Source organism: Oryctolagus cuniculus, chromosome 4 (assembly GCF_964237555.1).
Source record: "Oryctolagus cuniculus chromosome 4, mOryCun1.1, whole genome shotgun sequence".
Classification (NCBI taxonomy): Eukaryota; Metazoa; Chordata; class Mammalia; order Lagomorpha; family Leporidae; genus Oryctolagus; species Oryctolagus cuniculus.
Genome location: NC_091435.1, coordinates 50,111,502 through 50,183,590, shown reverse-complemented (window position 1 = coordinate 50,183,590; position 72,089 = coordinate 50,111,502). Strand labels below are relative to the sequence as shown.

General features: G+C 38.3%; 2 protein-coding genes across 2 annotated transcripts; both read left to right on the top strand.

Annotated features, from left to right (window-relative positions):
* Nucleotides 1-40,331: 40,331 nt before the first annotated feature.
* Nucleotides 40,332-41,222, top strand: LOC138849514 (uncharacterized). Its single transcript, XM_070073238.1, has one exon. The coding sequence runs from the start codon at nt 40,332-40,334 to the stop codon at nt 41,220-41,222; it is 891 nt and encodes a 296-aa protein (XP_069929339.1).
* A 5-nt stretch (nt 41,223-41,227) lies between these two features.
* LOC108176401 (uncharacterized) lies at nt 41,228-44,159 on the top strand (the record flags this gene model as incomplete). The annotated part of the gene is given in 2 exon segments (XM_070073237.1): nt 41,228-42,521; nt 42,608-44,159. Coding segments are annotated over 2 exon segments (2,796 nt in total), but the record flags the coding sequence as incomplete, so codon positions are not given.
* Nucleotides 44,160-72,089: the final 27,930 nt, after the last annotated feature.

Below are 72,089 nucleotides of genomic sequence, written 5' to 3'. Positions count from 1 at the left end.
TATGAGAAGTAAAATATGAAATATAGAAAAGCTGTGGACATTTAAAAATCATTTTAATTGAAAGGCAGAGATGCAGAGAAAGACAGAGCTATTTCATCAACTAACTTACTCTCCAAATACTAGCAACAGCAGAGTCTGGGCCATGATGGAGCCAGGAGCTCCATCTGGGTCTCCTTTTTGGGTAGCAGAGAACCAAGTACTTGAGACATCTTCTGCATCCTCCCAAGGTGCATATTAGCTGGAAGATGGAATAAGTTCTGGAGCTGAGATAAAAATGCAGGTGCTATGATATGGGAGGTGAATGTCCTAAAGTGACACCTTAATTTCTGCACCAAACATTTGTGCTAGACTCATGCTTCTTTGTTCAGGAGTTGCTAAATGAATAAACTATGAATAAGTTGAGTTTTCATATGACATCTTGTTAATGACATCTCATTTATGATCCCCCCATACTCTATCATTCTACTATACTTGTGTCTATATTTGGGTATGTTTCTCTAAAAAAAAAGTGCTATTATAAAATTAATTCAGTATCAATGAAAAGAAAGCTAGTTTTTAAAAATATTTATATTTCATATTCTAAGTAAAAACCCATATTTTACTTAAAATGATAATAAATGGTAAACATACATGACTTTGAAAATAAGCTTAGACTATGCAATTAAGTCAATAGTTCAGGTAATATCTATTACAAAAATAAGTAAAATTTCCCCATTAGTTTTCCTATATTCTCTTCTGTAGAGTTTGCTAATTTCCTCACTTAAGATTTCCTGGTGATGACAGATGCACAGCATAAACAGACATGAGCACAACAAATAAGTGTGTTGTACTAGACACCTCTGCTTTACTTCACCTTTTCCTGACCTCATCTGGTTTCTTCCTCAGTTTTAGAAAGCCTGCATGTGCAGATTTTGTCCTATTCGGAGCTTATATGGTGCTTAACTTCAAATATGCTCCATACATCTGTTACTTTCACTTTAGGAGACTTATGATTCCTGGCACGTGCGTGGTACTAGAGCCCAGGTAACACAGGACATGAGTTTAAAATACAACTAAGAAGGGGCCAGCTCTGTGGCATAGCAGGTTAACCCACCTTCTGCATTTCCAGTATCTCATATGGGCTTCAATTGGACTCCTGGCTGCTCCACTTCCTATCCAGCTCCCTGCTGATGCACCTGGGAAAGCAGTGGAGCACCTCCTAAGTGCTTGGGCCCTTACACCCATGTGGGAGACCTGAGGAGGCTCCTGGTTCCTGGCTTCAGATCGACACAGCCCTGGCAGTTGAGGCTGTTTGGGGATTGGACCATTGGATGGAGCATCTCTAGCTCTCTGTGTGTGTCTCTCTCTCATTATAGCTTTCACTTTGAAATAAATATATATATATATATATATATTTAACTTTTATTTAATGAATATAAATTTCCAAAGTACGGCTTATGGATTACAATGGCTTCCCCAACATAACGTCCCTCCCACCCGCAACCCTCCCCTTTCCCACTCCCTCTCCCCTTCCATTCACATGAGGATTAATTTTCGATTCTCTTTATATACAGAAGATCAGTTTAGCATACATTAAGTAAAGATTTCAACAGTTTGCTCCCACACAGAAACATAAAGTGAAAAATAATAGACGATTTTTTAAATGATGATGAAATCAGATCAGACCTATTGTCATGTTTAATCCCAGTGAGAGTCAAGTTGGGAATTGCTAATTTCTTCTTCTTCTTTTTTTTTTTTTTTAACAGAAGATCAGTTTAGTATACATTAAGTAAAGATTTCAACAGTTTGCATCCCAATAGACACACAAAGTGAAATATACTGTTTGAGTACTCGTTATAGCATTAAGCCTCAATATACAGCACATTAAGGACAGAGATCCTACATGACGAGTAAGTGCACAGTGACTCCTGTTGTTGATCAGCATAGCCCTGACTGTTAATGAACAACTTAATACATTATCCCTCTTAGTAGTTTTTTTGTCTGTTCTACTTAATATGACTGGTTTAATTCTGTAACTAATACACAGTTATTCTTTTTTTTTAATCTTTTATTTAATGAATATAAATTTCCAAAGTACGATTTATGGATTACAATGGCTTCCCCCACATACCGTCCCTCCCACCCACAACCCTCCCCTTTTCCACTCCCTCTCCCCTTCCATTCACATCAAGATTCATTTTCGATTATCTTAATATACAGAAGATCAGCTTAGTATACCTTAAGTAAGGATTTCAATAGGTTGCTCCCACACAGAAACATAAAGTGAAAAATAATAGATGATTTTTTTTTAATGATGATGAAATCAGATCAGACCTATTGTCATGTTTAATCCCAGTGAGAGTCAAGTTGGGAGTTGATAATTTCTTTTTTTTTTTTTTACAGAAGATCAGTTTAGTGTACATTAAGTAAAGATTTCAATCGTTTGCACCCCCATAGAAACACAAAGTGAAATATACTGTTTGAGTACTCGTTATAGCATTAAGCCTCAATGTACAGCACATTAAGGACAGAGATCCTACATGAGGAGTAAGTGCACAGTGACTCCTGTTGTTGACTTTACCAATTGACACTCCTGTCTATGGCATCAGTAATCTCCCTATGCACCAGTCATGAGTTTCCAAGGCTATGGAAGCCCCTTGAGTTCTCTGACTCTTATCTTGTTTAGACACGGTCATAGTCAAAGTGGAGGTTCTCTCCTCCCTTCAGAGAAAGGCACCTCCCTCTTTGAAGACCTGTTCTTTCCACTGGGATCTCACTCACAGAGATCTTTTTGCCAGAGTGTCTTGGCTTTCCATGCCTGAAATACTCTCATGGGCTTTTCAGCCAGATCCGAGTGCCTTTAGGGCTGATTCTGAGGCCAGAGTGCTATTAGGACATCCGCCATTCTATGAGTCTGCTGAGTATCTGGCTTCCCATGTTGGATCACTCTCCCCTTTATTTATTCTATCAGTTAGTGTTAGCAGGTACTAGACTTGTTTATGTGCTCCCTTTGACTCTTAGTCCTTTCATTATGATCAATTGTGAACTGAAATTGATCACTTGGAATAGTGAGATGGCATTGGCACATGCCACCTTAATGGGATCGAACTGGAATCCCCTGGTATGTTTCCAACTCTACCAATTGGGGCAAGTCAGCCCGAGCATGCCCCAAATTATACATCTCTTCCCTCTCTTATTCCCACTCTTATGTTTAACAGGGATCACATTTCAGTTAATTTTCAACACTTAAGAATAACTGTGTGATAATTACAGAATTAAACCAGTCATATTAAGTAGAACAGACAAAAAAAACTACTAAGAGGGATAATGTATTAAGTTGTCCATTAGCAGTCAGGGCTATGCTGATCAAGTCACCATTTCTCATAGTGTCCATTTCACTTCAACAGGTTTCCTTTTTGGTGTTCAGTCAGTTGTCACCGATCAGGGAGAACATATGGTATTTGTCCCTTTGGGACTGGCTTACTTCACTCAGCATGATGTGTTCCAGATTCCTCCATTTTGTTGCAAATGACTGGATTTCGTTGTTTCTTACTGCGGTATAGTATTCTAAAGAGTACATATCCCATAATTTCTTTATCCAGTCTACCCTTGATGGGCATTTAGGTTGGTTCCAGGTGTTGGCTCTTGTGAATTGTGCTACAATAAACATTAGGGTGCAGACCACTTTTTTGTTTGTCAATTTAAACTCCTTTGGGTAAATTCCAAGGAGTGGGATGGCTGGGTCGAACGGTAGGGTTATATTCAGGTTTCTGAGGAATCTCCAGACTGACTTCCATAGTGGCTTGACCAGTTTGCATTCCCACCAACAGTGGGTTAGTGTCCCTTTTTCCCCACATCCTCACCAGCATCTGTTGTTGGTAGATTTCTGTATGTGAGCCATTCTAACCGGGGTGAGGTGAAACCTCATTGTGGTTTTGATTTGCATTTCCCTGATTGCTAGTGACCTTCAACATTTTTTCATGTGCCTGTTGGCCATTTGGATTTCCTCTTTTGAAAAATGTCTATTGAGGTCCGTGGCCCATCTCTTAAATGGGTTGTTTGTTTTGTTTTTGTGGAGTTTCTTGATCTCTTTGTAGATTCTGGTTATTACCCCTTTATCTGTTGCATAGTTTGCAAATATTTTTTCCCATTCTGTCAGTTGTCTCTTCACTCTCCTGACTGTTTCTTTTGCAGTACAGAAACTTCTCAATTTGATGCAATCCCAATAGTTGATTTTGGCTTTGACTGTCTGTGCCTCCTGGGTCTTTTCCAGAAATTCTTTGCCTGTGCCAATATCTTGAAGGGTTTCTCCAATGTTCTCTAATAACTTAATGGTGTCAGGACGTAGATTTAGGTCTTTAATCCACGTTGAGTGGATTTTTGTGTAAGGTGTAAGGAAGGGGTCTTGCTTCATGCTTCTGCACGTGGAAATCCAGTTTTCCCAGCACCATTTATTGAATAGACTGTCCTTGCTCCAGGAATTAGTTTTAGATCCTTGATCAAATATAAGTTGGCTGTAGATGTTTGGGTTGATTTCTGGTGTTTCAATTCTGTTCCATTGGTCTATCCATCTGTTTCTGTACCAGTACCATGCTGTTTTGATTACAACTGCCCTGTAGTATGTCCTGAAATCTGGTATTGTGATGCCCCCAGCTTTGTTTTTGTTGTACAAGATTGCTTTAGCTATTCGAGGTCTCTTGTGCCTCCATATAAATTTCAGCACCATTTTTTCTAGATCTGCGAAGAATGTCTTCGGTATCTTGATTGGTATTGCATTGAATCTATAAATTGCTTTTGGGAGAATGGACATTTTGATGATGTTGATTCTTCCAATCCATGAGCATGGAAGATTTTTCCATTTTTTGGTATCCTCTTCTATTTCTTTCTTTAAGGTTTTGTAATTTTCATCGTAGAGATCTTTAACGTCCTTGGTTAAGTTTATTCCAAGGTATTTGATTGTTTTTGTAGCTATTGTGAATGGGATTGATCTTAGAAGTTCTTTCTCAGTCATGGCATTGCTTGTGTATACAAAGGCTGTTGATTTTTGTGCATTGACTTTATATCCTGCCACTTTGCGAATCTCCTCTATGAGTTCCAATAGTCTCTTAGTAGAGTTCTTTGGATCCTCTAAGTACAGAATCATATCGTCTGCAAAGAGGGATAGTTTGACTTCTTCCTTCTTGATTTGTATTCCTTTGATTTCTTTTTCTTGTCTGATGGCTCTGGCTAAAACTTCCAGAACTATGTTAAATAGCAGTGGTGAGAGTGGGCATCCCTGCCTGGTGCCAGATTTCAGTGGAAATGCTTCCAACTTTTCCCCATTCAATAGGATGCTGGCTGTGGGTTTTTTATAAATTGCTTTGATTATATTGAGGAATGTTCCTTCTATACCCAATTTGCTTAGAGTTTTCATCATGAAAGGGTGTTGAATTTTATCAAATGCTTTCTCTGCATCAATTGAGATAATCATATGGTTTTTCTTTTGCAGTCTGTTAATGTGGGGAATCACATTGATTGATTTGCGAACGTTGAACCATTCCTGCATACCAGGGATGAATCCCACTTGGTCTGGGTGGATGATTTTCCTGATGTGTTGTTGTACTCTATTGGCCAGAATTTTATTGAGGATTTTTGCGTCTATGTTCATCAGGGATATTGGTCTGTAATTTTCTTTCAGTGCTGCATTTTTCTCTGGCTTAGGGATTAAGGTGATGCTGGCTTCATAGAAAGAATTTGGGAGGACTCCCTCTTTTTCGATTGTTCTGAATAGTTTAGAAGAATTGGAGTGAGTTCTTCTTTAAATGTCTGGTAGAAATCAGCAGTGAATCCATCTGGTCCTGGGCTTTTCTTTGTTGGGAGGGCCTTTATTACTGTTTCAATTTCTGTTTCAGTTATGGGTCTATTTAGGTTTTCTATGTCTTCATGGTTCAATTTACGTAGGTTGCATGTGTCCAGGAATCTATCCATTTCTGATAGGTTTTCCTGTTTGCTGGCATACAGGTCCTTGTAGTAATTTCTGATGATTCTTTTATTTCTGTGGTGTCTGTTGTTACGTTTCCTTTTTCATCTCTGATTTTATTGATTTGGGTCTTTTCTCTTCTTTTTTTAGTTAGTTGGGCCAATGGGGTGTCAATTTTGTTTATTTTTTCAAAAACAAGCTTCTCGCTTGGCTGATTTTTTGTAATTTTTTTTGGATTCAATCCTGTTAATTTCTTCTCTGGTTTTAATTATTTCTCTTCTCCTACTAGATTTGGGTTTGGTTTGCTGCAGTTTTTCTAGGTCCTTGAGGTGCGCTGAAAGCTCATTTATTTGGTACCTTTCCAATTTCTTGATATAGGCACCTATTGCTATAAATTTGCCTCTCAATACTGCTTTTGCTGTATCCCATAAGTTTTGATATGTTGTGTTGTTGTCTTCATTTACTTCCAGAAAGTTTTTGATTTCTCTTTTGATTTCTTGAATGACCCAGTGTTCATTCAGGAGCATGTTGTTCAGTCTCCATGTGTTTGCATACTTTCTGGGGTTTCCTGAGTTGCTAATTTCCAGCTTCATTCCGCTGTGGTCTGAGAAGCTACATGGTATGATTCTAATTCTTTTAAATTTGCTGAGACTTGCTTTATGGCCTAGTATGTGATCAATCCTAGAGAAGGTTCCATGCACTGCTGAGAAGAATGTGAAGTCTGTAGATGTAGGGTTGAAAGTTCTGTAGATATCTGTTAGATCCATTTGGGCAATAGTGTCAATTAAATCTGCTGTTTCCTTGTTGATCTTCTGTCCGGATGATCTGTCTATTTCTGAGAGTGGAGTATTGAAGTCCCCCAGTACTATTGTATTGGAATCTAAATCTCCCTTTAAGTCCCTTAACATATCTTTTAAATAGACCGGTGCCCTGTAATTAGGTGCATATACATTTATAATAGTTACATCTTCCTGTTGAATTGAACCCTTAATCATTATATAGTGTCCCTCTTTGTCTCTCTTAACAGTTTTTGTATTAAAGTTTATTTTGTCTGGTATTAATATGGCTACACCTGCTTTTTTTTGGTTTCTGTTGGCATGGAATATCTTTTCCAACCTTTCACTTTCAGTCTGCATGCCTCTTTGTTAGAGAGATGTGTTCTTGTAGGCAACAAATAGTTGGGTTGTGTTCTGTGAGCCAGTCAGCCAAACGGTGTCTTTTACCTGAAGAATTCAGACCATTAATGTTCAATGTGACTATTGATATGTAGTGACTTTGCCCTGCCATTTTCCCGGAAATATTTTCTAGTATATGCTTTGAGCTTCCCATGCTCTTTTACTGGTAGGTGTTCTTCCTTTCCCTTCTTTCATATTGATGGCCGTGTTTCTGTGTTTCTGAGTGTAGCACATCTTTAAGTATCTTTTGCAGGGCCGGACGAGTGGCCACAAAGTCTTTCAATTTCTGTTTGCTATGAAAGGTCTTTATTTCACCTTCATTCACAAATGATAGCTTGGCAGGATATAATATTCTGGGCTGGCAATTTTTCTCTCTTAGCACTTGTGCTATGTCTCGCCATTCCCTCCTAGCCTGTAGTGTTTCTGATGAGAAGTCTGCTGTGAGTCTGATTGGAGATCCTCTGAGAGTAATCTGACGTTTCTCTCTTGCACATTTTAGGATCTTTTCTTTATGTTTCACTGTGGCAAGTTTAATTACCACGTGTCGTGGTGAGGATCTCTTTTGGTCATGTTTATTGGGGGTTCTATGAGCTTCCTGTACTAGGATATCTCTGTCCTTCTCCAAACCTGGAAAGTTCTCTGCTAGTATCTCACTAAAAAGGCCTTCCAATCCTTTCTCTCTCTCCATGCCTTCAGGAACTCCTAGAACTCGAATGTTGGTTTTTTTAATAGTATCCTGAAGATTCCTGACAATATTTTTTAGATTTCTAATTTCCTCTTCTTTTCTTTGGTTTGACTGTATGTTTTCCTGTGCTCTATCTTCTAAGTCCGATATTCTCTCTTCTGCTTCACCCATTCTGTTTTTAAGGCTTTCTAATGTGTTTGTCATTTGATCTATTGAGCTCTTCATTTCATTTTGATTTCTCTTCACTATAACACTTTCCTGTTCTACTAGTTTCTGAGTTTCATTTTGACTCTTCCTTAAAATTTCATTTTCACGAGAGAGATTTTCAATCTTGTCCATTAAGGATTTCTGTAGTTCAAGGATTTGCTTTTGAAAACTTCTAAATGTTCTTATCATAAATTTTTTGAAATCCGTATCTTGCATTTCTTCTATCTCATCATCTTCATACTCTTGGCTTGGGGTGTTTTGCTTATTTGGAGGCATCATAGTGTCATCGTTGATCTTGCTCCCTCTATTTCTGTGTTTGTTACTCGGCATAGTTAATTCTTCTTGCGTCACTGTGCGTTTTTTTTTTTTCTTTTTTTTTTTTTTTTAATACTGTGTCCGTGTTAAGTGGACTGCCTGCTGTTGGAGGAGCCTTGGAGGCTTGAGATGGGTGCGGCCTGAGAGCTCTGCCTGGTTCTTCCTGGTTAAGGGTGTGCAAAGGTGACACACTCAGGTTATGCGTGGTAAATCTCTCTCTTTTTATTTATTTATTTATTTTATTTATTCAGGGGGTAAGTAACACCGCAGGGCATGGCTGTGCAGAATTGATGGTATTTAGCTTCCAGTCTTTGGCTCCTCTGGACTCCCACTGGGTTGCCTAGGCTACTGAATTGTAGTGACTCAGTTCCTTAGCTCTCCCCCATTGATATGTAAATCCAGAGAGGAGGCCTGCTCTTTGTCTCTTGCTAATTCTTCAAGCCTTGCAGCCTTGTAACCTTTGCAAGGTTAGGGGGAAGAGAAACCCCGAAGCTTTTTTTTTCCTTCTTTCCAGTAGTGAGTTTGCTGCACTGTCCGGCCCCCCTCTAGATTCTGACCCCCGTTTCCCCACCAATGTCTCGGGTTATTGAGCTCACCTCCCCTTCCAGCGCCGATGTGTGGACTCGGAGCCCTGAGCGTCCCAAGTCTCCCCGCTGTTGTCTGTGTGGCATGCACTCCCCTTCGAGCACTGGCGCACAGACCCTGGGGCTTCCGCGGCTCGTCCCGAGACTTGGATTCCGCACGGTGGGCGACCTTGTTCTCCCAGTAGGTCCTCCGATTCACGGCAACTCCATCCAGAAGGGTTTCCCCTGCAATATTTTCCTGGTTCTTTTTTCTGCGGCTACCGTAACTCCCCTTTTATTAAACTAAATTTTCCCGGACTATCGGTGCGCGCCCTCACTATTCTGCCATCTTGGCTCCGCCTGAAATCTGCCCACAGTTACTCTTAAGTGTTGAAATTTAACTGAAATGTGATCCCTGTTAAACATAAGAGTGGGAATAAGAGAGGGATGAGATGTATAACTTGGGACATGTTCAAGCTGACTTGCCCCAAATGGTAGAGTTAGAAACATACCAGGGGATTCCAATTCAATCCCATCAAGGTGGCATGTACCAATGCCATCTCACTAGTCCAAGTGATCAATTTCAGTTCACAATTGATCATAATGAAAGGACTAAGAGTCAAAGGGAGCACATAAACAAGTCTAGTACCTGGTAATACTAACTGATAGAATAAATAAAGGGGAGAGTGATCCAACATGGGAAGTGAGATACTCAGCAGACTCATAGAATGGCAGATGTCCTAAATAGCACTCTGGCCTCAGAATCAGCCCTAAAGGCATTCGGATCTGGCTGAAAAGCCCATGAGAGTATTTCAGGCATGGAAAGCCAAGACACTCTGGCAAAAGATCTCTGCGAGTGAGATCCCAGTGGAAAGAACAGGTCATAAAAGAGGGAGGTGCCTTTCTCTGAAGGGAGGAGAGAACCTCCACTTTGACTATGACGTTGTCTAAACAAGATAAGAATCGGAGAACTCAGAGGGCTTCCATAGCCTTGGAAACTCATGACTGGTGCATAGGGAGATTACTGATGCCATAGACAGGAGTGTCAATTGGTAAAGTCAACAACAGGAGTCACTGTGCACTTACTCCTCATGTAGGATCTCTGTCCTTAATGTGCTGTACATTGAGGCTTAATGCTATAACGAGCACTCAAAAAATATATTTCACTTTGTGTTTCTATGGGGGTGCAAACTGTTGAAATCTTTACTTAATGCATACTAAACTGATCCTCTGTAAAAAAAAAAAAAAGAAAAAGAAATTATCAAGTCCCAACTTGACTCTCACTGGGATTAAACATGACAATAGGTCTGATCTGATTTCATCATCATTAAAAAAAATCATCTATTATTTTTCACTTTATGTTTCTGTGTGGGAGCAAACTGTTGAAATCCTTACTTAATGTATACTAAGCTGATCTTCTGTATATTAAGATAATCGAAAATAAATCTTGATGTGAATGGAAGGGGAGAGGGAGTGGAAAAGGGGAGGGTTGTGGGTGGGAGGGACGGTATGTGGGGGAAGCCATTGTAATCCATAAATCGTACTTTGGAAATTTATATTCATTAAATAAAAGTTAAAACAAAAACAAATTGACACTCCTGTTTATGGCATCAGTAATCTCCCTATGCACCAGTGATGAGTTTTCAAGGCTATGGAAGCCCCTTGAGTTCTCCGACTCTTATCTTGTTTAGACAAGGTCATAGTCAAAGTGGAGGTTCTCTCCTCCCTTCAGAGAAAGGTATCCCCTTCTTTGAAGACCTATTCTTTCCACTGGGATCTCACTCACAGAGATCTTTCATTTAGGTGTTTTTTTTTTTTTTTTTTTTTTTTTTTCCTGAATGTCTTGGCTTTCCATGCCTGACATACTCTCACGGGCTTTTCAGCCAGATCGGAATGCTTTAGGGCTGATTCTGAGGCCAGAGTGCTGTTTAGGACATCCACCATTTATGAGTCTACTGAGTATCTCACTTCCCATGTTGGATCACTCTCCCCTTTATTTATTCTATCAGTTAGTGTTAGCAGGTACTAGACTTGTTTATGTGCTCCCTTTGACTCTTAGTCCATTCATTATGAAAAATTGTGAACTGAAATTGATCATTTGGACTAGTGAGATGGCATTGGTACATGCCACCTTGATGGGATTAAATTGTAGTCCCCTGGTATGTTTCTAACTCTACCATTTGGGGCAAGTCAGCTTGAGCATGTCCCAAATTGTACATCTCTTCCCTCTCTTATTCCCACTCTTATGTTTAACAGGGATCACATGTCAGTTAAATTTCAACACTTAAGAATAACTGTGTATTAATTACAGAATTAAACCAGTAATATAAGTGGAACAGACAAAAAAGACTAGTAAGAGGGATAATGTATTAAGTTGTTCATTAGCAGTCAGGGCTATGCTGATCAAGTCACCATTTCTCATAGTGTCCATTTCACTTCAACAGGTTTCCTTTTTGGTGTTCAGTCAGTTGTCACCAATCAGGGTGAACATATGGTTATTTGTCCCTTTGGGACTGGCTTATTTCACTCAGCATGATGTGTTCCAGATTCCTCCATTTTGTTGCAAATGACTGGATTTCGTTGTTTCTTACCGCGGTATAGTATTCTAAAGAGTACATATCCCATAATTTCTTTATCCAGTCTACCCTTGATGGGCATTTAGGTTGGTTCCAGGTGTTGGCTATTGTGAATTTTGCTGCAATAAACATTAGGGTGCAGACCGCTTTTTTGTTTGCCAATTTAAATTCCTTTGGGTAAATTCCAAGGAGTGGGATGTCTGGATTGAACAGTAGGGTTATATTCAGGTTTCTGAGGAATCTCCAGACTGACTTCCATAGTGGCTTGACCAGTTTGCATTCCCACCAACAGTGGGTTAGTGTCCCTTTTTCCCCACATCCTCGCCAGCATCTGTTGTTGGTAGATTTCTGTATGTGAGCCATTCTAACCGGGGTGAGGTGAAACCTCATTGTGGTTTTGATTTGCATTTCCCTGATTGCTAGTGACCTTCAACATTTTTTCATGTGCCTGTTGGCCATTTGGATTTCCTCTTTTGAAAAATGTCTATTGAGGTCCGTGGCCCATCTCTTAAATGGGTTGTTTGTTTTGTTTTTGTGGAGTTTCTTGATCTCTTTGTAGATTCTGGTTATTAACCCTTTATCAGTTGTATAGTTTGCAAATACTTTTCCCATTCTGTCAGTTGTCTCTTCACTCTCCTGACTGTTTCTTTTGCAGTACAGAAACTTCTCAATTTGATGCAATCCCAATAGTTGATTTTGGCTTTGACTGTCTGTGCCTCCTGGGTCCTTTCCAGAAATTCTTTGCCTGTGCCAATATCTTGAAGGGTTTCTCCAATGTTCTCTAGTAACTTGATGGTGTCAGGTCATAGATTTAGGTCTTTAATCCACGTTGAGTGGATTTTTGTGTAAGGTGTAAGGAAGGGGTCTTGCTTCATGCTTCTGCACGTGGAAATCCAGTTTTCCCAGCACCATTTATTGAATAGACTGTCCTTGCTCCAGGAATTAGTTTTAGATCCTTGATCAAATATAAGTTGGCTGTAGATATTTGGGTTGATTTCTGGTGTTTCAATTCTGTTCCATTGGTCTATCCATCTGTTTCTGTACCAGTACCATGCTGTTTTGATTACAACTGCCCTGTAGTATGTCCTGAAATCTGGTATTGTGATGCCTCCGGCTTTGTTTTTGTTGTACAAGATTGCTTTAGCTATTCGAGGTCTCTTGTGCCTCCATATAAATTTCAGCACCATTTTTTCCAGATCTGAGAAGAAGGTCTTTGGTATCTTGATTGGTATTGCATTGAATCTATAAATTGCTTTTAGGAGAATGGACATTTTGATGATATTGATTCTTCCAATCCATGAGCATGGAAGATTTTTCCATTTCTTGGTATCCTCTTCTATTTCTTTCTTTAAGATTTTGTAATTCTCATCGTAGAGATCTTTAACATCCTTGGTTAAGTTTATTCCAAGGTATTTGATTGTTTTTGTAGCTATTGTGAATGGGATTGATCTTAGAAGTTATTTCTCAGCCATGGCATTGTCTGTGTATACAAAGGCTGTTGATTTTTGTGCATTGATTTTATACCCTGCTACTTTGCCAAAATCTTCTATGAGTTCCAATAGTCTCTTAGTAAAGTTCTTTGGTCCCCTAAATAAAGAATCATATGATCTGCAAAGAGGGATAATTTGAGTTCTTCTTTCCCAATTTGTATCCATTTAATTTCTTTTTCTACCTAATAGCTCTGGCTAGAACTTCCAGAACTATATTTTATAGCAGTGGTGAGAGTGGGCATCCCTGTCTGGTACCAGATCTCAGTGGAAAGGCTTCCAGCTATTCCCCATTCAATAGGATGTTGGCTGTGGGTTTTTCATAGATTGCTTTGATTGTATTGAGGAATGTTCCTTCCAACCCAGTTTGCTTAGAGTTTTCATCATGAATGGGTGTTGTATTTTATCAAATGCTTTCTCGGCGTCTATTGAGATAATCATATGGTTTTTCTTTTGCAGTCTGTTAATGTGGGGAATCACATTGATTGTCTTGCCCACATTAAACCATCCCTGCATACCAGGGATAAATCCCACTTGGTCTGTGTTGTTGCATTCTATTGGCGAGAATTTTATTGAGGATTTTTGCATCTATGTTCATCAGGGATATTGGTCTGTAATTCTCCTTCTATGCTGCATCTTTTTCCGGCTTAGGAATTAAGGTGATGCTGGCTTCATAGAAAGAATTTGGGAGGACTCCCTCTTTTTCAATTGTTCTGAATAGTTTGAGAAGAATTGGAGTGAGTTCTTCTTTCAATGTCTGGTAGAATTCAGCAGTGAATCCATCTGGTCCTGGGCTTTTCTTTGTTGGGAGGGCCTTTATTACTGTTTCAATTTCTGTCTCAGTTATGTGTCTGTTTAGGTTTTCGATGTCTTCCTGGTTCAATTTAGGTAGGTTGCATGTGTCCAGGAATCTATCCATTTCTGATAGGTTTTCCTGTTTGCTGGCATACAAGTCCTTGTAGTAATTTCTGATGGTTCTTTTTATTTCTGTGGTGTCTGTTGTTACGTTTCTTTTTTCATCTCTGATTTTATTGATTTGGGTCTTTTCTCTTCTTTTTTTAGTTAGTTGGGCCAATTGGGTGTCAATTTTGTTTATTTTTTCAAAAAACCAGCTCCTCCTTTGGCTGTTTTTTTGTAATTTTTTTTGGATTCAATCCTGTTGATTTCTTCTCTGATTTTAATTATTTCTCTTCTCCTACTAGATTTGGGTCTGGTTTGCTATAGGTTTTCTAGATCCTTGAGGTGAATTGAAAGCTCATCTATTTGGTGCCTTTCTAATATCTTGATGTAGGCACCTATTGATATAAACTTTCCTCTTAACACTGCTTTTGCTGCATCCTATAAGTTTTGGTATGTTGTGCTGTTATCCTCATTTACTTCCAGAAAATTTCTGATTTCTCTTTTAATTTCTTCTATGACCCATTGTTCATTCAGGAGCATGTTGTTCAATCTCCATGTGTTTGTGTATGCTCTAGGGATTCCTGAGTTGCTAATTTCCAACTTCATTCCTTTATGGTCTGAGAAGCTGCATGGTATGATTCTAATTCTTTTGAATTTGCTGAGACTTGCTTTATGGCCTAGTATGTGGTCAATCCTAGAGAAGGTTCCATGTACTCCTGAGAAGAATGTAAAATCTTAAGCTGTAGGATTAAAAGTTCTGTAGATATCTGTTAGATCCATTTGGGCTATAGTGTCTTTTAAATCTACTGTATCCTTGTTGATCTTCTGTCCTGTTGATCTGTCTATTTCTGAGAGTGGAGTATTGAAGTCCCCCAGTACTATTGTATTGGAGTCTAAGTCTCCCTTTAAGTCACTTAATAAATCTTTTAGATAAACCAGTGCCCTGTAGTTAGGTGCATATACATTGATAATTGTTATATCTTCTTGTTGTATTGATCCCTTAATCATCATATAGTGTCCCTCTTGGTCTCTCTTAACAGTTCTTGTAGTAAAGTTTATGTTGTCCGGTATTAAGATGGCTACGCCCGTTCTTTTTTCATTTCTGTTCGCATGGTATATCTTTTTCCAGCCTTTCACTTTCAGTCTGTATGGCTCTTTGTTGGAAAGATGTGTTTCTTGTAAGCAGCAAATAGATGGGTTTTGTTCCTTAAGCCAATCAGCCAATCGGTGTCTTTTAACTGGACAGTTCAGGCCATTCACGTTCAATGTGACTAATGATAAGTGGTAACTTTGCCCTGCCATTTGCCAAAGATAAGTTCTAATATATGCTTTGAATTCCCTGTGATCTTTTGCTGTGAGGTTTCCTTCCTTTACCTTCTTTCATATTGATGACTGTGTTTCTGTGATTCTGTGTGAAACACATCTTTAAGCATCTTTTGCAGGACTGGACGAGTGGCCACAAATTCTTTCAATTTCTGTTTGCTATGAAAGGTCTTTATTTCACCTTCATTCACAAATGATAGCTTTGCAGGATATAATATTCTGGGCTGGCAGTTTTTCTCTCTTAGTACCTGGGCTATATCTCGCCATTCCCTCCTAGCTTGTAGAGTTTCTGATGAGAAGTCAGCTATGGGTCTGATTGGAGATCCTCTGAGAGTAATCTGACGTTTCTCTCTTGCACATTTTAGGATCTTTTCTTTATGTTTCACTGTGGAGAGTTTAATTACAACGTGTCGTGGTGAGGATCTCTTTTGGTCGTGTTTATTAGGGGTTCTGTGAGCTTCCTGTACTAGGATTTCTCTGTCCTTCTCCAAACCTGGAAAATTTTCTGCTAATATCTCACTAAAAAGGCCTTCCAATCCTTTCTCCCTCTCCGTGCCTTCAGGAACTCCTAGAACCCGAATGTTGGTTTTTTTAATAGTATCCTGAAGATTCCTGACAATATGTTTTAGATTTCTAATTTCCTCTTCTTTTCTTTGGTCTGACTGTATCCTTTCCTGTTCTCTGTCTTCTAAGTCCGATATTCTCTCTTCTGCTTCACCCATTCTGTTTGTAAGGCTCTCTATTGTGTTTTTCATTTGATCTATTGAATTCTTCACTTCATTATGAATTCTCGTCACTATCACACTTTTCTGTTGTACTAGTTGTTTTGTTTCATTTTGATTCCTCCTTAATATTTCATTTTCACGAGAGAGATTTTCTATCTTGTCCATTAAGGATTTCTGTAGTTCAAGAATTTGTTTTTGAGAACTTCTTAATGTTCTTAATGTTCTTATCAATTTTTTGAGATCTGCTTCTTGCATTTCTTCTATCTCATCATCTTCATAATCTTGAATTGGGGTGTCTTTTTCATTGGGGGCGTCATGGTGACTTCCTTGTTTTTATTACCTCGGTTTTTGCATTTGTTATTTGGCATATTGGAGATATTTGGTTTCTTCACTGTGGTGCTTTTTCTTGTTATACTATGTCTCTAGATTAAGTGGACTGTCTGTTTGTGATGGAGCCTTAGCGGCTTAGATGGGTGTGGCCTGAGAGCTCTGTTTAGTGTGCCAAAGGTGACACTTCCAGGTTAGGCGTGGTAGATCTCTCTCTCTCTCTTTCTTTCCTTTTTTGATTGAAAAGGGAAGTAATTCTGCACAGCTAAACAAAGTTGGAGGTAGTTAGCAGGCAAATGATATACCCACAGGAGTCAGAGATCAGAAGCTCTTTCCCAAGGACCACACAGGGAATCTGTTCTGCCCTCAGAGTGGGCTCAAATTCTCCTTCAGTCTCCCACTGGGTTACCAAAGTTATGGAATTGTAGCGTCTCTGGAGAGTACTCACGTGAATTCCATGAGTTCTCTCCCCCACCGTCTCTTTTTTCACATTCTCAGTTCAGTAGCACCACAAATTTACTAAGTCCTAATCTCCTGTTAATTTTGCAGCCCAGAGTCAGGGTTTTTCTGCTAGGCTCAGGGCTGGTGCAGACCTGAGGTCGCTCTGCTTAAGATGTATGTCCAAGATGGCACCTGCTCTTTGTCTTGCTCACCCTTGAGAGGTGAGCGGAGAGAGAGAAACCCGTGTCCGTACCAGTCACCTTTTTTTTTTCTCTCTCTCTCCCTTCCAGTTAGCCTGGTTAACTTTTCCCCCCCGGGGGTCATTCCCTCTTGTCTCCTCTCTCCGCTTGCCTGCCGGTGTCTCGGGCTATTGAGGTTCGGCTCACCTCACGTTCCAGCGCTGGTGTGTTGAGTCTGCCACTGGTTTCCCGAACTGTGGGCTCCCACGCTCTCCACACAGGTCCACTGTGAATTACGCGTTCCGGAAGAGTTTCTTCTGCTGTTTCCTCCCCTACTCTTCCTTGAACCTGCAGTATCTCCGCTTTTATTAAACTGGTTCTCCCCGGACTATCAGTGTGCTCCCTTCCTATTCCACCATCTTGCCTCCTCCCCGCATTTGCCATTCTAATATTATTCTAAAATTTGTTTTTTCCAGATATTCTCCTTATTTAAAATGTGTTTTAATATAATTGATGTAAAAATAAACATATATAGCCTATATTTTAATGATTTTGAATGTATATATTTCCTTTCTTTAAAAAAAAAGAAACTTATTGCCCTGACTAGGACTTCTGGTATGATATTGTATGAATGGGAGTATCAAGAGAAAACATCATCATGTTAGTATATGGAGTTCCTAGAATGAGAAAGAATCTCCTATATTGCAGGATGGATATCACATAAATTAAATAAATAGATATCCCTCACCTCTAATAATACATTCACATTCATTACTGAGATGGCTTCTTTTCAAAGATGTCCTATTCCCTTTTCTGCCATTTGGCTCATTTTGGTGCCCACATATGCTTGCTAGAATACTCAATTGTATTTTGAGAAGTTGTAGGAACCAAAATACCAGTAATTGAAAAAAAATGCAACAGTGAATACAGTTAAGAAATGGCCAAAGAACCTTAATCGAGAGTTCTGAAAAGAAATAATGTAAATGGTCCACAAATATATGAAAAAAATTCTCAATTTTACTACACATCAGCAAAACACAAATCAAAACTGCAATGATGTATCACCTCACCTTATCTGGATGACTATTACCCAAAGACAGAGAGCAATAAATGTTGGTGAGGATGCAGATAAATTGGAACTCTTTTACACTGTTAGTAAGCTGATAAATTAGTGCAGCCACCGTGGAATATAATCTAGATTTATTTAAAAAAAACCTAGAAATAGATTTGGCATATGACTCATCAATCCCACTATTGGGAATATACCAAAAAGACATGGACACACTGTATGAAAGAGATACCAGTATCTCCATGTTTATAGCAGCATTGTTCACAATACAGAAAATATGGAATCCACCAAGTTCCCATCATCAAATTAATGTATAAGGAAAATGTAAAACACAGACAAACCCAAAGTACACAACTATTAAAAATAATGACATTCTATCATTTGCTTCAAAATTTTTTGATTCGGAGGATATAATGTTGGAGTGAAATAAGGTGATCAAAGCAAGACAAATACCACATGTTCTCCAATATATGTGGGGGTACATTTTTTAAATAATTATTTTATCTATTTGGAAAACAGAGTTATAGAAAGAGAAGTAGAGACAAAGAGAGAGAAAAGTCTGCCATCCAGTGGTTCACTGCCAAATGGCCTCAAAGGCCATAGCTGAGCCAATCCAAAGTTAGGAGCCAGAGTTTCTTCTAGGTCCCCTACACGTGTTCAGGGCTCCAAGGACTTGGGCCATTCTCTGCTGCTTTACCAGATGCATTAGCAGAGAACTGGATCAGAAGTGGAGCAGCTGGGACTTGAACTGGCACCCATATGGGATGCCAGCACTACAAGCTATGGCTTTTATATGCTCTGCCACAGCGCTGGCTCCAGTAAATTTTTTAAAAATCAAGAAACAGAAACAAACAAACAAAAAAGAAATAAATGCCTGTGTGCATCTGTTTACTGCTAATCCAACATTATGCCATACTTTGTTTTAAATCTTGGTCAAACAAGTTGTTAGGAATTACATAATATTGTAGTTTTAATGATTTTGTTAGTATGATTTACTTTGAATTAAGCTGCATGTATGTTTTCATTCAATTTTTGTGTATAGTCCTGCCATACATTCCTGCACAACTATGGTATTTTTACTTTTTATTTATTGAATTCTTTTATTTAGGAGAGCATGAAGCCTTTGAGTATAATATATATTGAAAACATGTTACTCAAAAAGAATAAATAAAACATTAAATTGATAAAATATAAAATAGGTATCAAATCATGTTTCTATCTGATGACTCCATTTACTTAAAATATTTTAATTTATTAAATTTCAAAAATGGTTTCCATTTGTCTGGCTTCTCTTTCTCCAGCCCTTCACTTTCAGACTGTGTGTATCTTCATTTGTGAAGTGAGATTTTTTTTAGGCCTCATATAGCAAGATCTTGTTTTTTTAATCAATTCAGCCAACCTAAGCCTTTTGGTTAGAGAATTAATCCATTTACATTAAAGGTTAGTGTTGATAATATTTCTCCCTGCTCTGTAAGTGAATTCGGTGCTGTCATGTTTTCTTTTAATGCAGTATACCTTTCAGCTGGACTAATATCAATAAAACAGACTTCAAATCAAAAATAGTGAAAATAGATAAGGAAGGACATTATAGTTTTGTAAAATGTTCAATTCAGCAAGAATACTTTACAATCATAAATGTATATGCATCCAACACAAGACCACCCTGAAAAATACAAATAGTATGCGACATAAAGGGAGAGATAGATCTCATTACATTAACAGTGCGTGACTTCCATGTCTTAGCTATTGTGAATTGAGCTGCAATTAACATTGTGGTACAGATAGCTCTTTTATTTAACAATTTAATTCCCTTTGGATAAATTCCAAGGAGTGGGAGGCTGGGTTGTATGGTAGGGTTATATTCAGGTTTTTGAGCAATCTCCAAACTGACATCCATAGTGGCTTTACCGGTTTGCATTCCCACCAACAGTGGATTAATGTCCCCTTTTCCCCACATCCTCACCAGCATCTGTTGTTGGTAGATTTCTGTATGTGAGCCATTCTAACCGGGGTGAGGTGAAACCTCATTGTGGTTTTGATTAGCATTTCCCTGATGGCTAGTGATCTTGAATATTTTTTCATGTGTCTGTTGGCAATTTGGATTGCCTCATTTGAAAAAAGTCTATTAAGGTCCTTGGCCCGTCTCTTAAGTGGGTTGTTTGTTTCGTTGTTGTGGTTTTTCTTGATCACTCTGTAGATTCTGGTTATTAATCTTTTATCTGTTCCATAGTTTACAAATATTTTTCCCATTCTGTTGGTTGCTTCTTCACTTTCCTGACTGTTTCTTTTGCAGTACAGAAACTTTTCAATTGGATGCAATCCCAATTTTTTTTCACTTTTATTTAATGAATATAAATTTCCAAAGTACAGCTTATGGATTACAATGGCTTCCCCCCCATAACTTCCATCCCACCTGCAACCCTGCCCTTTCCCACTCCCTCTCCCCTTCCATTCACATCAAGATTCATTTTCAATTCTCTTTATATAGAGAAGATCAGTTTAGCATATACTAAGTAAAGATTTCTACAGTTTGCACCCACATAGAAACACAAAGTGCAAAAGACTGAGTACTAGTTATAGCATTAAATAACAATGTACAACACATTAAGGACAGAGATCCTACATGAGGAGTAAGTGCACAGTGACTCCTGTTGTTGACTTAACAAATTGACACTCTTGTTTATGGCATCAGTAATCACCCTAGGCTCTTGTCATGAGTTGCCAAGGCTATGGAAGCCTTTTGAGTTCACCAACTCTGATCATATTTAGACATGGTCATAGTCACAGTGGAAGTTCTCTCCTCCCTTCAGAGAAAGGTACCTCCTTCTTTGATGACCTGTTCATTCCACTGGGATCTCGCTGAGATCTTTCCCTAAGGTCATTTTTTTCCCCAGAGTGTCTTGGCTTTCCATGCCTGAAATACTCTCATGGGCTTTTCAGCCAGATCCGCATGCCTTAAGGGCTGATTCTGAGGCCAGAGTGCTGTTGAGGACATCTGCCTTTCTGTGGGTCTTCTGTGTATCTCGCTTCCCATGTTGGATTGTTCTCTCCCTTTTTTATTCTATCAGTTAGTTTTGGAGACACTACTCTTCTTTATGTGATACCTTTGGCTGTTAGTCCTATCATTATGATCAATTGTGAACAGAAATTGATCACTTGGACTAGTGAGATGGCATTCGTACATGCCACCTTGATGGGATTGAATTGGAATCCCCTGATATGTTTCTAACTTTACCTTTTGGGGCAAGTCAGCTTGAGCATGTCCCGAATTGCACATCTCTTCCCTCTCTTATTCCCACTCTTATGTTTAACAGCAATCACTTTTCAGTTAAGTTTCAGCACTTAAGAAGAATTGTGTATTGATTACAGTATTCAACCAAAAGTATTAAGTAGAACAAACAAAAAAAAATACTAAGAGGGATAACGTATTAAGTTGTTCATCAACAGTCAGGGCAAGGGCTGATCAAGTCACCGTTCCTCATAGTGATCATTGCACTTTAAAAGGTTTCCTTTTCAGTGCTCAGTTAGTTGTCACCGATCAGGGAGAACATATGATATTTGTCCCTTTGGGACTGGCTTATTTCACTCAGCATAATGTTTTCCAAATTCCTAACAGGGATCACTTCTCAGTTAAAATTTAAACACCTAAGAATAATTGTGTGTTAATTACAGAGTTCAACCAATAGTACTAGAAAAAAAAGTACTAAAATGGATAAAGTATTACATTGTACATCGACAGTCGGGACAAGAGCTGATCAAGTCACTGTTTCTCATAGTGTCCATTTCACTTCAACAAGTTTCCCCTTTGGGAACTAACTCAGTTAGTTGTCACCAATCAGGGAGAACATATGGTATTTGTCCCTTTGGGACTGGCTTATTTCACTCAGCATGATGTTTTCCAGATCCCTCCATCTTGTTGCAAATGTCCGGGTTTCATTGTTGTATAGTATTCTATAGAGTACATGTCCCATAATTTCTTTATCCAGTCTACTGTTGATGGGCATTTGGGTTGGTTCCAGGTCTTAGCTATTGTGAATTGAGCTGCAATAAACATTAATGTGCAGACTGCTTGTTTGTTTGCCAATTTAATTTCCTTTGGGATATTCCAAGAAGTGGGATGGCTGGGTTGTATGGTAGGGTTATATTCAGGTTTCTGAGGAATCTCCAGACTGACTTCCATAGTGGCTTGACCAGTTTGCATTCCCACCAACAGTGGGTTAGTGTCCCTTTTTCCCCACATCCTCGCCAGCATCTATTGTTGGTAGATTTCTGTATGTGAGCCATTCTAACCGGGGTGAAGAGAAACCTCATTGTGGTTTTGATTTGCATTTCCCTGATTGCTAGTGATCTTGAACATTTTTTCATGTGTCTGTTGGCCATTTGGATTTCCTCTTTTGAAAAATATCTTTTGAGGTCCTTGGCCCATCTCTTAAGTGGGTTGTTTGTTTTGATGTTGTGGAGTTTCTTGATCTCTTTGTAGATTCTGGTTATTAACCCTTTATCTGTTGCATAGTTTGCAAATATTTTTTCCCATTCTACAATCCCAATTGTTAATTTTGGCTTTGACTGACTGTGCCTCTGGAGTATTTTCTAAGAAGTCTTTGCTGGTGCCTATATCTTGCAAGGTTTCTCCAATGTTCACTGATATTTGATGGTGTTAGGTCATAGATTTAGATATTTAATCCATATTGAGTGGATTATCGTGTAAGGTGTAAGGTAGGGGTCTTGCTTCATGCTTCTGCATGTGGAAATCCAGTTTTCCCAGCACTATTTGTTTAGTGTACAGCACTCTGGCCTCAGAATCAGCCCTTAAGGCATTTGGATTTGGTTAAAAATCCCATGAAAGTTTCACAGGCATGGAAAGCCAAGACACTGTGGTGAAAAAAAAATGGCCTAAATGAAAGATCTCTGTGAGTGAGATCCCAGAGGAAAGAATGGGCCATCAAATAAGGCAGTACCTTTCTCTGAAGGGAGGAGAGAACTTCCACTTTGACAAAGCCTTGTCTAAATAAGTTCGGAGTTGGTGAACTCTAGAGGCTTCCATAGGCTTGGCAGCTCATGACAAGAGCCTCGGGTGATTACTGATGTCATAAATAAGATTATCAATTATTAAATCAACATGAGTCACTGTACACCTGCTCCCCATGTAGGATCTCTGTCCTTAATGTGTTGTACTATGCAAATTACTGGTAAAACCACTACCCAAACAATACTGTGTGGGTGCAGTCTGTTGAAATGTTTATTTAGTATATACTAAGTTGATCTGTATATAAAGATAATTGAAAATGAATCTTGATGTGAATTTGGATGGGAGAGGGATTGGGAAATGAGATGTTTGTGGGTGCAAGGGAGGTTTTGGGGGGAAAAGCTGCTATAATTCAAAAGTTGTACATTGGAAATTTATATTTATTAAATAAAAGTTGAAAAAAAAAACAAAAAAAAACTCATAGAAAAATAAAATTCTAATGTAAAACTTGTTAAGATTTACACTGTCATTTCTTAAATACCTGTTCTTTTAATTCTGTATTTTCAAGAATTGAATAGCCTATGTACACTAACAGCCTTCGGATACTTGCTAATAAGAAATACTTTAAAAGATGTGTATGTGGATTTTCTTCTGGAAAATTGAAGCAAAGATGCTAAATGCCCTGTTTTCTTTCTCAATAAACAGAGTGTGTGTCTTTCTTCAAAAACAAAACAAAGCAAAAATAGTAATAGTGAGTGACTTCAACACCCCATTCTCATCAATGGACAAATTATCTTGACAGAAAGATACTATCAAGCAAATAGACATAACAAACTGTTACAGGAAATTTCATTCAACAGCTACAGAATACACATTTTTCTCATCAGCACGTGGAACATGTTCTAAGATAGACCACAAATAAGGACACAAATAAAATCTCAGAAACTTCACAAACATTGAAATCATACCATGTATCTTCATAGACCATAAGGCATTAAACTAGAAATCAACAGCAAGAACAACAGAGCACTCATGAATACCAGGATATTAAATAGCACGCTACTGAAAGGTTAATGGGTTTTTTCAAGAAATTCTCTCCTATGCTGATGTCTTGGAGTGTTTCCCCTTCATTTTATGCCATAACCTTTGTAGGCTCTAGTATTAAATTTAGTTCTTTGATCCATCTTGAGTTGATTGTTGTATATGGTGAGAGGTATGGATTGAGTTTCGTTTATAAATACATTTCCATTTCACAAGCACTATTTATTGAAGAAATTATCTCCAGTCTCTGGGCTGAGCATTTTTGTCAAAAATCAATAGCTGTATGTATGTGGATTGATTTCTTGGCTCTCTGTTTTATTCCATTGTTCTGTGTATCAGTTTTTGTGCCAGTACCAAGATGTTTTACTTACTACAGCTTTGTATTATACTTTGAAATCAGGTATTGTGATATGTCCAGCTTGGGTTTTCTGGCTGGGGATTATTTTGGCTACTAGGTGTCTTTGGTGATTCTATATTCATTTTGGCATTGTTTTTTCAAATTCTGTAAAGAATGTCATTGGTATTTTGATAGGTATTGCACTGAATCTGTAGATTTCCTTAAGTGGTATAGACATTTTAATGATATGGATTCTTCTAATTCATGAGCAAGGGATATCTTTCCATTTTTTGCACACTTGATGATTTCTTTCATGAGTGTTGGATAATTTTTGTAGAGATCTTTAGTTTATTTGGGTAGATTTTTTCCTAAGTACTTAATTTTTGTGTGTGTGGCTGTTGTGAATGAGATTTCCTTTTTTTTTTTTTTTTTTTTTTTTTTTGACAGGCAGAGTGGACAGTGAGAGACAGAGAGAAAGGTCTTCCTTTGCCGTTGGTTCACCCTCCAATGGCCGCCGCGGCCGGCGCGCTGCGGCCGGCGCACCGCGCTGATCCGATGGCAGGAGCCAGGAGCCAGGTGCTTTTCCTGGTCTCCCATGGGGTGCAGGGCCCAAGCACCTGGGCCATCCTCCACTGCACTCCCTGGCCACAGCAGAGGGCTGGCCTGGAAGAGGGGCAACCGGGACAGAATCCGGCGCCCCGACCGGGACTAGAACCCGGTGTGCCGGCGCCGCTAGGCGGAGGATTAGCCTAGTGAGCCGCGGCGCCGGCCGAGATTTCCTTTTTGATTCTTCTTTTAGTGAGTTTGTCATTAATGTATTCAAAAAGCTATTTTAAAGGTGTATTTATTTATTTGAAAGGCAGAGTTAGAGAGAGAGAGAGAAGAGAGAGAGACAATCTTTCATCCTCTGGTTCAAAACATTTGACATAATCTAGCACAATATTTCATTCAGTAGAAAAAGAAAAGAATTCTGGCACACTGACAGTACAGTTTCTATGTTTCACAGTTGGTGTTTGTGGTAAACTGTCAACTGTAGTAACCTTGAAATCTCAAAACTATATACTCTTAGGTTATAGATTCTCAGGTAATTTATTTATTACTTAAAATGTATACATGCAGTAACATTATTTAAATGATTATATTGTTTTAAAATACAAACAGGAATAGAATATATTCCAACAGATTATTGACTATTTCTTATTCAATGACTGGGATGCTGAAAATTAAGAATAGGTAATCTTGTTTTTTAATAAAGCAATTCTCTTATCTCAGCATAAAATTAGCTTCAAAATATATGATAATTCACAAAAGTCATTGATATTCACTTAACTACAAATTATTATATCATTAATAGCATTCTAACATTGCTTTAATATATAGATAATTATTTATTTGAGAGGCAGAGACACAGGGACGCCCAAACGTAGAAAACTCTCATTGCCGATTCACTCCCCAAATGTCTACAACAGCTGGGACCAGACCCGGTCAAAGCTGGGAGCCAGAAACTTAATCCAAGCCTCTGATACAAGTGTCAAAACTTCATTACTTGAACAATCAATGCTGCCTCCCACAGTCTGTATTGGCAGGTAGCTGGAATGAAGAATCAGAATCAGGAATTGAACCCAGTTTTCCAAAATGAGATGTGGGCATATTAGTTGGCATCTTAACTACTAGGATAAATGCCCATCCCTAAAATAGCTTTCTTCAAAACTTTTCAGTATTTTACAAATACCTCCAGTGTTTATATGTTTTAATTTTTATGAATTCTTTTAAACAATAAAGGGTAGATAATTCTAAGCTTTCTAAATTTGGAACAAAATACGAGTTTTTGAAATCAATATGCTAAAGATATATTAGTGTGTTCAATATATTATAAAATAGTGTAATAATTATCAGGGACTTTAATTTGTAAGAATGGCTAATGAGCAGTTATAAAATGAAAGAAATAGTTGTATTGGTTTACTAGACCATACACACAAATCATTTAAATGTGTTTTGTTTGGAAAGTTTTAGTTAAGAAGATGATATTTTTTCAAATGACATGGTAGCCTTTAATATAGTGGAAGAAAGTCTTCTTTTTCTCAGAATGACTTGCATTTGTTCTCACATAATCAAACAGTAGAATAAAGCAAGCAGAAAGAAAGGAGAAGAAAGAAAGCAAAATAGTATTTCTAATTTAGAATGTATATATTATAAATGTGACTCATTTTCCAAAAGCATTTCATTGAGTATCAACTAAAACATGACATCCCTACCACCATTTGCAGATGTATGGTGGTGGAACAAGAACTGAAATTAAAGTTAGAGGACCTGTTCAAGAATATCCGTTAATCTACTAATATGATTTTGGGTATGTTGTGAATTCTTCAATTTCAGATTATTCATATTAAAATGAATATAATGATAACCCTTGTTCTTGTTATCACCATGTGGAATCAAGAATGCATGAATGCTTTGTAATAATAAAACCTGAAACTGTGATTTCTATTAGGAATTTTACCAACAGTAAAATTAATTCATCAATTTCTCTACTTATGACATTTGCATATTCTTCATAATCAAAAGGAAAAAAAAAACAGATGGCATATGAAAAATTTCTTACAGGGAAATAGCTGGCTTAATGATGTTTGGAACATAAAACTCATGACACATTTAGATATAAAAAGTTCCATAATTGTATGGTTGTTTTGAGTATTAAAGGAGATAATAGATATATGATTAAAATTCAGCGATTTCTCCCTTGAATATATGTAGTGCTTCTTGCTCAATCAATGTTTAATCTTTAATGAAGAATAAACCTGAATATTAATTAAACAAATATGGTTGAGTATGAAAAGCCATTTAAAAAGTGCCTTCAGTATTTTGGTTTTGTTTCATTTTTAGTAGAAACAGAAAAGAAATACTAAGAGTTAACTGGCTTATGTAACACTTTGAAATTTGTAACCACCCCTGTTCTCAGTTTTTTAGTTAGGATCCTTCAATGGTGTGATTTTCCAGGAACATTTCTTTTGAAGGCCTTCAAACTTCTTTTTTACCTGAAGTGTGAATTCAGATGCCTTTATGTTATGTTGCATCATAAAAAATTTAAGAATACCAGCTGGACCCAAAACCTGCTTAGACTTTTTACTGAGTCTGTATTCTATTCTTTACCTGATTATCACCCTAGCAAATTCAATTTATGCAAAATAAAGAACTTGCAATGAAAGAAAATACAATTTAACAGTACTTAAAATTACCTGAGAATTTAACTTAAAAGCATGTATATTTTAGTTTTGTCAAAAGAAATGAAATACACATAGAATTGCGTAATCTCCTCCTGATAACAAAGTTAATCAGTTAATTATTGAATGAAAAATATCCAGCTCTTATCAAGTTCACATTTCTACGGATGTCTAAAAATGACTCATTTTAAACACAAATTGCTTTTACATAATTAACCATAAAATTGGCTATGGACAAAATAGTACATCAATTATTAAAAAAAAAGTCATTTTATTCTCATAATATTCCTGTATAAAACTCTCAAAAAATTGCACTTTTTACTGACATTGCCTTTTAGATTTCACTTACTGTATCTGTGGAGTCATCATATATGTTCTCCAGTGGTAGAATTTACTGAGTATTCCTCTCTCAAATCACACTCTTGGCAGTGCATTAGTATCTATGGTCAATTAGTAGATTTACGAATCTACTAGATTTTAAAAAATAGTTTGCTCAAAGGCACTTAGAAAATGATTGATGTTGTTGAATGCTTTGAGTGAAATCTTCCATTGATTCAATCACGTCACAATAGCATGGTTGTCTAGTTACTACTTGGCAGAAAGCTTAGATTTCCACTTTCTCATTATCCTTTTTAAAGACATTCTTATCCCCATCCTAACGTGGCACTAGCTCCAAGAATACTCCATAGCTTATTTGATAAATCTGAACCTCAGAGTGATAAAGTACATGTTAATGGTCACATAGCTATTTGGTAACAACCTTCATTGGAATTCAATTGCCCAGTGTCCAAATAAATTATCTTTGCTTCTTCATTGCCTCATGTTAGTGGGTGATGCTTTATTATTAAAAAGAATGCATAGCTACTCAGCAACAAACAGTGTCCTAGATCTTTTTCCTTGACATGTGATTTATGTAGGGACAAAGAAGAGAGAAGCGATGCAGAAATGAAATGTATGAAATGTGATAGAATTGGTCATACATTTTCTAGCAAATCCCAATCTACAACCCAGACTAAAATTAGAAGTCAAAAGGTAGAAGCATTGATCTACTTAAATGTATATAAAATATATATTTTTCACCTTTACCGTACAGTTGTGTTCTGTTACCCAGATGCAATTTCTAGAACTTATAGCTTACACCAGGAAAACCTTATTTTTCTAACTAAAGCATCTTATGTGACAAATAGTATTCTTTATTTCCCACATTTCTTGATTACACTATACCTTTACTTTGGTGGGGGCAGAGTTAGGATTTATTTATTTATTTTAATCAGACCTACAGAGTGAGAGAGGATGAGAAAGAGATGAGAGAGAGAGAGAGAGAAGAGAAGAGAAGAGAAGAGAAAAAGAGAGAGAGATCATACATCAGCTGGTTCACTCTCCAAATGGCCACCATGGCCAGAGCTGGGCCAGGCCAAAGCCAGAGGCCAGGAGTTTCATCTGGATCTCCCACATAGGTGGTAGGGGTCCAAACTTTTGGGTCCATCTTCTGCTGCTTTTCCTAGGCCATTAGTAGGAAGCAATTGCAAGTGGAACAACTGAGACACGAACCAGTGCCAATATGGGATTCTTGCATCTTAGGCTGTAGCTTTATACATGATGCTACAATGTCTTAGACACACACACACACACAACACCAATATGTTTACTGTTCAGATAAAATGCCACATTTTCTAGTTTCAAAGTTATATGTGGTCCTGAAACTTAGTTGTAGACAAATAAAATACCAATGGAGCTATTAGATCAGATTTTCTGGAAGTCTGGAAAAAGAAAAAAATCTTGGTGAAGATTTTAAATCCTCTGTCTAGCATTTCTACTTTCTATTAATCTTCCTAATGTCAGTAGTCTCTCCTGTATTATCCATTCTCAATTCCACAGCTATATTTGACATTTACAAATGCAAATGGGATGATCATATCACTTCCTTGATTAAACACCTTCAATCGTTCTCTATCACACTTGAGTTAAAACCCAAGTCCCTAAATCTGGCAGACAAGCTATGTGTCAGTCTGAACAGTTTGCATTTAGAACTTCTACTCATCTTTCATTCTGTGGATTTACTAGACTGTTGAACTTGTTCAGATTTTCAAATGCGTTGGGATCCTTTCTATTCACTTTGCCTGAAATGATCTTCCACAAATTTCTGTACAGAAGGGTCCCTGTAGTCAAAGTCACCACTTTAGAGAGAATTTCCCCAAGTACTCAAGTACTCAATCATTCTTTATCCTTTCATATTGCTTTCATTCTCAATATAGAAGCGTACCCTCTATTTTACTATGTGTATTCACTATCTACTCTCACAATAGCACATTATTCTCTGCTGAATATTAGAAGCTGGTGTGCATAATATCATCTGGTACCCATCATTTTGTTTTTGTTGTTGTTGTTTTAGAAGTCAATAAATATATATGATTTTATGTTATTTTATTCAATTATAAATTCAATCCAGGAGCTATAATCTAAATCTATTTCAGTTTTACAATGTCAGTTTTACCGTAGCTCCTTGCCTTTACTCTTTAATTCATCTCAGAAATCATCATCATAAAAGAAGTGTAAGACATCCTATCTGTTTACTTCAGTATTTTTACTTTATACGGGATACTCCAAATGTTTGTAGAAAAACTGTGTAAAACAACTTTGGGTGAAGACATGAATATTTATTCTTGCAGTTACGTTCTGGTGAAGACGTCCATGCCCCATATCAAAATATCTGGGTTTGATTCTTCGTTTAAGCTCCAGCTTCTGATCCCAGCTCAATATTAATGTAGAGCCTGGGGGGCAGTTGTGACAACTCAAGTAATTGGATTCCTAACATCCTTGTGAGAGACTTGATTGAATTCCTGGCTGCTACTTTGTAATTGGCTTGGTGTTGGCTAATGCAAGTGTTTGTGGAGAGAACCGGCTGATGGAAGCTTTTTCTCTCTATTTGCCTATCTGTCTCTGTTTTTCTCTGTCCTTGTCTCTCAAATAAATCTGCAAGAATTAAAAATCTTTTCTTGATATACATTTTATAACAGTAAATATGCATATTATGACAACACTATGTATGTGTTTCAAAATTACTGTGACAATATAAACACATGTTTATAAAATGTTAATTCCATTTTCCACAATTTTTTGAAGTTATTTTTTAGGCTTTCAATTTGTTCATTATTTTATGAGCTTTTCCAGTATATTAAATGCATGGCCTCTCAATAGAGGCCATTAGTTATATGTGTATCATTGAATTAAAAATATAGTTTCATATTTGTGTTTAATTTCATACATTCTATTAAATTCCTTTTCCTTTTTTATTCTTCATCTTTTTCTTATTTTATTCTTCATACTCAGAGCTATGCTTGTGATATCTATCTTCAATGTTTTAAGCAAATTAAATTAATTTCTTAATAATGCTACCTTAGATTTCATGATAGGCAAATTACACATTATAATTTATTTATCTAGTTACTAAAATTTATTTTTAGGGAGCAGACATTCAGCCTAGCACTTAAGATACCTGCATCCCCTGTTAGAACACCTGGGTTCCACTCATTGGTACAACTTCTGACTCCAGTTTCTTGCTAATATGGATCCTGGGAAGCAGAAGGGATGGCTCAGATATTTGGGTTCTAACCACCTATGTGAGGTCTGCATTGTGATTTTGGCACTTGGGGCTTTGGGTATTTAGAAGATCTCTCTCTCTCTCTGTCAGTCTGTATGTCTCTGTCTGCCAGCTCAAAAAAGATATTATAAAAGCTAATTTGTGTCTAATTCTGCCCAACAATTATAAATGATCATTTTTCACATTCAACTACTATTTATAGCCTCTTGATCCTGGATCTGTGCAACCATAACTTCAAAATGCTGCTGCACAGATGACACAAAAGGACATCTGTGCCCTGATGTTAACTTTGAACAAAACTCTGACAGAGCAGATTTAAGTCATTAGACCCTTTCTACTCCTCCAAAGTAGGATTTGCTGTTGGAAAAGCTGAAGAAACAAATATCATCCAGTAAAAAGAAAGAAAATAGCTTTATCTTCAATCACAGAAAATGCCAAATTTTAAGGGAATGTATTTATACAACCTGAAAAGCTAAGACATCAACAGGTAATAGAACAAGCCATTAACCTTGGGCTATACCTTGTTTGGTGCTTAGAATGTCAGTTTGTTTCAAAATTATTAAAAGTTTATTTTTCTGCCAACCTTCAAACACTAGTCTACAGATAAACTTCATAGCATTTTTTGAAGAAAATATATCATGGCTTTAAAAAGGCATCTGGATTTTCAGGTCAGTAGAAAGATAAAGGAAATTACATGTGAAGTAAGACCCATATGAAGGTCACTAGCAATTTTCTTTGATGTTTTTCCCTAAAATTAAACTCCAAGTACTATAAATAATCATCATGAAACCTGAAGGAAATACTGCTTACCTAATGTGGTGACCCCTGAAATGACATATTGCATGTAAGTGATACTTCTGTCTAAGAAGTAGGGCCTGAAACATATGCTCGTGTTCCAGGGGAAAAGTAAGATACTGTAGTGTGAAACGGAGCCAGTGAAAAATAATTTAGAAGCATCAAAACTGTTTGCCTAAAGCAGAGAATCAACTGTTTTTTAGTTAATAGTTTACTCTGTGTACTAAAATGGCATTATTAATTTTTAAAACAGGCATTTACATTTTGTGACTAGATATTTGTATTTATATGCTTAATAAGATATACTAATCATTTCATGAAAATAAATCTTCCCATTCCTTCCCAAGCCATGTAGTTTGTTTTCAAAGAATACCTTCTGCTATCATTTTTGGCGTATCCTTCCAGAGTGTTTCTATCTGATATGTAAGGTTAGAGATGTCTAGCAGCACCTGCTTAGCAAAGTGCAACCTAGGTGCAGCCCTCCCATGATTATGATGTAGAAGATAAGCTTATGTTATACATTCAGTATCATCAAATTTGTCCTCACATGCATCTTTTAGTTTCATTAACAGTATTTTATGATTGATTCATAGCATTGTATACATAAAGTTATATCATTTTGGCAATTTCATGTTTTCATTTACAGATATTCGAACACTTACTTAACCAATGTTATTTATTTTTAATTGGTGAATAAAAATTGTAAACATTGTACGTAATAAGATATATCTTGATATATCTGTATGTATACATTAGCTCTAAATGGAGCTAATTAATATATGTATTGCCTCATATACTTATCTTTTTTATGTGGTGAAAACACCTAAAATCTACTCTGTTGGCAATTTTTAATTAGACAGCACTTTTCTTAGGTCCTCAAATAATGACCCTGTCCTTTGTTCTAGACCCTGAATAGCCCACTTGGGGCCTTATTCCTTTGGAATCACAGCCTATTCTCTAACATCAATGGCTCTACTCCTGAAATCATACTATGTCATACTATGCATCTTCTTGGACCACAATGGAATTTGTAACCGTAAAGCTGTATAGTTTGGCATACATCCCTTTGGACTTACTTCTAAGGGTACATTTTTTAAAGATTTATTTATTTGAAAGACAGAGTTGCAGAGAGAGATATAGAAACAGAGAGAGAGGTCTTCCATCCACCGGTTCACTCCCCAGATGGCCACAATGTCCGGAGCTGAGCTGATCCGAAGCCATGAGCCAGGAGCTTATTCCGGGTCTCCCACATGGGTACAGGGGCCCAAGGACTTGGGCCATCTTCTACTGCTTTCCCAGGCCATAGAAGAGAGCTGGTTAGGAAGAGGAGCAGCTGGAAATAGAACCAGAGCCCATGTGGGATGCTGGTGCTTCAGGCCAGGGCTTTAACCCACTGCACTGCAGCGCCAGCTCCGGGTACGCTTTAAAAACTTGTCATGGGATTCCAAATCCCATTAAACTTGGTGGTAAAAATGTCGTCTTAAGTGTTAAAGTGATCATATTAAAATATTAGGATTAAGAATTAAAGTGATAATATATATAGGATCAAGTGCCTGGTATTAATAATAGACAGTATTAAAAAGGGGGAGTGTCCCAACACAGGAAACAGTCCACACAGCAGATTCATAGAATGACAATCACTTTAAGTAACACTCTGACCTCAGAATTACCCCTTAGGGCTTCCTAGTCTGGCTGAAAAGCCGGGAGAGGGCATTTCAGGCATGGGAAGCCAAGACATTGTGGCAAAAAAGTTCTACATGAAGGATCTCTGTGATACCCCAGTGGAAGATAGTAGCCATCAAAGAAGGATGTACTTTTCCATGAAGGGAGGAGAGAACTTCCACTTTGCTTATGGCCTCGTGCAAATACTGACAGAGTCTGTAGTCTCAAAAGGCTTCCATAGCCCAGGCAGTTCATGTTATGAGCCTTGGGTAGTCACTGATGTCATACATAAGAGTGTTCATTGCTACATTCACAATAGAAGTCATGGTGCACTAACTCCCCACGTAGGACCTCTGTCCTCAAAGAGTTGTATTATGAGAGTTAACTGTAAAACCAGTTCTCAAACAGTTTTTTGGTTTGTGTGAGTGTGTGTTTATGTGTGTGTGTGGAAATTGTTGAAATCTTTACTTAGTATAGAATTGGTCTTCTGTATACAAAATTAATTGAAAATGAATCTTAATGGAGAATGGCACTGGGAAGGGGAGAAGGAGGAGGAGGGGTGGGAGTGTGAATGGGGGGGTAGGTATGGTGGGAAGAATAACTATATTCCTAAAGTTGTACTTATGAAATGTGTATTTCTTCAATAAAATAAAAAGTAAAATATAAAAATTATAAATGAAAAAAATACAATGATAAATTTTATTTATATTTGGTTTAAAGATTTAAGAGAGACAGCTTCCTTTTGCTGCTTCACTCATTCCCAAAATGTCCTCAACCTGGTCCAGGGCTGGACCAGGTCAAGTAGACACCAGTACTTGGGCCACCATGCCCATTATCATGAGGCTGTGTTGGAAGGAGAGTATCCAGTACTTTACCAGGCACTCTTACAGGATGTGGATATGTCAAGCAGTGGTTTAACCCACACTGTCACAATGATTGTCTCATTAAGTGAAGTTTCCATGATTTATATTAGAATTCTTGAACTCACTTCCCTCTTTAACTGAAATTTGTATCCTTGAACTGATGGTTTCCCAATCCTACTATCTACAAGAAATGGTAACCAACATTCTACTCTAATATTTATTAATAAGTAGACATTTGATAATTGTATATATATATATATATAATAAAAGCCATACATTACAAGCACACAATTAACATCTTATTGAATGGGGGAAAGTTGAAAGTTTTCTCTCCAAGATCTAGAGTAAGGAAAGTATATCCCCATTTACCACTTTTATTAAACATTGTACTAGAAGTCCCTACCTATACCAATTAGATAAGAAAGAAAGAAAGAAAGAGCATCCAAATTGGAAAGAGAAAGTTAAACTGTCACTTATTTTACAGATGATATGGTCTTAAACATAGAAAATCCAAAATAGCCAACCAAAAAAACAGAACTAATAAACTGATTCAGCAAAGTTACAAGATATAAAGTCAATACTCAAAAATAATCAGTACTGTTATACATGAGTAGTGAATCACCTTAAAAAGAAGTCAAGAAAGGAATCTCATTTCCAACAGGTATAAAAATAATGAAATACTGAAATAAATCCAATAATTGTGAACAATCTCTACAATGAAACTGTTATTCATTGATGACAGAAGTTGAAGAGGACACACACAAAAAGGAAAGGCGTTCCTTGTTCATAGTTTAGATAAATTACATTTGATAACAGAACTAAAACTTGAAAAACATTCCAGCCATTTCACATAAATAAATAAATGAGCAAACAAACAAACATCATTGAGAAATTTATTTTCCTAGATGAACAAGGCAAAGTTTAATACGTATTTCCTTTGCTATAAAATATTGATTAGCTTTGGACAATTTCCTATTGAGATATTTCTCTTTTCCTAAGCCAGTTATATTATCAAATTTATCTAATTATATAGATAGATAGATAGGTAGATTAACAATAAGACTTTTGCCTATGAATCCAAGTTATTTTTCTCATAGCCTTATTTTTACTTTGACTTTGTGGGCTTTTATGATTTCCAAAATGTTTTAGTCTTGTGAAGTCATATTTTTCAGATTTCATGATTTTTGAATTTGTGTTTTGGAAGCAAAAGGAAAAGTTTTCTTTCACCCTGACAAGGTTTACTGGGATGAACTGACAACAGATTAAACTGGAAATACGTAAATTTATTACTTTCACAGAAGCGATCACAAAGTGTGATTACCCACTGGGCCAATATCATTTTGAAGAGGAAGTGGAAAACACACAGAATTCGGATGATTTATAGTGGAATATTAAATTATTTCAGTTGGGTAGGAGAAATATGCAGTGACTTAGACAAAAATTTTGTCTATATAAAATTTTGTCTTCAGGACAGATAATAAATGTCAATGATTCTTCTTGAAATTGTGAATGAGAGGGGCCAGCACTGTGGCGTAGCAGGCAAAGCTGCCACCTGCAGTGCCGACATCCCATGTGGCTGTGGCCTGGGAAAGCACCGGAAGATGGCCCAGGTGCTTGGGCCCCTGCACCCTCATGGGAGACCCAGAGGAAGCTCCTGGCTCCTGGCTTCAAATCAGCCCAGCTCCAGCCATTGTGGCCATTTGGGGAGTGAACCAGCAGCTGGAAGATCTGTCTGTGCCTCTGCCTCTTCAAAGAAGGAGGTACCTTTCTCTGAAGGGAGGAGAGAACCTCCACTTTGACTATGACCTTGTCTAAACAAGATAAGAGTCGGAGAACTCAAGGGGCTTCCACAGCCTTGGCAACTCATGACTGGTGCATAGGGAGATTACTGATGCCATAAACAGGAGTGTCAATTTGTAAAGTCAACAACAGGAGTCACTGTGCACTTACTCCTCATGTAGGATCTCTGTCCTTAATGTGCTGTACATTGAGACTTAATGCTATAACGAGTACTCAAACAGTATATTTCACTTTGTGTTTCTATGGGGGTGCAAACTGTTGAAATCTTTACTTAATGTATACTAAACTGATCTTCTGTAAAAAAAAAAAGAAGAAATTATTAATTCCCAACTTGAGTCTCACTGGGATTAAACATGACAATAGGTCTGATCTGATTTCATCATCATTTAAAAAAAAATCATCTATTATTTTTCACTTTATGTTTCTGTGTGGGAGCAAACTGTTGAAATCTTTACTTAATGTATGCTAAACTGATCTTCTGTATATAAAGAGAAAGGGAAATGAAGCCTCATGTGAATGGAAGGGGAGAGGGAGTGGGAAAGGGGAGGGTTGCGGGTGGGAGGGACATTATGGGGGGGAAGCCATTATAATCCATAAGCCGTACTTTGGAAATTTATATTCATTAAATAAAAGTTAAAAAAAAAATCTCCTTATGGGTTAATGGCATAGTCAAATTTTATTTTCCTTCCTGATTCAGTATTGGTAGCTTGTATGTTTTTTAAGAATCCATTCATTTTTCTTAGGTTGTCGAATTTGTTATATATAAATGTTCACATCAGTCTGTTATGATCTGTATTTTTGAGGATCAATTGCAATGTCTACCACTGTGGTGGAATGAGAAGGCCATGCCAAGATGGCCGCTGGCAAGTGAGCATCAGTTACTCAGGAATGGCTTTGAAACCCACCAGGCAACAGAGCCTGCCTGGCAACAGGCTGTGATTGGTTGGGGCATAGACTGCCCCTTGACCGGATTGGCTGGTCTTGACTATATAAGCTGTTGTACTAACTGAAATAAATGAGTCTGCAGGCTGCTTGCCTCAAGCCCACTTTCACCTGAAAAAAAAAAAATATTTTTTTTTAAAGAAATTGTGGATAAGGACTAAACAGACAATGTGTGTCAGAAAATTCTATCCAGGTATGTTGGCCAACTTCAGTCTTTCTTTCTAGATATGAGTTAAGTCTGTTCTGGCTAATGAAATTTCAGTAAGAAGTTCAAAGGCAGTTGTGTGCGTGTTTTGGTAAATCTAGTCAGGCAGGTAAGTGAACTTTGCAGTAAGTATTTACCTGTGTTGAGAAGGGAGGGACAAGAAATTTGAGAGGAATTTGATTCTAAAAAGTCTACTCAGGCCTCTTATAATGTCAAAGCTCCAGCATTGCAGTGTCTTCTCAGTGCCAGCAGTGTCGTGTTTATAAAGGTTTCTCTAACTAAAATATCAAGGAAATACTAAAATACCTCCCAATATTTTATGTGATTGACTTTGAAATATTTTCTCCATTATCAATTTTCAGTATCTGTTGTGGGAATACAGTTTTTATTAGTTTTTTTTTTTTTTTTAAAAGCTCATGTGTTCCTTTCCAACCTCAAACATATATTTTGGGGCTTAAATATTAATACTTCAAGTATATAATATTTTAAATGCATTTGAGACGCTTTCCATAGTGTCTTTTTAAATTCATGTTTTAAGCATGCATATGTCACATATTCATATCATGAATTTGTGATTTAATATATGGTGACAACTTCTGCTTACTATTATTTTCTTTTCAGAAATGTCTGTTTTCCTCTGCTTTTTATTTTTTCCATGTGCAACTTATAAATAACCTGCTTATTTCCCTACTCCCTTCAATCTCATTATTTATTCAAGGAGTCTTCAAAAAGCTCATGGGAATTGAATAATATGAGAAATATATACATGGATTTTGAAATGTCATGCTATAAATAATATGTATTTGTATTGTATATATTATATTTATTTTATTTATTATTAGATGCAGAAAGGGAGAGAGAGAGAAAGAGAGAGAGAAAATCCTGTAACGCATTCCAATTCTCCCACGTCAGTGACAGGGACCCAACTACTAGAAACATTGCTGATTCCCAGGGTATATAATTTCAAGAAACTGGAGTTAGGAACAGGAGCCAGGTAACAAAGCCAATTTGGGCTGTGTGCCCCACAAGGGTGTTTTTACTGCTAGTCTAAATGTCCACTCCCATTTTGGTTTCATTCTATTTTTCCATGAACCTTTGGAAATCACCTTATATTAGGAATTTGAGGGGCCAGCGCTGTGGCACAGCAGGTTAACGCCCTGGCCTGAGGTGCCGGCATTCCATATGGTCGCTGGTTCTAGTCCCAGCTGCTCCTCTTCCAATCCAGCTCTCTGCTGTGGCCTGGGAAAGCAGTAGAGGATGGCCCAAGTCCTTGGGCCCCTGCGCCCCGTGTGAGACATAGAAGAAGCTCCTGGCTCCTGGCTTCAGATCGGCACAGCTCCGCCCATTGCAGCCATCTGGGGAGTGAACCATTGGACAGAAGACCTCTTTCTGCCTCTCCTCTCTCTGTGTAACTCTGACTTTCAAATAAATAAATAAATCTTTAGAAAATAATAAAATACATAGTATATACTTTCACACTTAGAAACTTCTAGACTGGGCAAAGCTAATGCATGGTGATAAAAATCAGACAGTGGTTGCCTCTGGGAGTGAAGATTGACTGGAAATGAGAGTGTCCTTTTTGACATTATATTAATGGTCTATTTTTTACTGTAAATTGAGCTTACACTAACTAAATGGTACAATTAGTTTATTGTGTGCCAAAAAATAAGAAAAAGATGCATGATCAAATATTGACCTCTAATGAAGGCATGCATAGTGAAATATTTCACAAGACACATACTGATGTATATGTAATAAGCAAAAAAATGAATGCAATGAGAGATGAGTAGATGAAAGAATATATCATTGAAGGGAGCGGCCGAGAGCCACCGAGAGCCACCCTAAAGGTGGCCTTGATAAGATAGAAAAACAGGAACTTTGACCCAGTACTTTTCCACTGACTATACTTCCTCACTGCTCAACGACCCCCTCCCCTTGTCCAAGCTTAACAAAGAAACCACAAGGCACGTAGGGCACGTAGCCACCCGTTCCTCCTCCTCAATGACCCCCTCCCCTTGTAGTTGCCCAATGAACTCACGCCACCCTATGGTATGTTAATTTTGTGGTTTTGCCCCTTAAAAGCTGTGTGAGATAACTGCTCGGGGCTCCTCTCTTTCTCGCTGCTTGCGGCAGCAGAGGGCCCATTTCTGCAAATGAAATAAAACTGCCTCTTGCTTTTTACATTGCCTGGTCTGGAGTCTGTGTATCTGGGGTCGTCACAAAAGGGCACCGCTTTTGGGGTCCTTCATTTGGGGCCTCGTCCGGGATTTGGGAGACCCCAGACTCCCACACTCCATCGGCCTGACGGAGGTAAGTTTGCTTACTTGTATATGTTTGTAATCGTGGTTTGTACTGTTTGTCCTTGTCTGCCAGGGTGACATGGAATCCATCCTGGGGCGCCTGTACAGGCTCAGTATTGACAGTATTGGACCAGTGGGGGAGACAGACGTGTCCTGAGACCCCTGGTCCAACCCTGGAGGACGCTCCAGTGGTGGTCTGGGAAGAGGGGAAAGAGAACATTTCCCTTCTTCCAGGGGAGAGCCTGGCCAGACGGCCGCTCCCATCTGAAATTTTAGTTTCGTTTTTGTCTTGGTCTGTTGCTACACAGCTTGTGATTTGTGTTCTGTGTGTCGCTGTTTTCTGTCATTCTTTGTTTCTTACTGTCTCCCCCATCTGTCATCATGGGGCAACAATTAACAACACCTTTGAGCCTGACTCTAGGACACTGGAAGGAGGTTCGAGAGATCGCCCACAGGTTGTCGATGGAAGTCCGCAAAAAGGAGTGGGTGGCGCTTTGCACCTCCGAATGGCCCACTTTTGGTGTCAGGTGGCCGAAGGAAGGAACCTTTAACCTTGACTTAATTTTGCAGGTTAAAGACAAAGTCTGCTGTAAGGGTGGAGGGGGACATCCAGACCAAGTGCCATATATCACGGTGTGGGAAGACTTGACCTGGAAACCCCCGCTTTGGGTTAAGCCTTTCCTCACACATGGAGACATCAAAGACCGTCAGCAGAAAGATAAGGAGGAAGTTGGTGGGGGTCCCAGGCCTCCCCCGCTTCCCTCCTCAACTCCCTGATCCCTGCTCCGGCAGGAATCCCAGTGCAAGGTCCCCCGCCAACCTCCGATCTCTATCCCCTAAAAGAACTTCAACCACTGAAAACAACGTGTCCACCCGTCCTTTCAGATGGACAGGAGGACCTCCTCCTTTTGGATCCCCCACCGCTATACAACCGTCCGGCATTGAGGGAGGTGCCTCCCTCTGCCCCGTCCCCAGACTCAATGGTCCAAGAATCAGGGGGACCACAACCCACTCCCCTACGAGACCCATCACCGCCAAATACTCGCCTGCGCCTCCGCCGAGAGCAAAGGGAAGGGGGGATTATTGGGCATCCCAGGCATTCCCATTGTGTTCGGTGGGGGGGGAGCTTCAGTATTGGCCATTCTCCATGTCAGATCTCTACAACTGGAAAACCCACAACCCCCCATTTTCGCAGGACCCTCAGGCCCTCACAGGCCTGATTGAGTCGATTCTGTTAACCCACCAACCCACTTGGGATGATTGTCAGCAGCTTTTACAGGCCGTCCTGACCACGGAAGAGCGGCAGTGGGTTTCCACAGAGGCCCGCAAAAATGTGCCGGGGGATGATGGCCATCCCACTCAGCTACCTAACGAGATTGATGAAGTGTTCCCGCTGACTCGACCAAACTGGGACTTCAATACGGCAGCGGGTAGGGAGCGACTCCGTCTCTATCGCCAGGTTCTCCTGACAGGTCTCTGGGGTGCAGGAAGATGCCCCACCAATTTGGCCAAGGTACGTGCGATTGTGCAGGGTAGTGAGGAAACTCCGGCAGGATTTTTAAGGTCCTGGCCACTGTAGTTGCAGGGTCAAAAACAGGACTAGACAAGGGCAGGCAAGACAGGGACCTGGGAGACAAACGGAGACCGAGAGTGGAACGAGACCAGTGCACCTACTGTAAAGAAAGAGGGCATTGGGCTAGGGACTGTCCGAACAAGGGACGGCCAAGACCCCAGCAGAGAACTGCTCCGGTCCTGTCATTGGAAGACAACGAATAGGTAGATCAGGGCCAGGAGCCTCCCCCTGAGCCCCGGGTAACCCTGAAAGTGGGAGGCCGACCAGTCACCTTTCTGGTCAACACTGGAGCCCAGCATTCAGTTCTTACCACAGCTGAGGGCCCTCTCAGTTCCAAGACATCATGGGTCCAGGGGGCCACCGGAAGAAAGTTGTACAAATGGACTACTGAGCATAAGGTTGACCTGGCAACAGGGCGGGTCACGCATTCGTTCTTACTAGTGCCGGACTGCCCATACCCCCTGCTGGGAAGGGATCTGCTCTCAAAGGTTGGGGCCCAGATCCATTTCAAAGACAAGGGAGCCACAGTAGTCGGCCCAGCAGGCCAACCCCTCCATGTGTTGACCCTTCGGTTGGAAGACGAACACCGCCTTCATGAGTGCCCCCTACCAGCTCAACCCCAAGTAGCATCTGAATGGCTTACTAAATTCCCCTAGTCTTGGGTGGAGATGGGAGAAGTAGGGCTTGCTGTCCCACAGCCCCCGGTGACAGTAAACCTGAAGCCCACGGCCACTCCCGTATCTATCCGCCAATACCCTATGGCTACGGAGGCAAAGGTCGGAATTCGGCCACACATACAGAGACTAATAAAACTGGGCATATTGAGACCTTGTCAGTCACCTTGGAATACCCCTTTGTTACCAGTCAAAAAGCCTGGCTCCAATGATTACAGGCCAGTGCAAGACCTACAGGAAGTAAACCGTAGGGTTGAGGACATTCACCCTACGGTACCTAACCCGTACAACCTGCTGAGCACCCTGCCCCAGACCCGAACTTGGTATATGGTGCTTGACTTAAAAGATGCCTTCTTTTGCCTAAGACTGAGTCCCCAGAGTCAACCTCTCTTTGCCTTCGAGCGGAAAGACCCGGAGACTGGGTTTTCAGGACAACTAACGTGGACCAGGCTTCCCCAAAGGTTCAAGAACTCCCCTGCACTGTTTGATGAAGCCCTACACCAGGACTTGGCAGATTTCCGGTGGCACCCCATGCCATCGAGGCCGTCATCCGCCAACCACCAGACAGATGGCTCTCGAACACCAGGATCACCCACTACCAGGCCATGTTGCTCAACCCTGAACAGATCCGGTATGGGACTGCTGCCTCGTTCAACCCGGCCACCCTGCTTCCTGAGCCGGGGTCTGAATCACAAGTCGATCATGACTGCCACCAAGTGTTAGCCGAAGTGCACGGGACCCGAGAGGACCTGACCCATCTACCCCTGTCAAACGCAGTCACCTGGTATACGGACGGAAGCAGCTTCTTGCACCAAGGTGAGAGAAAGGCAGGGGTGTCAGTGGTGGATGGGGAAACTGTCATATGGGCCTCTGCTCTGCCCCCAGGGACTTCGGCACAGAAGGCTGAACTGGTTGCCCTCACCCAAACGCTCCATGCCAATAAGAATCGGAGGGTAAACATTTATACCGACAGCGTCGCTCTAGTAACACAGTCATCTGAAACCTCAAATAACCCTGGGTGGTCATATTCGGAGCAAGATGTGACAGCCATCCAAAGACTGGGAGGCGTGTACAATGACCAGCGTAAGGTCTGGGAGATCCAGGGGAAAACAGTACTGCCAAGAAAGGAAGCCAAGGACCTCATAAAAGACCTCCATAGATGGACCCACTTGGGGCATAAAAAGTTAAAGGCCCTACTGGGCAGAGAGGAACTAACCCACTTCATAATAGGACTGGACTCATTAGTAAAACAAGCGACAGAATCCTGTGTTCCTTGTGCAAAAGTAAATCCAAAGTGTATTAAAGTACCAGAGGGAGCAAGGATGTGAGGGGCATGCCCGGGAACGAACTGGGAGGTGGACTTTACCGAGATCCATCCCGGTAGGTATGGAATTAAGTATCTCCTAGTATTTGTAGACACTTTTTCCGGCTGGACAGAGGCTTTTCCGGTAAAGAAGGAAACAGCGCAGGTGGTGGTCAAGAAAATCCTGGAAGAAATCTTTCCGCGGTTTGGCCTGCCTAAGGTACTGGGATCCGATAATGGGCCGGCCTTTGTCTCCCGGGTAAATCAGTTGGTGGCCAAGGTGCTGGGGATTGATTGGAAATTACATTGTGCTTATAGACCCCAGAGTTCAGGACAGGTAGAGCGCATGAATAGAACAATTAAGGAGACCTTAACCAAATTAATGATGGAGACTGGCACTACAGACTGGGTCGAGTTGCTACCAATGGCCTTATTCTGGGCCCACAACACTCCCTCCGCGTTTGGGTTAACTCCGTATGAAATATTGTATGGGGGTCCTCCCCCAATAGCTGACTTGTTGGGGCCCAGCATTGACTCTTATGCCAATTCCCCTAGTTTGCAGACCCAACTGAGAGCTTTGCAACTGATTCAGAGGCACATGTGGAAACCTCTAGCAGCAGTATACCAATCCAAGTGCCTTACAGTGCCACACCCTTTCCAGATCGGAGATTCAGTTTACGTCCGCAGACATCAGTCCAGGACCCTCGAGCCGCGTTGGAAGGCGCCCTACACCGTACTCCTAACAACGCCGACAGCAGTGAAGGTGGACGGAATCGCGGCTTGGGTTCACGCCTCTCACGTCAAAAAGACATCAGAAAAGGAGGGGAGTTCGAGCAAGGACACAAGTGAACCGTCGAGATGGGAACTCCAGCGCACTCAAAATCCCCTCAAGATAAGACTTTTAAAAGCTGCCTAATGTTTGTAATCATTAGCCTGTTGCCTGTACTGCTTATAATTCGCCCCAGTCTCAGTCTCACCCTATCCAGTTCGTCCCTTTCAAACCCCCACGGGCCACAAAAGCTCACTTGGGAGGTGATCTCTCCTTCGGGTAGCGTGGCCTGGTCGACCAGCGACACTCGGGTACCAGGAACGTGGTGGCCTTCTCTCCACCCAGATGTATGCCAGATAGTCCTGGGACTAGATTCCTGGGATCTACCCGATCAGGAAGATATCCCCCACAACCCCTTGCCAACAGCTTTAACAGTAGCAGGCGCACAAATTTTAGGATTAAAATTAGTTCAAAGAGAAAATGGGGGAATGAAGGGAGCAACCAAGAGCCGCCGAGAGCCGCTCTAAAGGTGGCCTTGATAAGATAGAAAAACAGGAACTTTGACCCAGTACTTTTCCACTGACTATACTTCCTCACTGCTCAACGACCCCCTCCCCTTGTCCAAGCTTAACAAAGAAACCACAAGGCACGTAGGGCACGTAGCCACCCATTCCTCCTCCTCAATGACCCCCTCCCCTTGTAGTTGCCCAATGAACTCACGCCACCCTATGGTATGTTAATTTTGTGGTTTTGCCCCTTAAAAGCTGTGTGAGATAACTGCTTGGGGCTCCTCTCTTTCTCGCTGCTTGCGGCAGCAGAGGGCCCATTTGCACAAATGAAATAAAACTGCCTCTTGCTTTTTGCATTGCCTGGTCTGAAGTTTGTGTATCTGGGGTCGTCACAAAAGGGCACCGCTTTTGGGGTCCTTCATCATAAGGCAAGTATATTAGAATTTAATAGGACAGTCTAGGTGTTCTAGTGTTCTAAGGCCACAACACTGGCCTGCATCTATAATTTTTGTGATAACATTTTGTTTTGACAGTCAGAGTTAGACAGTGAGAGAGAGAGTGATAACACTTTTTAATTTAGATTATAGTCAAAGGCTTAATGCTTCACTAAACAAAAGAGAGCAACAAAGGAAAAGTAAAAAGACCATAGCTAATTATGAAATAGGTGTGGGTTGTATGCAATGAAATGAAAAGATACGCAACTTTACTCTGATAACTTTTAAATAGCCATTATGAGAATGGCTGCGTTTTAGTATAGTCACTGAAAGTTGTACAGTGTCCCACTCCTACCAATAGTGGATCAGGGAAAACCCAACAGACTAAAAAGTAAAACTGCTGTCCTTTGTGGGAATTTTCCAAGTGACATGTCTGTTTTTCAATATTTTCAACATTTTTTCTGTTACTCCAAATTAACTCCAGTTGTTGTAGTTAATTCTTTTTAACTGTATTAACTTAAACACTCTTCTTTATTGTACAATGAAGACTGTGTTCTATTATCTTTCTATCATTCTTTTTTGTCTTAGTCCAGAATCTGAAGGAAATAACTGCTTAAAAAAATACAAGCCCTAAAAAAGTACCTGCACCTCTTTCTATCACAGGGCTATCTCCACTTACACAAAATTGAGGGCCACAAGAGAAAGACGTTTATTAAATTTACAACAGTGTTACAGTTATTAGTTTAATATTGTTTAACTGTTGCTCCATTAAAACATTGAAGGCACAGAATTATTTTGCCAAAGTCTAGTAAATTTTGCTTTATAATTTCAAGGAATCAATCAAGTAGGTTTTATTGGCAAAAAAAGATGAATCATTTGATTCATAATGCATTTTGGTCATCTTTACTTTCTAAGGACACAGTTTGAAATTACCTAGTAATATGTATTGATTTCTAAAACTGCAAATTTTTCTCAATTTGATTTTGGTTGATTGAAACAGGGCTGGCAGCAATAGTCTGCTGTCAGACATGCTGATCCTCAGTATTTGGTACTCCTTAGGAAAACAAGTAGGCTACCTGCTGAGAACAAATTACCCCTAAAAAGCCCATAAAGCACTCCAGAGAGACACCTACTAGAACCCTTTAGAGGAGTACAGTAGAAAGAGCTATTAATCTTATCTATCAGGTCTATTTGACTTAGGTGATGTGTGCATTGTATCTCTTTCATTTAGCCATCTTAGCAACCTCAAGTAATGTCCTTCTCAAAATTAATCAGTAACCTTCTTCTCAGCATATCTTGTCTCTGAATATATTTGTAACTAATTTTGCTCTACAAACAGTAATCTCCAACCTGTGGGAAATTTGCCATTGTTCAGTTAAAACCTACTGTTTTAGATCAAGGCAATGGATGTTCACTGTGTAATGGTAAAGAAACATAATACCCAAATTATGAATAAAATTTGATCACCTTGTAACAATTCACAAGACTCATTAAAAGCCATTGGACTTGAGTCTCCTGGGCCTGCATCACTCATGTTATGCTTGAATAAACTGTATGTTAACCTTTTTCACAAATCCTGTTTATTTCTTTCAGCACTACACAAAGAGAAACTTGCAACTTACAGGCTGGAGACTAAATTGTTTCCATAAGAAACATGTGTCAGGAATTGAATAGACTGATGTGCTCTTCTTATTAAAGCTAAAAATGTTTCTCCAGCTTACTCAAAAATAAATAGTAGAGGTGCTTAGTCCCTACTAAACAGTCCACTAGACAAGAAGAATGAAAACTTTACAGACACCGAATCTAAAATCTATCTTAATTTCTCATTCTGACTTCTGATGTTGGTGAAAATCACTTTATAAAACTAACCTCAGCCACCTCTGGCCCTCTACTGCCACGTATTTTCTTAGCTCTGCCTTTCTAATTCCAGTTTTATAACATGTTTCCAACTACTTATCTTTATTTATTTGTTTGACAATTTACCTGGAGATTTCAAAACTGGGTTCCTGACCTGCCTTAAATTTATCCTGAATTCACAGGAAAGCCACTGGCCTTTTCTCTTGAAACGTATGTTTTTTTATGTTTTAGATCAGGTTTCTTGCAGTGGATGTATTGTTGATGGTATTTTCAAAACAGTATTGATTAGATAATACTACCATGCAGAATATGAGTAAAACATATTAATAATAATGCATTGATTATGATATGTATTAATTTATTAATTAATAGTAATGTACACATTTTACAACTTTTGGAAAGCAAGTATCATAAGTGTTATATACTTGTAGATAACCTCAAATGGCATGTCAAATCTTCCTATTTTAACTTACAAGTATCTCCTTTGCTATAGTGTGATTCACAATTATAATAAGCAATATTGACATAGGAAAAAGATAATGGATGTAGGAACCTTTATAGCTTTTCCACTGTGTTTTCTGAGAAATTTGCTTCAGAAAATAATTGATATTCTTCACTGATATTCTAATTTGGAAGATAACAGTTTCATTAGCAAACAAAGTAGCCACAGCTTGTGATTTACAATTTCATAAGAGTCAGTGAAAACAAAAGTAAATATTAAAATATATTCACTCTAATAGAAGAAAAAAATTACATTCCTCAGAAAGGATGGCAAGCTAAAACACCAAGTACTTCTATCTACAGAAAACTAACATGAGACTTCTCTCTATAAAGCAAAGACAGCCTGACCAGATAGGATTCTTCAGATAGAATAATCAAGGAATCTTTAATTAACCACATATAATTCTCACACATGAATTTAATATCAGCCAATAATTAGGAGAATGCAAAATTTCTTTAACAAATGGTATTGGTGAATTAATACAAGAAAGAAATAAAGAAATCTTGTATAAATGTTCTTTGTCTTCCAGAATTCCACTCCTAAAGCAAACTCCTTTTATTTAAGGTTAAGTGTTTCGTAATTCATCTAGAGGGCACTTGAAATAAAGGTCTAATACGTGTCATGCACATAGTTTCTGACCACAGCAACATGCTCACAAAATAAATAGCATTCTAAAACATTCATATTAATTATCATAATCATGAATAGTTAACAATCATTGATTGCTTATTCTTATTTGTCACTCTTCTAAATGTTTCATCTGCATTAAAACTCAGTTTTCACCACAACCCTTGTAGGTAGGAAAAAAATACCATATCTATTTTACAAATTAGAAGAGAGGGAATAACAGAGATTAAAGTAAGAGACCCAGATGGAGTTTCAGGCTCCTGGTTTCTCCTTGGACCAGCCCTATATTTGGTATGATCATTTGGGGAATGAGCCAGCAGACAGAAGATCCCTCTCTCTATTTCTCCCTCTCTCTCTTTCTCTCTCTGTGTATGTGTGTGTCCCCCCTTTATTACTCTTTCAAATACAGAAAGAAAAAAAAGAAAGAAATAAGAATCCAATGAAGACTTTTTTTGTCCTTTTTTTGACTTTTATTTAATAAATATAAATTTTCAAAGTACAAACTTTGGCTCCCCCCCACATAACTTTCCTCCCACCTGCAACTCTCCCACCTCCACTCCATCTCCCATTCCATTCATATCAAGATTCATTTTAATTATCTTTATATACAGAAGATCAATTTAGTATATATTAAGTAAAGATTTCAACAGTTTGCATCCACACAGAAACACAAAGTGTAAAATACTGTTTGAGTACTAGTTACAGCATTAATTCACATTGTACAACCCATTAAGGACAGAGATCCTACATGTGGAATAAGTGCACAGTGACTCCTGTTGTTGACGTAATGATTGACACTCTAGTTTATGCCTTCAGTAATCACACAAGGCTCTTGTCAAGAGTTGCCAAGATATAGAAGGCTTTTGAGTTCGCCAACTCTGATCTTATTTAGACAAGGTCATAGTCAAAGTGGAAGTTCTATCCTCCCTTCAGAGAAAGGTACCTCCTTCTTTGATAACCCGTTTTTCCACTGGGATCTCACTCACAGAGATCTTTCATTTAGGTGTGTTTTTTTTGTTGTTGTTGTTGTTTTTGTTTGTTTGTTTGTTTGTTTTTGCCTGTCTTGGCTTTCCATGCCTGAAATAATCTCATGGGCTCTTAGGCCAGATCCGCATGCCTTAAGGGCTGATTCTGAGGCCAGAGTGCTATTTAGAACATCTGCCATTCTATGGGTCTGCTGTGTATCCCACTTCCCATGTTGGATTGTTCTTTCCCTTTCTTATTCTATCTGTTAGTATTAGCAGACACTAGTCTTGTTTGTGTGATCCCTTTAACTATTAGACCTATCAGTGTGATCAATTGTGAACTGAAATTGATCGCTTGGTCTAGTGAGATGGCATTGGTACATGCCACCTTGATGAGATTGTATTGGAATCCCCTGGCACATTTCTAACACCACCATTTAGGGCAAGTCAGATTGAGCATGTCCCAAATTGTACATCTCCCCCTCTCTTATTCCTACTCTTATATTTAACAAGGATCACTTTTAAGTTAAATTTAAACACCTAAGAATAATTGTGTTTTAATTACAGAGTTCAACCAATAGTACTAGAACAACAAAAAATACTAAAATGGATAAAGTATTAAATTGTACATTAACAGTCAGGACAAGGGCTGATCAAGACACTGCTTCTCATAGTGTCCATTTCACTTCAACAAGTTTCCCCTTTGGTGCTCAGTTAGTTGTCACCAATCAGGGAGAACATATGATATTTGTCTCTTTGGGACTGGCTTAATTCACTCAGCATGATGTTTTCCAGATTCCTCCATTATGTTGCAAATAACAGGATTTCATTATTTTTTACTGCTGTATAATATATTGAGTACATAACCCATAATTTCTTTATCCAGTCTACTGTTGATGGGCATTTGGGTTGGTTCCAGGTCTTAACTTTTGTGAATTGAGCTGCAATAAACATTAATGTGCAGACCAACTCTTTTGTTTGCAATTTCATTTCCTTTGGGTAAATTCCAAGGAGTGGGAGCCTGGGTTGTATGGTAGGGTTATATTCAGGTTTGTGAGGAATTTCCTGACTGACTTCCATAGTGGCTTTACCAGATTCCATTCCCACCAACAGTGGATTAGTGTCCCTTTTTCCCCACATCCTTGCCAGAATCTGTTTTTGGTAGATTTCTGTATGTGAGACATTCCAACTGGGGTGAGGTGAAACCTCATTGTGCTTTTGACTTGCATTTCCCCGATGGCTAGTGATCCTGAACATTTTTTCATGTGTCTGTTGGCCATTTGGATTTCCTCTTTTGAAAAATGTCTATTGAGGTCCTTGGCCCATCTGTTAAGTGGGTTGTTTGTTTTGTTGTTGTGGAGTTTCTTGATCTCTTTGTAGATGCTGGACATTAATCCTTTATCTGTTGCATAGTTTGCAAATATTTTTTCCCATTCTGTTGGTTGCTTCTTCACTTTCCTGTTTCTTTTACAGTATAGAAACTTGTCAATTTGATGCAATACCAATTGTTTTTTGTTTTTTTTTTTTTTTTTTTGACAGGCAGAGAGGACAGTGAGAGAGAGAGAGAGAGAGAGAGAGAGAGAAAGGTCTTCCTTTGCTGTTGGTTCACCCTCCAATGGCCGCCGCGGCCAGCGCACTGCGCTGATCTGATGGCAGGAGCCAGGAGCCAGGTGCTTTTCCTGGTCTCCCATGGGGTGCAGGGCCCAAGCACTTGGGCCATCCTCCACTGCACTCCCTGGCCACAGCAGAGAGCTGGCCTGGAAGAGGGGCAACCGGGACAGAATCCGGCGCCCCGACCGGGACTAGAACCCGGTGTGCCAGCGCCGCTAGGCGGAGGAACCAATTGTTAATTTATATTTGACTACCTGTGCCTCTGGGGTCTTTTCCAAGAGGTCTTTGACTGTGCCTATATATTGAAGGGTTTCTCCAACGTTCTCTAATAATTTGATTGTGTCGGTCATAGATTTAGGTCTTTAATCCATGTTGAGTGTGTTTTTGTGTAAAGTATAAGGTAGGGGTCTTGCTTCATGCTTTTGCATGCAGAAATCCAGTTTTCCCAGCACCATTTATTGAATAGACTGTCCTTGCTCCAGGAATTGGTTTCAGATCCTTGGTCAAATATAAGTTGGCTGTAGATGTTTGGATTGATTTCTGGTGTTTCAATTCTGTTCCATTGGTCTATCCATCTGTTTCTGTAGCAGTACCATGCTGTTTTGAATACAACTGCCCTGTAGTATGTCCTGAAATCTGGTATTGTGATGCCTCCGGCTTTGTTTTTGTTATACAAGATTGCTTTTGCTATTCGAGGTCTCTTGTGCCTCCATATGAATTTCAGCATATTTTTTTCTAGATCTGAGAAGAATGTCTTTGGTATTTTGATTGGTATCACATTGAATCCATAAATTGCTTTTGGGAGAATGGACATTTTGATGAAATTGATTCTTCGAATCCATGAGCATGGAAGATTTTCCATTTTTTGGTATCCTCTTCTATGTCTTTCTTTAAGATTTTGTAATTCTCATCGTAAGATCTTTAACGTTCTTGGTTAATTTTATTCCGAGGTATTTGTTTTTGTGGCTATTGTGAATGGGATTGATCTTAGAAGTTCTTCCTCAGCCATGGCATTGCCTGTGTATACAAAAGCTGTTGATTTTTGTGCATTGATTTTATATCCTGCTACTTTGCCAAACTCCTCTATGAGTTCCAATAGTCTCTTAGTAGAGTTCTTTGGATCCGCTGAATGAAGAATCATGTCATCTGCAAAGAGGGATAGTTTGACTTCTTCCTTCCCAATTTGTATTCCTTTAATTTCTTTTTCTTGCCTGATGGGTCTGGTTAAAACTTCAGGACTATATTGAATAGCTGTGGTGAGAGTGGGCATCCCTGTCTGGTTCCAGATCTCAGTGGAAATGCTTCCAACTTTTCCCCATGCAATAGGATTTGGCTGTGGGTTTTTCAGAAATTTCTTTGATTGTATTGAGAAATGTTCTGTCTATACCCAATTTGCTTAGAGTTTTCATCATGAAAATGTGTTGTATTTTATTGAATACTTTCTCCGCATCTATTGAGATAATCATATGGTTTTTCTTCTGCAGTCTGTTAATGTCGTGTATCACATTGATTCATTTGCAAATGTTGAACCTTCCCTGCATACCCAGGATAAATCCCAATTGGTCTGGGTGGATGATCTTTCTGATGTGTTGTTGCATTCTATTGGTGAGAATTTTATTGAGGATTTTTGCATCTATGTTCATCAGGGATATTGATCTGTAATTTTCTTTCAATGCTGAAACTTTTTCAGGCTTAGGGATTAAGGTGATGCTGGCTTCATAGAAAGAATTTGGGAGGATTCCCTCTTCTTCGATTGTTCCGAATAGTTTGAGAAGAATTGGAGTTAGTTCTTCTTTAAATGTCTGGTAGAATTCAGCAGTGAATCCATCTGGTCCTGGGCTTTTCTTTGTTGGGAGGGCCTTTATTACTGTTTCAATTTCTGTCTCAGTTATGGGTCTGTTTAGGTCTTCTATGTCTTCATGGTTCCATTTAGGTAGGTTGCATGTGTTCAGGAAATCTATCCATTTCTGATAGATTTCCCTGTTTGCTGGCATACAAGTCCTTGTAGTAATTTCTGATGATTCTTTTTATTTCTGTGGTGTCTGTTGTTACATTTTCTTTTTCATCTCTGATTTTATTGATTTGGGTCTTTTCTCTTCTTTTTTTAGTTAGTTGGGCCAATGGGGTGTCAATTTTGTTTATTTTTTCATGAAACCAGTTCTTCGTTTGGCTGATCTTTTGTAATTTTTTTTTTTTGATTCAATCCTGTTGATTTCTTCTCTGATTTTAATTATTTCTCTTATCCTACTAGTTTTTGGTCTTGTTCGCTGCAGTTTTTCTAGATCCTTGAGATGCATTGAAAGCTCATTTATTTGATACCTTTCCAATTTCTTGATGTAGGCACCTATTGTTATAAACTTTCCTCTTAACACTGCTTTTGCTGTATCCCACAAGTTTTGATATGTTGTGCTGTTATCCTCATTTACTTTCAGAAAGTTTTTGATTTCTCTTTTGATTTCTTTTATGACCCATTGTTCATTCAGGAGCATGTTGTTCAATCTCCATGTGTTTGCATATGCTCTACACATTCCCGAGTTGCTAATTTCCAGCTCCATTCCACTATGGTCTGGAAGCTGCATCGTATGATTCTAATTCTTAATTCTTTTGAATTTGCTGAGACTTGCTTTATGGCCTAATATGTGGTCAGTTCTAGAGAAGGTTCCATGTACTGCTGAGAAGAATGTAAATTCTTTAAGTGTAGGATTGAAAGTTCTGTAGATATCTGTTAGATCCATTTGGGCTATAGTGTTAATTAAATCTGCTGTTTCCTTGTTTTGATCTTCTGTCTGATTGATCTGTCTATTTCTGAGAGTGGAGTATTGAAGTCCCCCAATACTATTGTATTGGAGTCTAAGTCTCTCTTTAAGTCCCTTAACATATCTTTTAAATAAACTGGTGCCCTGTAATTAGGTGCATATACATTTATAAAATACTATTTCTTATTACTATAACAATGCCTAAAATAAGATGTTTCATTTCAAGAGTGTGAATATGACTTTTCACATATTCAAATGTTGGAATTATCTAGGCTAAATTAGTTTTAGCTCTGTTATCTACTTAAGAATTTTAAACAATTGACATGATTTTATTTATAGTTATAACTAATTAAAAATTGAAATAATCATAGTAAGCATTTAATATGAAAAAGGACAAAATATATTTCATTAATTTTGGTACTGGCTTATATTATTTTTTTTCTATTTTTTCTTTTGACAGGCAGAGTGGACAGTGAGAGAGAGAGAGAGACAGAGAGAAAGGTCTTCCTTTGCTGTTGGTTCAACCTCCAAGTCCGCTGTGGCCGGCGCGCTACAGCTGGCGCACCGCACTGACCTGAAGCCAGGAGCCAGGTGCTTCTCCTGGTCTCCCATTTTGGTGCAGAGCCTAAGGACTTGGGCCATCCTCCACTGCACTCCCTGGCAACAGCAGAGAGCTGGACTGGAAGAGGAGCAACCGGGACAGAATTCGGCGCCCTGACCAGCACTAGAACCTGGTGTGCTGGCACCGCTACAACATCCAGGGTTGGGCCAGGCTGAGACCAGGAGCCAGGAACCAGGAGCCAGGAACCAGGAGCCAGGATCCAGGAACTTATTCTAGAGTGGCAGGGGCTCACACACTTGGGTCTTGCCAGGCTATTAGCAGGGAGCTCCATCAGAAGTGGAGCAACCTGGACACCAACTGCAATGCCCATATGAAATGCAAATGACAAAACAGACCCAAATTTTATCTTTTTATCAAATAGATCCTTGGTTGGTTCATGCCTTATTAGCTACAGGTTTAACGACCCCTGCACTTTCCTCTCTAAATACTGAGGCTCTATATAAGTACTACAGCTTCACATAATTCTCATGCGTGTCCAATTCTTATCCTTTGCTGGTGTCTACTGCCTTATACCTAAAAAAGTCTAGAGACAAAGAGGAAAATGGGTTGAGAGAAAGGAGTCAGGAAGGAGAAACTGATGGTAAGTTCTGGAATATGTTAATGTTTCTCTAGTTCACAATTCTTGTTTTTATCTACCACTCAGTAAGAAAGAAAAAAGAATCAGGATTAAACCCTTATAAGCTTTTGACATACAGATTTTCATTTTTTCATCTATTTCTGTTCCTACATTTCCCTAATGCAACCTTCACAGTTGTTTTCACTGTCTTTTCAACTTTGCACATAAACACTTCTGTCAGTATTTTTTTAGTATTTCATGGCCAAAAAGATACAACTGAAGCTCCTTTGTTTATATTTAATTGATTTCTTTCCTTCTTATTAGTGCAAAGATAGATACTATTCTATGTTTGATGTCTTAATTCATATTGTATTTTTAATCATAAAGAGCTTAAAGGTATATTTGAATAGTAAATTAGTTTCAACCTAAAATGTATTACCACAGAGTCTTTTAATAATAATAATAAGTGGGACATGTATAGTAGGATGATATAACAATGATAAATGAATATGTGCATAAAACAAAATTCAAGGGTAATGACATAAAAATTGTATAACTAAAAAGATACCAACAAATTTAAATGCTGACAATTATTACTTTTCTTTAACTCTCCTGTTTCTTTAACTCTCTCTCTCTCTCTCTCTCTTTATTTATTTGACAGGTAGAGTTACAGACAGTGAGAGAGAGAGACAGAGAGAAAGGTCTTTCCTCCGTTGGTTCACTCTCCAAATGGCCGCAACAGCCGGAGCTACGCCGATCCGAAGCCAGGAGCCAGGAGATTCCTCCTGGTCTCCCATGTAAGTGCAGGGGCCCAAGCACTTGGGCCATCCTCCACTGCCTTCCTGTGCCACAGCAGAGAGATGGACTGGAAGAGGAGCAACCGGGACTAGAACCGGCGCCCGTGTGGGATGCCAGTGCCGCAGGCAGAGGATTAACCTAGTGTGCCATGACGCCAGTCCCTAACTCTCTCTCTCAATTAAGTAAATAAAGTCATAAAAAAGACACCCTGATCAGTTTTTAAAAATCTACAGCTTTTCAGACACTCTTCTATTTAAAAAATTATTTCATATATTTGAAAGGCAGAGTGTCAGAGAAAGGAAGAGGCAGAGAGAAAGAGATCCTCCATCCCTGGTTCATTTCCTAAATAACCAAAATCGCTGTGTGTAGGCCAGGCTTAAATCAGGAACCTGGAACTCCATCCAGGGCTCCCATGTTGCGGGCTGGGAGCTAAACACTTGGTTCATCTTCTGCTGCCTTCCAGGTGCAGTAGTAGGGAGCTGGAATGGAAGTGGAACAGCTGGTACTCAGACTAGTGTCCTTATGGCATCCCAGAATGCAAGCAGCAGCCCAACCCCCTGCACATGACATCAGTCCCTTAGACACTGTACTTCAGGCTGAAAATATCAGGACATCAAGATTATCAAATATCAAATCTATTTTAACTTAAATATACAGTGAAGTGTTCATTTACAGGTATGTAGTAAAAGCTCTATTGTGGAGATTTTTATGATGAGCTAATGATGTTTTCATAGTGAAATCGGATGGAGAAAAAAAGAGAAGATTGATGAGAAATCAATGACCAGATGGTGAGAAAAATTGCCTATCTAAGCAGACAGAGCTAAAAGGTATTTCATTTTAATACTTGAGAAGGCTTGGCAAATAAGATCATGTTAGAAAAGAGCTAGCCTGATTAGTGTCCTGTCTATCCAAACGAGTGGTAACATGGCCTTTTCATGGTGGAAGCTTAAACAACTTCACAGTATTAAGTTTCCTTTCAATTTTCTAAGAAGGTACTTTTATCGGATTGAGGTATCCAATTGAGTTAAGTATTCTATTTTCATTTTTACAAAATAGACTACTCATTTTATCATTTCAAATATTAAATTTGATGGCTATACAGACAATAGTGTTACAAATAATAATTTGGTAGGTAAAACTATGGTATGCAATGTAGTACATGGCATCTAATACAGTATTATTTTATTTTATTTTATTTTATTTAACTTTCATTTAATGAATATAATTTCCAAAGTACGGCTTATGGATTACAATGGCTTCCCCCCATAACATCTCTCCCACCCGCATCCCTCCCCTTTCCCACTCCCTCTCCCCTTCCATTCACATGAGGATTCATTTTCGATTCTCTTTATATACAGAAGATCAGTTTAGCATACATTAAGTAAAGATTTCAACAGTTAGCTCCCACACAAACATAAAGTGAAAAATAATAGATGATTTTTTAAATGATGATGAAATCAGATCAGACCTATTGTCATGTTTAATCCCAGCGAGAGTCAAGTTGGGAATTAATAATTTCTTCTTTTTTTTTTTTTTACAGAGGATCAGTTTAGTATACATTAAGTAAAGATTTCAACAGTTTGAACCCCCATAGAAACACAAAGCGAAATATACTGTTTGAGTACTCATTAAAACATTTGATTTGTATATGTTCATAAGCACTTTATTGTCACAAGTGAATTCCTTGCAAGAAACAAAACTAATTTTAAATTACATTTATAGGGGCCACGTTGTGGCATGGTGGGTGAAGCCACTGTCTGCAATGCTGGCATCCCATACGGGTGACAATTTGAGTACCAGCTGCTTTACTTCTGATATAGCTCTATCCTGTGGCCCGGGGAGGATGACTCAAGTCCTTGAGCCCCTGCACCCGTGTGGGAGACTCAGAGGTGGCTCCTGGCTCCTGCCTTTGGATCGGCCTATCTCTGCCCATTGTGACCATCTGGGAGTGAACCAGCAGATGGAAGACCTCTTTCTCTCCCTTTCTCTGTCTATAACTCTGCCTTTCAATGAAATAAATAAATCTCTTCCCCCAAAAATAAATTGGGCCTTCAAAATCTGAAACTTACCTATTTATGTCTGAGATTCCCTCTATGCCATTTTCTTTTTATACTTGTCATCTTACAGGAAATAAATAAAGAAACATCAAAAAATTCAATAATATGTGTATTTCCTCCCATCTTACAATTGCATCTTGTAATTTGGCTCCTTTAAAATCTTTATAAAGGAATATGGAGACAGTATTTTAAAAGAGTATTTAGACCATCTTTCAAAAAATAACTAATTTACAGGTTATATTAATGTAGGAATACTATGCAGCTTAGGAAAGATATATTAATTAAATGAAATGCAAATATCTTTGATGCATGACTAAATATAACCTATGAGGCTATAATATGACTGAATTTGAGTGCACTTACTTTGTTTTATTGCTGTTATAATTAAAACCTGAAATAGTTATGTCAAAGGAAATATCTACTAATTTCTACCTATAAAATTTTGTATTAAGTTTCCTATAAAGTAAAATATTTCCTACAAAGAAAAATAATCTTACATGATGTTTACAAGGAGTTTACTGATCAAATACAGTGTGTAAAATGTATTTGTAGTACATAAAACTGTAAAATATTTTAAATGAACAATTTAAACATAAATTCAGAACCTGAAAAGTTTCATTTAAATTGATGTCACACAATACTAGTCAACATAAAGAACTGTTTGTAATTCAGGATTTAAACAATCTATAGTAGAACAGAAAGTAGAATTTACTAAAAAGGCCCTGACTGGACAGCCTCAGATATACAAAGATCTACTTTAAAGTGTGCTTCTCCCTTCAAGGCATTTTTTAAGTATGCACCATAATTTTACTACTTATCATACTATTTTCATGTTTTGCATTCATATGCTTGCCTCTCCACTTGACTCTATCCTCTTTGAGAATTGTCAAAGTCAATTGATGAGCAATTCTCTGCTCCTCCAGGAGCCAGTTGTGTCTGGCATGAAAATTATCTATAGAACTAAACTGAGTACATCACAGCGAGAGAAGCTGCTTTAGTGGTACTGGCTTCAGTTTTCAAGAAAAAAATGAATCAGAAGGAAGAGTGTTGTTTATTGAGTTATTTCTCAAGAAGAAAAGATCTGAAGTTGAAACTCCAAGGACTGTAAAATCGAATAACGGAATCACTGTGAGAAAATGAAGCAATACTAACATACTGGTCAAGATCCATTGAGTTTTATTATTTTCTCATATCTGTTATTTTTATTCCCTATATTTATTATTGAAGTGATTACAAATACCCTAAAACAAAATAAGACTCATGCCCACTTGTAAAGAAAGCAAAAATGTATGGGATAACATTAAAGTGTTTTACATGAGTGCTTTCCAAACTCTGCAAACAGAATATCATTAGTGGTTTCTAGGAAAGTAGCCCTAAGCATCTCATCCTGCCTGTGTGATACTTTTAACTGCAGACATCATTAGCAGGACTTCATTTGAAGAAAGATGTTCCTTTTTCAAATTTTGAAATTTAGTATTCTTAACAAAGCAAGTAGCTTTCAAAAGGAAGGGAGGGAGGGAGGGAGGGAGGGAAATAATGAAAGAAAGAGAAAGAAAGAGAGAGAAAGAAAGAAAGAGAGAGAGAGAGAAAGGAAGGAAAGGAGGGAGGGAGGGAGGAAGGAAGAAAGGGAGAAACAAGTTAGGTTGCCAGTTTGGTATGCCCGCATCCCATATCTAAGCACTTGAGTTTGAGTCTTGCCTCCACTTCTGATCTAGCTTCCTGATCATGTGTACCCCAGGAAGCAGCATATGATGGCTTGAGGACTTAGGTCATTCCACCGATATGGAAGACCCAGATGGTGTTCCTAGATCCTAGATTCTGTCTGGCCAAGACCCAGATGTTGCAGGCATTTGGAGAGCAGACCAGCAGGTGAAAGATTGATCTCTCTCTCTCTCTCTCTCTGTGTATGGAACAAATATAAACTTTAAAAATAATTTATACTTAGTATGTTTTATTTGCATTTCTCTGAAGTTATTCATTATCCAGAACACTAATTATATATATATATATATATATATACACACACACACATACACACACACACATATATGCACATTCACACACAAACACACAAGAGGGAAATTTTAAAATTTCACGGAAAATGGAATTAAAAGGAAAATTTATTTTGATAAAAGAGTTTAGAAATCCATGATAATATTTTACATAACACACATGTTCATGTGCTTTTGAAGTCTACTTATATGCCTTAATTTGATTTTATGCACTAAGGTAAATTTAACATTTTTTTTTTAATTTCAGAGTTAGATAGTGAGAGAGAGAGAGACAGAGAGAAAGGTCTTCCTTCCGTTGGTTCACCCCCCCCAAAATGGCTGCTGTGGCTGGTGATGCACTGAGCCGAAGCCAGGAGTCATGTATTCCTCTCGGTCTCCCATGCGGGTGCAGGGGCCCAAGCACCTGGGCCATCCTCCACTGCCTTCCCGGGCCAAAGCAGAGATTTGTACTGGAAGAGCAGCAACCGGGACTAGAACCCGACACCCGTTTGTGATGCTGGCGTTGCAGGCGGAGGATTAATGAAGTGAGCCACAGCACCAGCTCCTTAAATTTAACTTTTAATTCAAATTTTCCATGAAGTTTCTACAGAGACAGAAAGGAAGAACAATCATTTATGAAGTAGTCATGTCATCTTCAATATGATGTTTTACTGGTAAAACACATAATCATTGTAACATACCATATATTTTCACAGAAACATATTCTCCATATCTGAAGCAGTGTCTATTAATGCCAAAGGTTTTATGGTATTCTCTTTGTAGAGTTTATGAAAAGAATAGCAAATACTTTTTTTGTTACTGTTAATAAAAACTCATTTTCTTATATCAAATTTTATTTGCAATCCCAATGATATTGTGTAATTATATTTTGTAGGAATATTTTCTTCAGATATTACTTGCAATGAATTAAAACTATCTTTTAAATAATTTCAGGGGCCGGCGCCATGGCGCAGTAGGTTAATCCTTTGCCTGTGGCACCAGCATCCCATATGGGCGCCGGTTCTAGTCCCGGCTGCTCCTCTTTCAGTCCAGCTCTCTGCTGTGGCCTGGGAAAGCTGTGAAGGATAGCCCAGGTTCTTTGACCCCTGCACTCACATGGGAGACCGATAAGAAACACCGAGCTCCTGGCTTCGGATTTGCACACTTCCAGCCATTGTGGTTATTTGAGGAGTGAACCATTGGATGGAAGACTTTTCTCTCTGTCTCTCCCTCTCACTGCCTATAACTGTACTTCTCAAACAAATAAATAAAAATCTTTAAAATAAAAAAAAATTCAAGTCAAATAATTAACAAAAGCAACTTTTCATTTCTGAACTGCTCTATTGCATTTAATCAAAGATGTATATGATTATATTATACAAGGGTTCTTCAAAAAGTCAGTTGGAAAGTAGAATTAAAAGGTAAAATTCTAAGGGTCTAGCATTGTGATGTACAGGTTAAGCCATAGTTGATGCAGGCATCCCATTTGGGTGCTGGCTTGAGTCTGATCCAGCTGCCTGCTATTGAGCCTGGGAAAACAACAGATGACCTAAGTGTTTGGGCTCATGTCTCTCATGTGGGAAACCTGGATGAAGCTCTTGGATCCTGCCTTTGACCTGGTCCAGCCCTGGTTATTACAAATGAACCAGTGATTGGAAGCATTCTCTCTCTTGCTCTCTTTCTCTCTTTCTCTCACTGTGTAACTCTGCCTTTCAAATACATACATATTTTTAAAAGGTAAAATCTTAAAATACAAACTTTATTTCTCATTATATGCTCCAGAATATTGACAACATTTTATAAATGGTGATATGGGGCATTGATGCATACCTGAAGAATTGAGGGTCCTGTGAACATAAACATGCCAGTGCCATTTTTCAACATATTAGCTAAAGAAAACTGGATCGTCTAAAAAGATTTCTTAAGATTAGGGAACCAAAGGAAGTAAGAAAGAGCCAAATCAGGATGGTAAATTTGATGTCATAGGATTTCCCATTAAAATTCTTATAAGATTCCCTTGTTTTATGAAGAGCAAGTAGTGGAGAAGAATCCTGTGGTGATGATTATGAGCCTTTTTTTCTGCTAAAGCTCTAGGTAATTTTCTCTTAATATGCAGATGTCACTGTTCTTTGGTCCACCAGAAAGTCAAAAGCATGATGTTAGGGGCTGGTGCTGTGGCATAGCAGGTAAAGCTGCAGCCTGCAGTGCCAGCATTCCATATGGCCGCTGGATTGAGTCCTAGATGCTCCACTTCAGATCCAGCTCTCTGCTATGGCCTAGGAAAGCAGTGGAAGATGGCCCAAGTGCTTGGGCCCCTGTACCCTCTTGGGACACCTGGAAGAAGTTCCTGGCTCCTGGCTTCACGTTGACTCATCTCCTGCCCTTGCAGCCATTTGGGGAGTGAACCAGTGGATGGAAGACTCTCTCTCTCTCTCTCTCTCTCTCGTTCTCTCTCTCTCTCTTTCTCTCTCTCTCTCTCTCTGCCTCTTTGTAACTCTTTCAAATAAATAAATAAAACCTAAAATATAAAGAAGCAGGATGTCTTGAGCATATCAAAAATCTGTCACTATGTCCCTTGGTCTTGGCTCGTCCTTGTCAGGTTGACTGTACAGCTCCCACTCCTTTCAGGGCTGTACTGGTAACATCATGCTTCATCTCCTTGTAGGATCTCTGTCCTTAGTGTGCTGTACATTGAGATTTAATGCTATAACTAGTACTCAAACAGTATTTTTCACTTTATGTTTCTGTGTGGGAGCAAACTGTTGAAATCTTTACTTAATGTATGCTAAACTGATCTTCTGTATATAAAGAGAATCGAAAATGAATCTTGATGTGCATGAAGGGGAGAGGGAGTGGGAAAGGGGAGGGTTGCGGGTGGGAGGGATGTTATGGGGGGAAGCCATTGTAATCCATAAGCTGTACTTTGGAAATTTATATTCATTAAATAAAAGTTTAAAAAAAAAACAATTCTTGCAAAATAATCCTCAGGATTTGGGTACCACTTGCTTAACATTTCCATAAATGATCTGTTCTTGTCTACAATTGATCTAAGTCTAATATTCTGGGTTTGAAAACATGCTGCACTTTATTATTTAAGTCATAATCGTGTAAGCCGAATTGAGACATTTACAGTGTTGGCTACTTTTCCACTGTTAGTCACTGGCCTTCATTTAGGCCACAGTCAAGATTAATTTTTTACTCACAAAATGATGTGGATTATCTGCCACTGAGGACTTCATATTCAATATCATCTTGTCCCTACTTCAAACAGGTAATCCATTTATAAATTTTTGATTCCTTCAAGATATTGTCCCCATAAGCAAAAATCACAAAGTATGAATTAAGTTCACCATTCTTACATCTATGCTTTACCATCAATTTAATATATGTTCTTGCTACAATTTCATCAGAATTAATGATACTCTTTTCTGGATAATATCCTATTTTTTTTAAACTTTTATTTAATGAATATAAATTTCCAAAGCACAGCTTATGGATTACAATGGCTTCCCCCCCATAACGTCCCTCCCACCCGCAACCCTCCCCTTTCCCACTCCCTCTCCCCTTCCATTCACATCATGATTCATTTTCGATTCTCTTTATATACAGAAGATCAGTTTAGCATACATTAAGTAAAGACTTCAACAGTTTGCTCCCACACTGAAACATAAAGTGAAAAATACTGTTTGAGTACTAGTTATAGCATTAAATCTCAATGTACAACACACTAAGGACAAAGGTCCTATATGAGGAGTAAGTGCACAGTGACTCCTGTTGTTGACTTAACAAATTGACACTCTTGTTTATGGCCTCAGTAATCACCCTAGGCTCTTGTCATGAGCTGCCAAGGCTATGGAAGCCTTTTGAGTTCACTGACTCTGATCATATTTAGACAAGGCCATGGTCAAAGTGGAAGTTCTCTCCTCCCTTCAGAGAAAGGTACCTCCTTCTTTGATGACCCATTCTTTCCACTGGGATCTCACTCATGGAGATCTTTCATTTAGGTTTTTTTTTTTTCCCCCAGAGTGTCTTGGCTTTCCATGCCTGAAATACTCTCATGGGCTTTTCAGCCAGATCCGCATGACTTAAGGGCTGATTCTCAGGCCAGAGTGCTGTTTAGGACATTTGCCATTCTATGGGTCTGCTGTGTATCTCACTTCCCATGTTGGATCATTCTCTCCCTTTTTGATTCTATCAGCTAGTATTTGCAGACACTAGTCTTGTTTATGTGATCCCTTTGGTTCTTAGTCCTATCATTATGATCAATTGTGAACATAAATTGATCACTGGGTCTAGTGAGATGGCATTAGTACATGCCACCTTGATGGGATTTAATTGGAATCCCCTAGTATGTTTCTAACTCTACCGTTTGAGGTAAGTCAGCTTGAGCATGTCCTGAATTGCACATCTCTTCCCTCTCTTATTCCCACTCTTACATTTAACAGGGATCACTTTTCAGTTAAGTTTCAGCACTTAAGAAGAATTGTGTATTGATTACAGGATTCAACCAAAAGTATTAAGTAGAACAAAAAAAAAATACTAAGAGGGATAACATATTAAGCTGCTCATCAACAGTCGGGGTGAGGGCTGATCAAGTCACCGTTTCTCATAGTGTTCATTTCACTTTAACAGGTTTCCTTTTTGGTGCTCAGTTAGTTGTCACCTATCAAGAAGAACAAGTGGTATTTGTCCCTTTGGGATTGGCTTATTTCACTGTCTGTAATTAACACACAATTATTCTTAGGTGTTTAAATTTTAACTGAAAAGTGATCCCTGTTAAGAATTTGGAAAGCATTAGGTTGAGTGAAATAAGTGAAATAATATCCTATTTTTATCAGTGCATTAAACCTGATTTTTTTCAGACATATATTTTTTTTTTTTTTTGTTTGACAGGCAGAGTGGACAGTGAGAGAGAGAGAGACAGAGAGAAAGGTCTTCCTTTGCCGTTGGTTCGCCCCCACAATGGCTGCACCACGCTGATCCGAAGCCAGGAGCCAGGTGCTGCTCTAGATCTCCCATGTGGGCGCAGGGCCCAAGGACTTGCGCCATCCCCCACTGCCTTCCTGGTCCACAGCAGAGAGCTGGACTGGAAGAGGAGCAACTGGGATAGAATCTGATGCTCCGACCAGGACTAGAACCTGGGATGCCAGTGTCGCAGGCAGAGGATTAGCCTATTGAGCCGTTGCACCGGCCGTTCAGACATATTATAATAAGGTAGTAAGAATTGTCTGTGGTGAAAAAAAAATAAAGAAAGAAAGAAAGAAAGAAAGAAAGGAAGGAAGGAAGGAAGGAAGAAAGAAAGAAAGAAAGAAAGAAAGAAAGAAAGAAAGAAAGAAAGAAAGAAATTTATGCATGGTTTTTTAATAATAAACAATTTCCATAATTTTTTGTAGGCTTCCTTTATACATCTAGTAGACTTTTCTTAATGATTGGATTTCTTCTCATGGTAACCTATATTTAATCAAGGGAACAATAAGAATAAAATGGAACAGTGTTATCAGTATACTTGCAAGAAACTGGAAAGTTTTTGAAAAAAATTTGCATATTCCCATGATTCTGCCACGGTGATAGACAAATATTTTAATTTTAAATAGTATCTAATCCATTCATGCATATAATTTAGAAGCTAATTGATTAATTAAAAATTCACATAGGAAACAATGCTATTCTACCTAACATGCTGCATATATTAAAGAAAATCTTATCTTGGGAAAAAATGCTATAATCCAAAAGTTGTACTTTCTGTTTTTTTTTTCTTTTAAATTTACCTTTATTTTATTTAAGGTAAGCAAATTTCATGTATTTTGTATACACATATTTAGGAACATAGTGATACTTCCAACCCTACCCTTCCTCCTGCCCATGCTCCCAGCTTTCTTTTCTTTTTCTTTTTTTTAATGCTTTCTTTTATTTATTTTTATTTTTTTAACTTTTATTTAATGAATATAAATTTCCAAAGTACAGCTTATGGATTACAAAAGTTGTGCTTTCAAAATTTATATTTATTAAATAAAAGTTTTCTAATAAATAAATAAAGTAAATCTTGTCTTTACCTTCAGTTTCTTCTTTTATGATAATTGGGATATAAATATCTTAAGGAATCATTGAGAGTGCTGAGACAGAGATATGCTACTATTTCAATTTAAAAATGTTATGAAAATTAATGGTTATAAAAAACTTCAGTTATATTTTCTCAAGTTCTCATGAATAATGTCTTACTTACTATGGTTTATTGGCTTGTCATACAGTGGTATAGCACAAACAAATTCTCTCCCAGAAGAAATATATAAGAAATTTGTAGTGATGATTTAAAGGGGTATTGTGAAAGTATGATATCTATTAGTCAACTTTGTATTGCTCATAATATGAAAGTCTCTCACCGATGACAGCTTGGTTAGACTAATCTTTTTAGTACCTTCAGGATACAAGATGTATAGAAAATGAGAAAGCTAAATTCATGAATATCAAATTAGTGTACCGGATAAAGAGAAAATATACTCTATTTAGAAAATGTGTTATCTGTAACTATACAATGAATGGATGATTCAGGTCAAAAGCAAAATCAGAAATGATAATGGGTGAGTTATTATAAATTGTTTATTGGGTTTCTCACCAGAGAGTCTATAATTTATCAGGACTGTCTACCACTCCATATCATCTGTCAATATATTCAAATGAATGAATGTCATCTTTAAGTACTTATGGCATATCAACAAAATTTGAGGGTTACAAAATATTTCCATATGTCCTTCCTTGAAAATCAACTTGAAGATTTTTCAGATTGTATAGTCAGTCCTTTATCATAATTTATTCTTTTTTTATTTATTTGCTTGAAAGTCAGAGTTACAGAGAGACAGAAATGGAGAGAGAGAGAGAGAAAGAGAGAGAGAGAGAGAGAGAAGACAGAAGTGTCTACCATCTGCTGGTTCACTCCTCAGATGGCCACAGTGGTTGGAGCTGCGCTGATCTGAAGCCAGGAACCAGGCAATTCTTCTGGGTCTCCCATGCGGGTGTAGGAGCCCAAGGACTTGGACCATCTTCTACTGCTTTCCCAGGCCATAGCAGCGAGCTGGATCAGAAGTGGAATGGCGAGAACTTGAACTGGTATCTATATGGGTTGCCAGCACTGTGGTTGGTGGCTTTTCCAGCTATGCCATAGAAATGGCCCCAGTTTGTTCTGAAAAGTCAGAATAACAAGAAGAGAAATTATTGACAATGTAGCAACTATATAGGAAACAACATTTGATATGTTTCTCAAATTTCTGTTTACTTAACTTGGCTTTCTAAAAAGCAAATGAATATGAAAAACTTCCAAATGGAAATAAAGCAAAACACACAAAAATGTTCTTTTATTACACATCTTATAAGAGAATGGCAGCAAACTCTTCTCACCTAATGAATATTGTTGACTACTAATTTCTGTAATGGCAGGAAATCTCTATGCTTTGTCTTCATTGTCTAATATGATAGTCACCAGCCACATGGATGGAGCTCAAGAGCACTTCTAATGTGGCCAGTGCAATCAAGAGACTGAGTCTTTAATTTTATTTAGATTGAATCTATTCTGTTTTGTATTTAATAGGCACTGATGGCTAAAGGCTACCATATTGGACAATTCAGTTTACCTCTATGTAACCAATGTCCATAATATAATTTTCATTAAATCAAAAGTAACTTCAAATTGCTATGTTTCTAGAAATCAAGAAAATAATTGGAATTCTCCTGGAACCACTACCTTTGCTTTTTCTTAGTTTGTAGCTTTGTCACCCATTGCACTGGCTGTATTTCTGTTGAGAAAATGTTAGTCCTTATCTACCTTGGACAGCACCTGACACACAACAGAAGCACAGTTAGGATATGTCAAATGTCTGAAAGAATAAATGAAACAATGAACATCCTGGCTTTTTAAATTTTTTATATTTCTAAATTATTTATTGTTAAAATAGATTGAATTTTTTAAATTTAAATATATATTATATTTAAGTATCACACGCATAAAATATTAAACATGTAATGTCCATTTTCTGAGAATTTGTCACTATTATTTCGCTTTTGTACACATACATCTATTTGTAATATATGCTTATTAATAAATGTGACATACATACACATACACACATGCACATAAGCATATGTATGCACACATATGTGTATATATGTGACATAAGTATGTATATGTGATATAGACTTGTGATATGCATTTTATATATTTATATATGCTGGCATATGTATATGTGTTTATTTGTCTGTATAAGCCAAGAAAAATAGAACTATCAATATTTAGTATTAGACTTTAAACATTGTATAAATACATTCCAAAGATGGGAACATGATACTCACAAAATCCAGGGAACAGATCTTTCTAGCTTCCAGACACAGTCATACACAGGCATAAAGAGAGTTTATAGCTTCAATTCTGCAATTTCAGCTATGTATCAATAGTTAAATAGGTACATAAAAAAATCACATGTCTAGTTATCAAATAGCTGTTCTCATTCCTAGTGGAAATGAAATCCTTAAGTAATTTGGGCTCAAAATAGAAAAATATAAAAGTAAAGAAAAGAAGACCACCAATCCAGAATTTCTGTGGTCTCTTATTCAACAAAAAATATATGTCTGTAACAAATGAAGCTCAGCAGATGTTCAGACTCTAAAACTAAATCTTCAATCATTTTTGATAGCAAATAGAAAATAATATATCACTTGTAAGTGAAACAAATAAAAAATTAAACAGAAAAAGATTAGAATTGAAAGTTTAATTTGAAAAATAAAGAACCACCAACATTATTTCCACTCTACGATAACCCTCTTTGAGGGATAAAGATCATTCAGGACAACCAGGAAAAAAAAGAATAGAATTTTAATAGATTAAGAATATACAAAACTGGCTTACCGGGGTGAATTTCTTTGTAACAACAGGAGTTACTTGCATCTTTATAAGCAAAATAATATTGTACTGCTTCTAGTTATCGACAAAATATAGGATTGAAGAGAATTCAAAAAGGATGAAAGTTGCAGAGTTTTGTGGCATCATTAGACTATGAAGCACACGTTGCTGAAACATGAGGTTTTCCCTGAAGGGCAATTATTGTCTTCAGCAGGTAACCTTCCTTTCATAGTCCCAGGTTTTTGTGTGCAAGGCTAGATTAGTGCTAGAAGATAATGTTCCAATGTCTGCAGAACAGATGTAGCACTGTCCGCTTCCCAGTGCTCATAATCAAAAAGGATCCTTTATTTTTAGCTGTTATCTGGTCCTACTTCTACTCATTCACATACTGGAAATTTCATGTGATTACTTTTCTCAGATAGCTCATTGCCGTGGATTACTTACGGCCCTTGCCACTGTGCAACTGTCCGTAAATAGTTTGTTTTTTTTTTTTTTTAAGAAATCAGTAACTGACATTTTAGATGAAATTTATAATATTAGTCACTTTGAACTTAAAATTTAGTCCTCTGGTCCTCCCCTTGAAGAACAAATCTTACTCAACATTCTAGGTACCTGGTTTGCATCCCTGTTTGTTAGCCCAGTATTCTTGTGTAAAGAGACCAAAAGTTAAATACATGTAGTCAGGGATTAAATCAAAACTCTACTTAAGTCCTTATTTTACAATGAAGAAATTGAATGCTAAGACTGTTCCATGGCGTTTTAAGATAAGAACTGCAGTCTCACTTATATATTTATATAATAGTCCATGGACTATGATAATCATCAAAAAGGCATATACTCAAGATTTGAAAATAAGACATGGCTGGTGCAGCGGCTCACTAGGCTAATCCTCCACCTGCGGCGCCGGCAGCCCGGGTTCTAGTACTGGTTGGGGCACTGGATTCTGTCCCGGTTGCGCCTGTTCCAGTCCAGCTCTCTGCTGTGGCCTGGGAGTGCAGTGGAGGATGGCCCAGGTCCTTGTGCCCCGCACCCGTACAGGAGACCAGGAGGAAGCACCTGGCTCCTGGCTTCTGATCTGCGCAGAGCACCGGCCACAATGCGCAGACCATAGCAGCCACTTGGGGGATAAACCAACGGAAAAAGGAAGACCTTTTTCTCTTTCTCTCTGTCTAACTCTTTCTGTCAAAAAAAAAAAAAAGGAAATAAGACAGTCATATGAGAATGATATAGAAAATAACATCATATAAATTTAAAATTAAATGCAATGTGCCATTGATGCATAGTTTTAATATCATTATAAATTTTATTGATCTTTGAGAAATGGAATAACTTAAAAATCATTACTACCATGTGACAGAGCTGGATTATGTGACCAATGGTATAATTCAGAAATCGCCTCACTAGTTTACATTTTTCCTATCTTGATTTCAATATTTGAAGTCATAAATATCTAATATAAACATATTTTTAATTGTGAAAGCCAAACATTGTCTAATGTACATTTTCCAAAACATAAAACTTCCTACTGAAAATGTTATGTTTAAGGAACTGTATTTTATTGAATAAATATTTTTCCTTGCAGCAGAATAATCATGGCAATGCAACTATTGTGACTCTGAATTGCAAAGTAATATCACATTGAATTTTGAGAATTAGAAACCAATCAGTGCACCTATTTAAAGAATTATATATACTCATTTTGATTTTATTTAAAAGTAAGTATTATAGAAATTTATTTTATTCCCTATGCCCTTGCAAGTTTTAGAATTTTACCATAAAATATTCAAGTGTAGTTTACTGAGTGATATTTGTCATGTATATTCTATTTCTACTCAATAAAATTTTGGTAAATTTGCAATAAAACACTTAAAAACTTGATAGTTAATATAATATGATTCAAGAATTATGTAAGAGATATGATAAAATAGGAGGGTCATTTGTAATAGAAACCCAAATTAAACATGTTTTCTTATATCCATTTTCTGTGCTTTCTAATCAAGGCAATAGAAAATTTTCAAGAGACTAATTTTTTTTTTTTTTTGACAGGCAGAGTGGACAGCGTGAGAGAGAGACAGAGATAAAGTTCTTCCTTTGCCATTGGTTCACCTCCCAAGTGGCCGCTACGGCTGGTGCGTTGCGGCCGGTGCACTGCGCTGATCTGAAGCCAGGAGCCAGGTGCTTTCTCCTGGTCTCCCATGCGGGTGCAGGGCCCAAGGAGCTGGGGCATCCTCTACTGCCTTCCCAGGCCACAGCAGAGAGCTGGACTGGAAGAGGAGCAACGGGACAGAATCCCGCGCCCCGAATGGGACTAGAACCCGGTATGCCGGCGCCGCAGGTAGAGGATTAGCCTATTGAGCCGTGGCACCGGCCAAGACTAATATTTTTATTTTTGACCCAGGACTCTACTATGAATGATGTATAACGTTATTTATTTTTAGAGAATGCAATGGGATATGTATATAATCATAGTTTTATTCCTAAATGTATCACTTTTTTAAAATGAATTATTAACATCTGAGAATATCTTTTTAAAAAAGATTTATTTTATTTACTTGAAAGAGTTACAGAGAGAGGTAGAGACAGAGGGAGTCAAATCTTCCATCCACTGGTTTACTCCCCACATGGCAGCAACGGCTGGAGCCAAGCTGATTTGAAGCCAGGAGCCAGGAAATTCTTCCAGGTCCCCTACATGGGTGCAGGGGCCCAGGGACTTTGGTCATCCTCTGCTGCTTTCCCAGGCCATAACATATAGCTGGATCAGAAGTGGAGCAGCCGAGACCTGAACTGGTGCTCATATGGGATGCCAGTGCTGCAAGGGGCCACTTTATCCTCTAAACTACAGTGACGGCCCCATCTGAGACTATCCTAAAGTGTAGTCGTATAAGGACATTTGTCTAAATTTATACAGGATTGGCAGGCAGATTTATTTGGGATAGAACAGTGTATATAATTTTATACAATGGTTTAAATTAAATACAATGATGACTAGCATGACCAATTGGCAGTTCTTTTCAGTGATCATTTGTTTCGATAGTGCTGTAAAAATATAGCTTTTTCAGTAGTCTGTAAGATATTTGTTGCAATAGAAAATTATTACTGATACCTGATAAGTATTTCATTATTATCTAAAAATATTAGCCAGATTAAAGAAAAACTTCTTTGTTGACCATGTTGTTATCACATTGGATTACTTACCAGTTCTATCACCACAGCCTTGGCAGCTCATGACAAGAGCCTAGGTTGATTACTGAGGCCATAAACAAGAGTGTCAATTTGTTAAGTCAACAACAGGAGTCACTGTGCACTTACTCCTCATGTAGGATCTCTGTCCTTAGTGTGCTGTACATTGAGATTTAATGCTATAACTAGTACTCAAACAGTATTTTCCACTTTATGTTTCAGTGTGGGAGCAAACTGTTGAAATCTTTACTTAATATAAGCTAAACTGATCTTCTGTATATAAAGAGAATCAAAAGGGTATCATGATGTGAATGGAAGGGGAGAGGGAGTGGGAAAGGGGAGGGTTGCGGGTGGGAGGGACGTTATAGGGGGGAAGCCATTGTAATCCATAAGCTGTGCTTTGGAAATTTATATTCATTAAATAAAAGTTAAAAAAAATAAAATAATAAAAAAAGGAATCAAGTTTCTGAAATACTAACTATATCGATTGATGTAAGAGGTCCCTAAAATATTGATATCTTATTACAGGATAGGTTAAAGTGAAAATACTGACCACATTTGTGGTGTTCAATGTGTGAAAATCTTTTTGGTCTTAGATGTATATCCTACAAATGTTTGGAATCTCCACAGGGTAATTCCCCTAAACATTTTTTTTTTTTTTTTTGACAGGCAGAGTGGACAGTGAGAGAGAGAGAGAGACAGAGAGAAAGGTCTTCCTTTACTTTTGGTTCACTCTCCAATGGCCGCTGCGGCCAGCGTGCAGTGGCTGGCACAC

What these genes read in the sequence shown, in the direction of transcription:
- LOC138849514 (XM_070073238.1), top strand. Translation starts at nt 40,332, where the DNA reads ATGGAGACATCAAAGACCGTCAGCAGAAAGATAAGGAGGAAGTTGGTG.